This window comes from Abramis brama (genome assembly GCF_963993115.1).
Source record: "Abramis brama genome assembly, chromosome: 15".
Classification (NCBI taxonomy): domain Eukaryota; kingdom Metazoa; phylum Chordata; class Actinopteri; order Cypriniformes; family Leuciscidae; genus Abramis; species Abramis brama.
In genome coordinates, this window is record NC_139977.1 from 30295429 (window position 1) to 30367517 (window position 72089).

Consider the following 72089-nt stretch of genomic DNA (forward strand, 5'->3'; position numbering starts at 1 on the left):
TACGATTTCTGTATGTTCACTGCATTAAGTACAATACTTTCTGTGAATAATGGGATCATTTTCTGTCTTTTGCTTAGCCAAAGGTATCGTATTGCTTTAGAAGACTTGGAATATAGTGCAAAGTCGTACATCAACTACTTTTATAAATCTTGACAGCCACTGTTAATTTTCTATTTTTGTTCTATGTACATTCTGGGTGAGTCGGTGATCACAGATAATGTACAGTGCATGCTGTGTCTATGTAAGGATTAGTGGTGTACTCACTGTTGTCATCTATCTGTTCAGGGTTAGGCACTAACCGACAGTTATCTGGTCCAGGAGGCAGTGAGTCGGGAATACCGTCATTATCATCATCATCATCACATTCATCTCCAAGTCCGTCTTTATCCGTGTCTAATTGGGAGCTATTAATTACCAGCGGGCAGTTGTCCTTGCTATCTTGGTGACCATCACCATCACTGAAGATACAAAGAATGATAATTCATCATTTTGGTGTAACAATGAAGAAACTGAAATGCAAAGGAAACCATGTTGCGTCTCTGTTGCATGAATGATGGACTTTTTCATACCTATCTTGATTTGTGTCGCAAGAGTCTCCGACAAGATCATTGTCAACGTCAGACTGGGAAAAAGAGGATTGAATGTAAGTATTAATAAATAAATAAAAAAGAACAGAACAGTATATGAGGAATATTCTGCGAATAATGTACCTGATTTGGATTTGGGATTTCAGGACAGCTATCGCACGCATCTCCCACACCGTCCCCGTCACGATCCAGCTGATCACGATTTTTCACTCGCTGACAATTATCCAGGAAGTTTTTGATCCCTGATGATCAATAAAATCAGACACCACAAATGGGAATGACTCAGTACCAAAAAAACAAAAACCAGTCTTTTGTTGGAACCAAATCATCAAGACTTTTAGATGTACTTCACTGTGTGTGTATGTATATGGGTCTCTCTTACCATCTCCATCCATGTCGTCATCGCATGCATCTCCGAGGCCATCAGAATCGGTGTCTCTCTGGTCTGGGTTATCCACTCGGATACAGTTGTCACATGCGTCACCATGACTGTCCTTATCACTGTTCAGCTGATTTATATTTGGCTTCAACCAGCAGTTATCCTAAAATCCATACATATACACAGGAACAAAGTATACTTAATAACCAGAGATAGAAACGCTAGAGGTAAGAGAATTTTAAAGGAATAATTAGTGTGAGATTCTGCAATGCATTAACAACCACGGCATGAATGTGTGTGTGTGTATGTTTGTGTGTTTACCTGCTCATTCACTATTCCATCTCCATCTGCATCTGGGTCGCATGCATCGCCTTTCCCATCGCCATCTGCGTCCTCTTGTCCCGAGTTTGGAACGGTAACACAGTTATCCTGGTGTTGAGGACAAAATATGAATCATCTCTCCCAGAGACAGGCAAGTGATATCACCAGAGCCCTAAGCAAGTCAACATCGATTGCATTGTTGCCATAATTACCTTTCTACAGGTTGGGTCGCGGCAGCGCAGTTTCTCATCAGGGTACCCGTCGATGTCAGTGTCTTTACCACAGAGATAACCATTTCCAGCCCATCCAATGCCACACTATAGTAAACACACACACTCTTAGCTTTTACCCTTGAGCATAATGCATTTTTCATATGTGTGTTTCAAAGTACCTGGCATGTAATGGTGCCATCTCTCTCCTCTATGCACTGTGCATTAGGGTCGCACGGGTTCTGTAGGCGGTTTGCACAGCTTTTCTCTGGCTTGCAACCTCTGATCTGGTCACCTGTAAATCCGGTCTTACATCGGCCACAATGATATGATCCCTACACACAACACATTTTAAGGTGCTATTCTTTTGCTTTGCATGTCTTTGTGACATATGATGGCACTTTGCATCATAGAAATGCATTATGAACATGTCGGTTCTCACCACAGAGTTCACACAGATGGAGTTGGCGGTGCATCCTCCATTATCTGGTCCTTTACACTCATCGATATCATCACACACCTAAAGAAAATGTAGGAATTAGGAAATGCACACATACCCAATCACACACTAAACACACTTTTGCTTGTCACTCAGGCTGTGCATCAAAATATCAGTGGCAAATGGTCCTTTTTTTTTTTTAAATGTCTGAACTTATGCGTTACAACATATGACGTGCACACTGTGGCGCTGAGGGATTGCTTTATCTTTACACTTCATTTTATATAGACATTTAATGCATTAGGAAACATTGCATTGGCCCCAATACATCAGTGACATACCTGCTTGTGCGTTTGTGCATAGGTCACACCAACACCCTCCAATGGTTTGCCAGTGAATCCAAGAGGACATGCCTCACAGCGGAACCCTGGAGCCATGTTCACACACCTCACACCAGGGAAGCAGGGGTTGAATTGGCACTGCAAAAGACACAAAAATGCATGGCAATGTCATGCAATCAAACAAGATTAGTGCTTCGACATATGAGGCAGCTGCGCTTAGGGTGACCTGAGTTTGAATTCTGGCTCATGGTCCTTTCCCCTGAGGTGAAAAAGTCCATAAATGTAACTTTAAACAAAAGTCTTCATTTAAGTTTCATTAATGTTTTCCTTAGATTAAATAGACCATTTTTGCTGCACTTAAAGAAGTCTTAGACTCTCTTTAGACTTTAAAGAAAGTCTGAATCAATTATTTTTCTTACCTCACTGTGCCTGGACAGGTCAACTTAAACAACTATAAGGTGTAACTTAAAACTGAAAGTGAGTGGCCATGTATTCATTAATTTCTGTTTCAAACTTTTGAGTTCTGAAAGTTGCAGTATGCTTTTTAATACATCAAAAACTTTTTATTTCAGAAGATCAACATATAAATCCCACACTACTTGCATTGCTACGAAATTTTATTTATTTTGGTCAATCGACTTTCCTCAGGCTATTTTAGAAGATCACAAAAAATGTAATTTGTCATGAGATGACCCCTTAAATAAATAGGCATATACCTCGTCAACGTCGTCACAGCTGTAACCATCTCCAGTGTATCCATCAGGGCATGGACCGCACTCCACCCCTTCGTCTGTTTCTATGCACATATCATCACGGAAACACACTCCAGGAGTGCATTTTGATTTCACCACTTCCGTTCCACCAAGACCTAAAATTAATCAATAATATTTAGCATATGTGACCCTGGATCACAAAACCAGTCATAAGTCGCACAGGATATATTTGTTGCAATAGCCAACAATTCATTGTATGGGTCAAAATTATGGATTTTTCTTTTATGCCAAAAATCATTAGGATATTAAGTAAAGATCATGTTCCATGAAGATATTTTGTAAATTTCCTACTGTAAATATATAAAACATTTATTTTTGTGAGTGAATGCAGCACAATCTCAAACATAAATGGAGAACTTTAAAGGCGATTTTCTCAATTTTTGATTTTTTTTGCACCCTCAGATTCCAGATTTTCAAATAGTTGTATCTCGGACAAATATTGTCCTATCCTAACAAACCATACATCAATTGGAAGCTTATATATTAAACTTTCAGATAATGTATAAATCTAAATTTAAAGAAATTGACCCATAATGACTGGTTGGTTTTGTGGTCCAGGGTCACATATATGGTGTGGTTTGAAGCATTCAAATGCCTGTAACAGAACACTCCCATGATTGAAATATATATTGTTTGGGTCTCTTATCTGAATATCTGTACCAACAAACTCATGCATATCATGCTCGTGCTCAATGTAATGTCTTACCACAGGCCTGGCACTCAGAGATGGTGTTTCTGAGGAAAGATGTTTCCTTCACCTGTAAACATGCAAAATCTGGGTCATAAGTAAGGGATGGTGGAAATTAAGAACATTAAACAAAGGGGTACAAAAGGAAAAGAAAGGTTTTACCTGCTGAATGAGTACATCTTTCAGCTCATTAATGACCTTAGTGAGCTCCAGCATCTGATTCGTAAGCTGTTTCGTGTTAAGCCCTTTATAAACAACAAAAAAAACGCTTTTTAAATTTTAGCAGACATATATTTCACTCTATTTATTTATCTTATCTTTTGTAATCTATTCCGCAAAGGTGCATTTAGATTTATGCTGATTTTGTGTCTTGGATGGGAAAAGTTTGCTAATGCCATTGGAAAATGCTTTATTTGTAACAAACTTCTAGCCGTAGCAACCAACCAGAACCCCCTAGAAACTGTTTAGCAACACCCTGGCAACCACCAATAACACCCTAAAATTGTGGTGGCAGATTTTTGCACCACTCGTGTTTTCTTCAGAAATGTAAAAATCGAGTTGTTACCTAAAGTCTGTACGGAGTCGCTCTGATGAGTGTGGCAGTCCTGCAGCGATGCAACATTTTCCATTGAATCACCATATGCCAGTTTGAGCTCCTCCAACTGCTCCTGCCAATCAGATCAGAAGGAGCACAATGGGGAGTTTATGTTAGTGCATGTATCAAAACTCTTCAAATATATCTCAGCATGTGAGTGTGTAACTGTTTAATATGTTGCATACTTGTGCTTTCCCCTGCATAGTTTTTAACTCCACTCCTTGGTGATTGTTTAGGCCATTAAACACAGCTGGTAAATCTCTCAGCGTCTCCACCAGCCTGCAGTCCAGGTGCAGCTCCACCCCTGGCACCGGTAACGCCCCCTGGCCTTGCGGGAAGCCCCCTGGGTGGCCCACCTCCAGTCCCTTCAGATGGAAGAGCAGCCGATGCTTCTCGCCATCAGCCAGTTTCAGGTTGTTAAAGGTGACAGTACTCATCCTACCATCTCTACGCAGGTATCGTAAAGTAGCTGCAGAGAGAGAAAGTGTTTATCCATTTGCACATTTCTGTAATTTCTGCTTGTTTTAGAGCTTAAAACTACTACTTTTTTCAAGTTAAAGGCAGGGTAGGTGATTTGTTCCAGAAGCATCTTTTGTTATACTGGTTGAAAGTCTCTTCACATCCTGATAGCAATCACTAAGTTAAGTGGTATAAATGTATTTATATGTATATATATCGTCTGTAGGAGGCGTAGGACCATAAAATGTTCGATACGATGTCCTACATACCTGTCTACGCTCCCTGCTCGCACAGACATCACACGCCATCAGCGCGTTTCATGCTATACAGAGTTAGACAGACGTCAGTCACCGAGCAGCACAACCGAAACAGCAGACGCCTTTTACAGTTCCTCATTAACCAAAACAACGAGTGCATTCACACCATAACTGCTGTAATTTGGAAGAGGTGGAAAACTGTGACATTCATGACTCGAATTTATGCATTTTAATGGCAACACTAGCCGCGTTTCCATTACCCTTCAAATTGCGCAAATTGAAATTGCGAATTGAAAATACGCCCAATGGAAACATTTGTCGCAAAAAAGTTTTTACGCTCGCATGAGGTGGTTTTTCAGGCAATTCGAAAAAGAAATATTCCGCAAAACTGCAATGGAAACAGTTTTTGCGCATTTACAGGTCAGCTGATGTAGATGACGCGGTGTGTTTGGACAGAACACGAGATAGAGTTCTTTATTAAATTCATAAAAGACAGAAGAATTACAGGAATAATGGATTCTAAACCCTCAAATAAATGCCACAATCAAGACCTCGAAGCAGAAATGAGGGAGAAACACCCAGAAACAGCTCATATGTGCCGCTCTCAAGTATAATAAGGGTCGTTCCTTACCATTAATGCTTGGAAAACACACATACATCTCCTTCGATTAATAATAATGGCTATTGCAGTGGCTGGGATATAGTACATAAAGCTTTATTAATAAAGTTTTAGTCGCATAACATCGGTTAATGGAAACGCCGTCATTTCACAATAGTTTTTTGTCGACATTTAGAAAAAATTGCAAAAGTTTTGTGCAAATCTGTAATGGAAACATGCCTACTATCAACACCGAAATGAATCTGCAGCAGTCAGGTGGCACAGTTAGTGCTCTTTAAGTTGTTTTTTGTTCATTATTGTATTGTTATGAGCTTTGAGACATGAGGTAGTTTAACGCCGTCTCTCATGATGCTTTTGTTTGCTCCCCTCTTGTGTGTGTTTGTGGTTTTTTTGGAGGAGGTGTAGCTTTGGAAAGACGCTCTGGAGGGTAGGATCTTATGCTTTCAAAGCTAGCTTGCTATTGCTGGCCTCTCTGAAAATTACCTACTCTACCTTTAAAGTCAGTTGCAAATTTTCATAGTGAATGCAAATGAAGCCCACACAGATTTTTTTCCCCCTGAAATCATAAGCTTGAACAGGTATGGTACTGCCAAAGTTCACGTACCTTTGTTGAGTTTTCCGAGCACAGAGAACTCAAAGTACTTGCTGTTGTCTTGTGGATTGTACAGGCTGAATATGGTGTTTCCGGTTCTAGGCTGGAGACGAAACGTTGTGAGAATAAAGAGCTCTGTTACTCCCTGCTCCGCCAAACCTCCGTGCAGGAGATCCGGTAGACAGTCCGGTGACGTTAAGAGGTTATACACTGCGGGGAAAATGTTATTTAAATGTTATATAAGTGTTAATGAACACAAAGCTCACAAACATGTAATTGTTCCTCAGGCTAATGCATGCTGGGAGTGATGCCCAGGCCTTTTTAGGTTGATGTCATTTCTGTTAGACGGTAAATACTGTTGCTGTTTAGTTAGTCGGTTGCATGTTGCTAAATAAATGTTTAAGGATTTGTAGTTCTTTGAAGTTTGTAAATGGCAAGAATTAGTTGTTTTTTATACATAACACAACTCAGCTGTAACAAGTCTAATGGCATTTAAATGCATTCAAATGTTGAATGTTTTGGCATTGTGAATGGGAAAATGGTGTGTGTGTAAACGCTGAAACCCAGACCATATCTAACATGCTTGCTGAGTGACACAATTTGGTGAGAACCATTTGAAAAAGATAATTTCACTTGATAGAAATGTGTTTGGGTGGGTTCCAGAATAAGCAGAAAAGGCTTGAATTTCAGATTAAAATCTTGAGTTTATAAACAGAAAGTCCTGTAACTGAAGCAACTGGTCTTAGTTTGTATAATTGAGATTGACAGGGATCAAATTGGACCTTATCCATTGAAAATTTTCAGTGGAAAACTTCATGGAAACCAGGTGAACGAACAGCCGTTGTGGTGTCACTGCCGGATGTCAAATACAGATGTTGGTTGTTATGGCGATGGATACGTGCCATTGGTTAAACAGGCAAATGTAATGTTGTATGAAAAAATGTTAATGACTCAAGAATGACGTCTTTTCCAATGTTTTAACCGAAAAAGATTGTCTGACTCTCATTTTCATGCCTTAGCAATCATCACTAGTCATCAACTAAGTATATTCCCACAAAAACCAAGGCAACTGTTGTTTATCTTCACTTTCTTGTGAGGAATACATTTTCCTAATTTCAAAGAGCTGTTTGTTGCTCAAAAGCATCATTTCTGTTCATAAATGGTGTGCTGAAATATTTACATGCTGGCCGTGATTGTCAACATGTGTGATTTGGCTTTATGTATTATTTGTCATTTTAATGTTCAAACATTCTCCAAGTCATATGTCTTGATGTAAATATTACATTGACATTTAAAAGGGTAATGTTTATATCCTCGTTAGGTGGAAGTACTCAGTGTGTGTGTGTGTGTGTGTTTTCTTTAAGTATTATGTGTCCGCCTTTCAGATTCAATAAAATAATGCAATCTCATCCTTGCTGCAAAAGACATTATGACTTCTATAGCCCAGAATGAACTACCGTTCTCTTTCTCTTTTTTCTCTTTTCTCTCTCTCTCTCTCTCTCTCTCTCTCTCTCTCTCTCTCTCTCTCTCTCTCTCTCTCTCTCTCTCTCTCTCTCTTTCTCTCTCTCTCTCTCACACACACACACACACACACACACTTACTTAAACTCTCTCATACACAGGCAATGACCAAAAAACTAAATTGGAGCCTGATGCTTTGTGATAAACACATCCACATTGAAAGAGGATCAAAGTAAATAGAACAAAAAAATTACAAATGTGAGGAAAATGAAGAAACCAGCCTTTACGGAAGAAATCGGACCCTTTTAGAGTGAGATTTAAGGCTCAGCATGAAATTTTACAAAATAGTCAAAGAAAAAGAGCAAGAGTGTGAAAATAACTACAGAAAAAAGTTATTCTAAAAGAACTTAAATAGTCATATTATTAGTTTAATGCAGGCAACTTAACTAATGATGAATTAAAGAAACATTTGAACCTATTAAGGAAACTTTATGTGTACTCACCGGTTGATTCTGCGCTTGCTGAGCTGAGAGTCAACATCAGAGAAACAGCCGTGAGGAGATGAATTGTGCCGGCCATCCTTTACCACAACCTTCTGCCACCCCACAGAAGGAGTGTGTGTGAGAGAGAAGTCTTATGAGCTGATCGTTGAGTCCTTCGTGTATTTTGGCTACGAGTGTGTGTTTTATAGAGAAAGTCTGTGTGTGATTGAGTAGGACACAGGAGTGAGGGACAGAAGAAAAGAGCTAGGTCGGTCTGCATTCGGGTTTTAATGATGTGTGTGTGTGTGTTGAAACAGGCTGTCTATCAACTCACAGCAGCTGTGGTGGGCGGAGTCATGAGTCTAACAGACACCCCCATGCTGAGTGGGCGGAGCAACGAGTGGTGTCGTATAATTGGTGGGCCTGGCTCGCATCTGACGTCTTATTGGTACCTTTTATGAGGTTCCATTTGTTCCACATCCTTCTCTCCGTCCTCCTTTTCCCTCCGTCCGTTCTAACTTTCTCAGGTTTTCACATATTTTCCTGTCATTTTGACTGGCAGGTGCCGTAAAATACGTCTGCCGGGGTGGATCTCTGGGGAATTGTTTATAGATAACTGGATGGAGAGTTGCTAATGTTCCGTGAAAGTCTGATTCTTGCGCAATGGATTCTATAATAAAAAAATAAATAAAAAAGTCAGATAAATATGTGAAGCACATACACTGGTAACAGCCGTTTAATGATACGGGAGTAATGATCTCATCTCTCATCTCAATGGTAGTTTAATAACATTCACAGTAGCACTTTACAAAAGGCAAAGAAACATCTAAGACTGTGAGTTGTACATATGTTGTTGTTTGTATCCTTTATTAGGCATATACATCAAAATGGCCACATACACACTGCAGCTAAAGTGTGTATGAACTCCTAAAAAAAATACCTAACAACGCCCCAGCAACTACCTACCCAAAACTTCCCAGCAACCTCCCACAATGTTCCAGCAATCATCCACAACACACCAGCATCCACCTAGCAACCTCCCACAACACCCCGGCAACCACCTAGCAACCACTTAGCAATTACCCAAAACACCCCAGCAATGCCATAGAAACCAACCAAGCAACTACCCACACCAACAAACTTCCTAGCAACCTTCCACAGTGACTCAGCAATTATCCACAACACCTAGCAACACCCTAGCAACCACCCAAACCCCCGCCACCACCCAGCAAAGACCTAGCAACACCATAGAAACCACCGACAACATCCTAGCAGCATGGCTTTTTTTACAGGCAAGCACATTTTTAGTAGAAAATATTAAAAAAAGCTTGTTGAAGAAAAAAATGCTTCCTTCCCATATATGGATAGACAATGACGACAGAGAGAATAAATCTACATACTATCACTTGTCTCGTGGCGGAGCTCCATTACGTTACTCATGGCGGTCGGTATTATTAATGACAGACTTGTCTGATACTGATATAGCGCTCTCATGCTCATATTCATACCGCCGATTGGCCGATCACACTGACCACTGACCAATCACATAATGTTGTGGTGAGTGACATAATCCCACATCCTAATCAGAGGGGCGAACGCTGCCCTATGTGTGTGTGTGTGTGTGTTAGGAGCTGAAATTACAGTCTTTTGCCGAAGCTGCTCTGTCATTAAAGCTTTTTGAGGCATTATGGGTATGTTAAGACCCAGGTGGGCAAAGTTCTGGAATGTTCTGATTCAAACCGCCTTCCGTTGGCGTGTGTGTGTGTGTGTCACAACAGGATCTGGCCTTAAGTCTTTCTCTGAATGTCTGGTTATGTTGGATCCGTCAGTAGAGCAGCAGGAAACAGACAGACACACTTAGACTGTGTCCTTTTGTTCTCACTGTAGGTTGAGATGGCCTGACAGAGGCTGTTAGTTTGTGGTAAGACGACCCCGCTAATGATCTTACCATGTGTGTGAGCTCGAGGGTTCGGTTGCAAACGTATCCGCGTCCATGTTTGTGTAAGAATAGCCGCAATCATGTGTTTTCAAATCGAGAAATCTCTTTAAACAGACTGCTGACTCCTGACAGCGTTCGTACCTGAGCTAGACCTCTCACGCACAGGTCGTGTTCAGTGTGTTTATTGAGGCTGGTTATGCTCGTGCTTTTAACAACCTGTGTAACAGTGCTGTAGGAGCATGTAATTGTTCAGACGGGGTAAACTGAGGCGGGAAAATGTTCTCTTGAACTCCTCTCGGGAAGTATAATTTTCCCCTGACCTCCCCTCGGGGCAGCACAGTATTCTTCTGACGTCATTCGGGATGCTGGAATGTTCTCTTAACCTGCTGATAGATTTACTCTCAACATCTACAAGTTACAAACAGTGACTCTTGGCACTTTATATTCCGCTGAAAAAACATCTAAAACCGGCCTAAAGTGGTTTGCTGGTCTTATCTGGCCACCAAACCTTTTTACACAGGTCTAGTTTGATGGTGTTAAGAGGGGTTTTGGGTACTTGACCACTTGACCACTTGAGCAGGCCAGCTAAATACCAGCTTGGCCAGGATTGAAGACCAGTTAAACCAGTTAAGATCAGAAAACCAACTTGAACTGATTTAAAATGGCCTTTTTTTCAGTGGGATCTTTCAGGTCCAATAAAAGTTAAGCTCTATTGAAAGCAGATCTGAACTTGAAAAGAAGATATTATTATTAATTATGATAATTAGTGGTATAATAACTAATTATTAGTGTTAACATGAGACTAGAGCGATGAATTTGTTTAAATGATTTGTCAAGTTGCAGTGATTATTATGTTTCTAGCATGTTATATGTTTGGAAACAGATCTTTTAACCCTAATTGATTGTCATTTATTTCACAACTATGTAGGAAGACACATCATGGCCATATTCCATGATGACAATATCAATATTCATCAAGACTCAAATTGTGAAATTGCATACATTTTTTGGTCAAGATCTTGTATTGTCAATGCAAGAGTCCAGCACTCTGTAAAGTCTCCTCCAGCACATCCCAAACACTTTCAGTGAATTTAAGGTCTTTATATGGCCATGATGTGTCTTCCTACATGGTTGTTTAAGAAATGAAAAGCTACACACTCCATCAATTAGGGTTAGAAGAACTGTTGCCAAACACATAACATGCTAGAAACATCATAATCACTGCAATAATGATTCAATCATAGACTCCAAACAGTGTCCAAAATTCAAACAGTGACTTTTTTGGCTGGGCAGTGTATATACATACAAATAAAATAAATGTAATAAATAGTAATAAACTAATAACTAAAATAAAATAATTTCATCTCATCCATCAGTTTAAAATTCTGGAGGGCTTGAAATCAGAAAAAACAAACAAAAATTTGTTCATGCATTTATATTAGCTTTGTTCAAAAACATAAATAAAAGTTGTTAATGCAATTCCTGTGTGTGTATTTCTCTTTATGTAAACAGTTCTTCACATACTGTAAAATCACACGCATTACTGGATTATGCAAAATCACTGGGATTACCGACTTTACATGGTGATGACAAGAATATTGAAATATTTGATATGACTTGAACTTTGCATAAACCAAGATTAGTCTCATGTTCAAACATTTTGAATTACACCAAATAATTTGATAAATGAATTAAATAATTTAAATTTAATGTTTTAAACTTTTGACTGCATTTTCAAAACAACAAATTTGTCCCAGTGCAATTTTGTCTTGTCCCCAATAGACTTCCACTGCAAGTTCATTCCTGTAAATGTGTTTTTGATATTGCAAAAAACTGATGGATGAGTCGAATTTCTGTGCTGTGGTTCTCAACAGCACGCTAACTTTCTTTTGCCCGGGACATTTCTAGTACACAAGATTGTGACAGCAGAAAATGTACGATTTTTTTTTTTTAAATTAGCAATTTCCTAACCTCATAAATATTATTCTTGTCGTTTTCTCAGAAATGAGGGTGCGGGGTAAAAGTACAACAACAGGCTTTGATTATCAGCTTCTGTTGTGTGTTACGCCGGAGGCTGGATGTAATCGCGGCGCTGAGGATCAACAGGAAAGCGTGAGGCTTTAGAAGACAAGCAGTTCAAATTTGCGGTCACACACTACAAACCTCAAAGACACATCAGCCAAGATAGATGAGAGTGTGTGATGGATAGCATTCAGACGTGTGTGTTTGTCACTGCGTGTGTGTGTGTGTGGTGAGGTAGGTTGCACATGGAAGCTATTATTCAGGTACTTAGTCTCCTCGAGCACAAACACACACAGGGATAGTGTGCATGTGTTTGGGAAAAAATGCTTAGACAAAATCAGGGTGAGTTTAAAGCAAATGCAATGGTGTGCATTAATCATTTTGGCAAATAAATATTGATCAAAAGAAATGGAACTACTAAGGGCCGGGGTTCACGAAAACATTCGAAGTTCGGAAAACGTTCCTCAGTGCTTATTGAAAAAAGTTCTCAAATATTTGCTTAAGATGAAAAATTACAGGTTTTGTCTGTAACAATCTTACTCTAAAAAATAAAGGTTTCAAAATGGGGGGGGTTAGCAGTTTAAAAATAGCAGTTTTTACAAGAATTGTATTTGTCAGAATGTTTCGTGAATTTGACCCCATGACTTTTGAAATCTGGTTTTGCAGTTATCAAGTAAAAAAAATCTTTATCTCCATCAACAAGTTTCACCGCTGAAACCCCAAAAGCCTTGAACAGGTCTCACATCCTTTAACCCAAACACACTGACATTCATTCCACACTTAGTTCCAACTTAAATCCAAGCTAGTCCCACAGACGTCTGGATCGAGTGTTTGTAGCACTGGCATTGGGAGAGAAGACGTGTAACTCCCAAAGATATTTTCCCAGAATGTTAAAGGAAGTCAAAACACTAAACACGCAAAAACATCAGATGGGTATGTTTACCTGGAATGAACAAGTGGGGAAAAAATTCTGGAGTAGTACAAAGGTCCACTCTTATAAACATCAATATTAATATTGTGGATATATAAGCATGACTTCCTGTCAGATGGTGTCTGGGATCCAGGTGGATTTAGAGACGGTTAATCTTTGGAGACTGAATAGGTCACACAGTGCAGGTAAATCACTAGTTCAATCACTAAATGGAACTAGTCCCAAAACACTGACATCATCGGTGTAATGAGCTAATGGTCACATGATGTCCGCTAGAAGAAAATCATCCTTGTGTGTGTGTGTGTGTGTGTGTTTAGACAAAAAAACGCTTGACTGGATAATCTTGCTTTACCATGGAACGGAAATGACCTGATGTGTGTGTGTTTTGTATTTTATAGTGTATGTGTGTGTATAGTGGCACATAGATAATGGCTTTCACAGAAAGAGAAGCAAAAGCACAGGAAATTGAGCAGTTTTCCAGACGGTCGCTCCATTCTGACTGATTTCATCGTTCAAAGCTTTCATCTCGCCGATAAACAGCAATAGAACAAAATATATGGCCTCTTTAAAAACATCTCTTAGGTTCTCATGATCTTCTCTCTCTGGAGAGGACATTTAAAATAGCTTAACCTATTTTTAGATCCCAACACATTTAAAGGGCATTTCAAGGAATATTTTGCATACAGGTCAGAAAATTATTTACTCACCCTCATGTTGTTCAAAAAGCCGTTTGACTTTCTTCAGTGGAAGACAAAGGGAGATGTTTAGCAGAACGTTCATGCTTCTCTTTTACATTTAAGACTTAGACAATTAATGATGATGGTGTGCAGAGTGTCAAACGTTTCATCAAACTGATTAAAAATAAAACATGCACAGGAAATGATTTATAGACCTTATGTAGCTCCACCCCTTTTCAGCGCTGCGCTCGTTTCCGGTTTGTACTTCCACAGCATGAAGGTAAGATCTTACGGATTTATGGATGAACCGCTCGTTTTAAAATCTTCCCGGTCTACTGACATTTGTTATGACATCCGCTTCAAACATTACAATTCTCATGATAACTTTCATTAACTCTACAATAAGTAAATCCACTTCACCAGCTAATTACTCTTTGACCGCGATGCCATAGAAATACACAGAGCGACCGCAAAAACAGAAGTTAAAACACAAAATTCAAAAGATGGCTGCGCGCTTGTTTCTCTGGTGCATAAGGTCTATAAAAACAAATTAAAATGACAGCATGACTGATCAGAATTCCACGTCTGCTTCACTGTAAACCCTAATAACTTGGCAGAACTATAAAAAAAAATGAGGCAATCAGTTGCCCTTAAATTTTACAAGATTTAATTTAAGTCTTAGGTCTCCCCACAATGTGTCTATGAAGTTTCAGCTCAAAATACCCCACAGATAATTTATTTTGCCATGCCCAAAATGTCCCTTTTTAGCTTGAAGTAATAACACAATGTGTGTTTTTTTAAATGCAAATGAGCTGCTGCTTCCCGCACCCCTTTCCAGAAGAGGGCTGTGCCTTTACAGCTCTTGACCCGGATGCTCCGACAACGATAAAACAGGAGAAACCATATCAGTGTTGCCAGAATCGGGTTACTTTTACACTGTTGCCACGGGTAGTTTTATTAGCCCACAGGTTGAAGTGATTTTGAATAGCGATTGGACTGGTTTTGTTATGCAAACCTGGCAACCCTGAACAGTATGGAGCGGTTTCCACAGAACATGTTTTTGCGTTCCACTGCACTGCTTTTCCATTATTTTCTATGTAAACGTGCTAGACGGACCTTGCAAAACTGCAACATAACAGAAACCACATAAATCCTAACATAACAGAAGATTTACACATCTGGCTTTATATTAATCTTGTGCAAAAACACAAAATAACACTCCATTTCAACATGTATCCTGCTTATGCAGTCTGACGCAAAGCATGCTGGGAACTTGAGTGAAACAAACTCGATTAATTGTTCATTGATTAACAGTATGGTAAATTACAAAATTAAAGCTGTAGATGTGACTGTTTCTTAGACAGGAAGTTAAGAGGAAAAAAAAGAGTTAGATTACAGTAATAAGTCATTCGAGGCCACATGGTAAAGTAATTTTACAGTGGTAACACAAACTTTAATGTTTTACACCTTAAAATCACTGAAACCCATGCACAGCCTCGAGTGGCTTAGTGGTTTTCTAAAACATCGGCAACAGCAGTACAATAAAAGAGGCAAATGTTATAATAATAATAATAATCAAGAATTAATTCTGAATTCTTTTTCAGGCCATTTACAACGTCATGCATCAAAATGCAATTGATGTGTGGTTCTCTTATCCACGTACACTGATGTCTAGATTCTCAGACGTGAATTCACCGTTCAACCGCATTTCAAATGACGCATGCTAATACAGCAGACCTGGAGCATCCTGTCTGGTTTATAGACACACACACACACACACACACACACACACACACACACACACACACTCCAACATCAGACCTTCCGAGTCCTCGTGCCAAGAGTGTGTTTGTGATATTAAATAGTTCTACCATGGGACATAATAATACCAGAGTCTTTACACATGTGTAAATATAGCAGAGCGTTTTACACATGGGGGATCAGTAGACGTGTGTGTTTGTGATCGTAAACTCTTGTACAGTATCCCGCTGGTATAGAACATTTCCTGCGGCCCAATAAAGAGGCACAACTTTTTATAAATACACTCTTAAAAATAAAGGATCCAAAAGGGGGTTTTCACAGTGATGCCACAGAAGAACCAGGTTTGGCTCCCCAAAGTTCTTAAAATAACCTTTTTTCATTAGCGTGAAGAACATTTAAAAAAATCGAAAGAAACTTTTCCACTATAAAGAACCTTTGGTTCCGTGAATATTAAAGGTTATTCAAGGAACCATATGCCAATAAAGAACCTTTACTTTTTTTAAGTGTGTATATATACACATTTAAGAAGTAAAGGTTCTTTATTGGCACTCTTAAGAAAAATGGTTCTAAACTACCAGATTAGGAACCCCCTTTTTTGTGGCTAAATAGAACCCTTTTATAAAAGGGAACGTTCTATAATAGTGTTATTACAAACCTGTTTAATAATAGTTTGTTTTCATTAATATTATGGTTTTTACCTCTCTGTCTACTTGGTCTTATATTACATTGTTGCCTCTACTAGGAAAAAAAGACTTGATTAGTAGAAAACAATTAAATTTTACTTTAAAAATTATAGACATTTTAAGAAGGATATCAAGTACTTGTTGAGAGAATGTAATTGGATGGCTGAGCTCCCCAAAAAAAAAAAGAAATCAGTAATATAAAATTGGCGTGGAAAAAAACATAAAATTGGCGGAAATACACTCACCTAAAGGATTATTAAGAACACCTGTTCAATTTCTCATTAATGCAATTATCTAATCAACCAATCACATGGCAGTTGATTCAATGCATTTAGGGGTGTGGTCCTGGTCAAGACAATCTCCTGAACTCCAAACTGAATGTCAGAATGGGAAAGAAAGGTGATTTAAGCACAACACGCACAACCTTGAGGCGGATGGGCTACAACAGCAGAAGACCCCACCGGGTACCACTCATCTCCACTACAAATAGGAAAAAGAGGCTACAATTTGCACGAGCTCACCAAAATTGAACAGTTGAAGACTGGAAAAATGTTGCCTGGTCTGATGAGTCTCGATTTCTGTTGAGACATTCAGATGGTAGAGTCAGAATTTGGCGTAAACAGAATGAGAACATGGATCCATCATGCCTTGTTACCACTGTGCAGGCTGGTGGTGGTGGTGTAATGGTGTGGGGGATGTTTTCTTGGCACACTTTAGGCCCCTTAGTGCCAATTGGGCATCGTTTAAATGCCACGGCCTACCTGAGCATTGTTTCTGACCATGTCCATCCCTTTATGACCACCATGTACCCATCCTCTGATGGCTACTTCCAGCAGGATAATGCACCATGTCACAAAGCTCGAATCATTTCAAATTGGTTTCTTGAACATGACAATGAGTTCACTGTACTAAAATGGCCCCCACAGTCACCAGATCTCAACCCAATAGAGCATCTTTGGGATGTGGTGGAACGGGAGCTTCGTGCCCTGGTTGTGCATCCCACAAATCTCCATCAACTGCAAGATGCTATCCTATCAATATGGGCCAACATTTCTAAAGAATGCTTTCAGCACCTTGTTGAATCAATGCCACGTAGAATTAAGGCAGTTCTGAAGGCGAAAGGGGGTCAAACACAGTATTAGTATGGTGTTCCTAATAATCCTTTAGGTGAGTGTAGTTCTTTTAAATTGAAATTTATCATTTAAAAAAAAAACAGATAGTTCCGGTCCTTGATTCTGATTGGTTGAGCCACGTTCAAAGCCATTGTAAATTACTCTACATTGTAAACATATACACCTGTGACCTCATTACATTAGTATTACTACGCCACTGCAATAAATATAACATAAAATAAATATTTTTATGGACTAACCATTTTATAAAGTATAAGCCCAGTGAATCCGTGGTTTACACTGAATTTAGAACAGCTAGTGTTGTGACTTGAGGCATGACACAAAGCGTCTGAGCTTATTGCTTTACTAAACTCTAACACAAATAAATGTTTGCATAAAATGGTTCTTCAGGAAGATATGGTTCTAAACAGAACTGTTACTATGTGTAAAGAACCATCTTTTTTTAGAGTGTAGATAAATGCATGCACAGACACGCACTTGCCAAGATACAAGCTACGTGTTTGTTCTTCCAGACTTTGCAAAATGATTTTTAAGGCGGATTTGTGCTTTGATTTTGCTCATGTAAATAACTGGATCCAGCTGTTTGATTCTGATGAGAGATGTGAAGAGAACAATATAACGGTACTTAGTCAACAGATGCTCGAGGGGCTGTGTGTGTTTTCTGGGGTAGATTATGCAAACGGCTATATAGGACAACACTCAAATATGAGTTTACAGAGATGCTGTAGATGTGTATGCTCCTTAAAATAAAGGTTCTTTGATGGTTCTTCTGATTGGCTGTATAGGGTTATTGAGCTGCTTTGGAGATTATTGATACATATTGGTTTCTGGGCTCTTTAAATGTAACATTTCAGTAATTGTATTTGTATTTGATGAGAAAAAATGTAACCACCAGGAACTGAAATGCCCAAATAGCTTTTTTGGCAATTGGCAATGACATTGTCTAGTAGCATGTGGCCTAAGGATTGTGGATTAAGAAAAGTAAATTGGGTAAATTCAGATATCATGTTGACTTCAAACCGGTTCTTAACTGATTTTACATATGGCAAACCAAATTTACCATTATTTTTATATTTATTGAAATCAATTTTTTAATTTTGATTGAATGTCTCAGCCAATAAACCCCTGCAAAAAAAAAAAACACTTTTCCAAAGAACTTCCAAAAGGAGGTTTTCAGAGTGATGCCACAGAAGAACCTTTATTTTATATATATCTTAAAGGTAGGGTAGGCAATTTCAGAGCGTCTCCAAAGCCATGCCTCCTTCAAAACACATGAACACACACAGCAGAGTCAGCAATGCGTCACGAGACGACTCTCAAAGCACATATTACAAATAATAATGAACGTAAACAATTTACAGAGCTCTATAGTTGTACCACCTGACTGCTTCAGATTAATTTCGACGTTGATAATGTTGACATGGAAATGCATAAATCAGAGTCTGAGGACGTGAACAGCTCCTGGTATAACATCAAGGGTTGCCGTCTTGTAATTACGACATGGCGTGAACGCAACGTGAGCTCGTTGTTTTAGTTCAGGAGGATCTGTAAAAGGTGGCTGCTGTTTGTTTGTTATGGCAGTGTCTGAAATTGCATACTCTCGAGTAGATACTTATAGTAATTACTTCACAACCACAAAAAAAGTATGTTCTATAATGAGTGTGTGTAGTATGATTGTAATCTGGACGCACTACATTCACCATGCTCTCATTATCATGTGACCTTCCAGCTTCAGTTGCTGGCTTCACTGCCATTCATAAATCCTCTCCCGTGGCCTCATGGGATAGTAAAGTGACCATCGTATGCACACTTCAGAATCTCGCCAGAAGAAGTACGTCATCTGTGTATTCGGACACACTTCTTTTGTCACATACTGTTTTTCTCTTCCTATATAGTAGGGAAGTATGCGATTTCAGATGCAGCCTGTGGTTGTGTCCAAAGTCGTCGCTTATACCCTTAAATAGGACACAATTTGACGGAACAGCCATTTTTAGTGGTATCCGAAACCATAGTGGACGTTTGAGTGCACTCATTCAATCCCACAATGCACTGCAATAATGAGTGTACAACCGGTGTACGCTCAACAGCTAGAGAATACCCATAATGCATTGTGAGAGTCGCACATCGCATTAATTTGTACGTCTGACCAGAAGATGGCGCTCACATGTGAATCATCCATCCATAACATGCATTAGGTGTCGATAGGAAACGCCGGCGTGATTGACTGCCGCTCCTCTCACCGTTTTGTTTGGTTGGTTTATCCAAGTTATATTTTTTTCTGCGCCTTGGTGGTTGCGATGTGTTTGTGCCATTTTATATATTTTGGACTGCTGCTTTCACTTCTGTACTTCACCCGGAATAACCTGCGGTGTGCAATGGATTCAACTCTTACGACAGGCCTGTGTATGATGACTTAACAAATATGGCCCTAAGTTACACTGCACGCCAACTTCTGAATTTAAAATCTCATCCTCTCCTAATATTTTTGTCCCTACACGTCGATTTAAGTTTAACAATCTAGTTTACATTGGTGTTGGTCACAGTAATTTAATATGGGTTCCCCGTGTGGAGACTAAATCACTGTTGTCTCCACCGCAGAGCCTGGCTTATGCTGCATTATCAAATGTCCGTTCTGTGAATAACAAGGCACTGTTTTTATCGGATTTTATTTCAGAGAAAACTTGGATTTACCGTTTTTAACTGAATCATGGCGTAAAGAAAATGATGGACTCCTGTTTAACCAGATTACTCATGCTGGTTTTGGACTTTTAGATCTCCCGAGGTCTTCTGGCAGAGGCGGCGGCGGCATTATTGTGGTTTACAATCTGCAGTTCAATATGAGCGCTGTGTCTGTTCCTCAGTTTTCATCATTTGAACGCTTGGATTTGAGTATTTCTATTCCTACTTCTACAATCATTGCTACGGTCTACAAACCACCTAAGACTAAATCACATGCAGTTTTTATGTCAGAGTTTGCTGACTTTGTCAGTGTTGACCCTGAAGTTCCACAGAATTCTTATTGTCAGGGACTTCGACAATCATGTGGACCAAAGTGACGCTACGACGGCTAAGGATTTTTATCGCTACCTGAGTTTTAATTTCTCGCAAATGGTAACTGGCCTGACTCAATGCAAAGACCATACTCTGGATTACAAATGGCTCATTTGTATCGAAGTTATCATCTGTTGTCATTGGATTGTCTTTAATTTGGAACTATATCATTATTGTTTGCATTTTGGAAGTGGAAATGTATTGATCAGCCATTTTTATTCGAATTCTGTTGTTTCCACTTTAAGTGATCGGCACTTTACATCTTTGGAGGAGCAAGTCATGCTGCTAATCTAGACTCTTTTGCTTCTCTGAGGTCTCGTAAGGTTACCTTACTACAGGACTTCAGTGTTTTACAGCAAATGCACATTGCCATCACTAGTGTCCTGAAGCACAGTCTCCACCTGGTGGTAGACATGAAACACAAACACTAGTGAGAAGAGCTTTACTTGACTGTCTCTAGTGGCAGAATGTTTATAACTGGCCTAAAATGACATTGAACTGAAGTGACCTCGACAGCTCATACAACTAGAACCAGGTTTGAATACTAGGTTTACAGTTTTTTAAAAATAGTTTTGAAAATTGATTACCAACCATGTCAATTTTGCCAGGCAATGCTACCATCAGACAGAAGGGTCCACGTTTTCAGCTCCCAAGTAAATTCAGAGACATGGGTGACAAACATTGCTATTTGAGGGATTAAAGGAGTTGAATCCTCTCAACTTTACCTGAACAAGCAATGTGTCCTGCAGTCAGCAGGTGTGAAATCTCACATCACTCAAGTTATCATTTTACAATAAGGTCCCATTATTTAAGGTTAGTTAATGAACACCACATTCGAGCATTTAATCTCTTAACAGTAGTAAAATACAATTATACACATGTATACATATACAGGTCCATTAAATCATTTAACAAAACAACTTTTGATTTTAATAATGTATTTGTAAATGTTGAATTTAACAAATGCTTGTCTTTCATTGTTTGTTCATGTTAACAAGTGAACTAACTGAAGTTAATGTAAAATGAAACAGTGTTAAACTACCCTTTGTATTTATAAATGGTAAGGTTAACAAACCAAAAGAAAACTCTGCATAACAGTACAGTTAATAAATGCCATAATGTATGCATCTAAAATGCACTAGAACCACAGAATCATGAAAACTGATCATTTAAACAAAATCACACAAGCACACAAACAAAGATGGAGTTGGGAACACTTTATTCTCTGTTAGGAGACTTCTGTACATTGAGGATCAAGTGCCACTTGAATTTCTTTAGGGTTTGTATAAATTTAAGCAGGAGCACTATGCAAACATTGACAAAACATTAGCGATACAGGAAACAATCTACTCGAAGCTTGAGAGGAAGGTGAGCACGATCTGCTTGAGTTTTGTGTCAGTGGCCTCTGAGATTTTACCTTCAGTCCTAAAACACAAATATAAGAGTATAAGCACTTTATACTTTAAGCAAGTTACATTTATAGCTGTCATTTGGTTTTTAAAGTGATGTCTCAGGAACAAGGTGTTCCACTGACATTACAATGAATACTGAAGCGCTTATGAAACTTACCTGATGGCTGCAAGCATATCCTGGTGCTGGCTGATGATGTGTTGAAGGAAGGTTCTCTCAAATTTGGTGATCTTGCTAGGCTCCATTTTATCCAAGTATCCTCTCACACCAGCATAAATGACAGCCACCTGCTCCTCAATGGCCATTGGACCTTGAGACAAAACAGCATGGGGACATTACAAATAGATAGGGAGAACATGTCCTCCTATGCAGTAGGGGGCAGCAGTGTACTTACAGTACTGGCCCTGCTTGAGCAGCTCTGTGAGTCGCACGCCTCGGTTGAGCAGCTGCTGTGTGGTGGCATCCAGATCAGAACCGAACTGGGCGAAAGCAGCCACCTCACGGTACTGAGCCAACTCCAGCTTCATGGTACCAGCCACCTGGAGAACAAACAGCAGGTGTTTTAGAACCCTTTTTTTACACAGAAACTAGGGCAGCACAATATTGAAAAAAATGTAAGCAATATATGGTAATCTAGAAGAAATTAAATTATATTGCAGCCCAATATATCGTGCAGTCCTACTAGAAACAAGCTTACAAATATCCATTGGGAGCCAAACTAGGACAGAACAAACCTGCTTCATGGCCTTTGTCTGGGCAGCAGAGCCGACACGGGACACGGACAGACCCACGTTGATAGCGGGACGGATGCCCTTGTAGAACAACTCAGTCTCCAAGAAAATCTGCATGAAGAGATTGAGTAGATCAGCGTGTGCATCAAGCCATTAAGTGTGCAGGATCTGCTTGTGCAATGACTCACCTGTCCGTCGGTGATGGAGATGACATTGGTGGGAATGTAAGCGGACACGTCTCCGGCCTGGGTCTCGATAACGGGCAGGGCGGTGAGGGATCCACCACCGAAGTTGTCGTTCATCTTGGCCGCTCTCTCCAGCAGACGGGAGTGCAGGTAGAAGACGTCACCGGGGTAGGCCTCGCGACCGGGGGGACGGCGCAGCAGCAGGGACATCTGACGGTAGGCAACAGCCTGAAAGAGCAACAAAGCTCACATTTCCAGCATTCAGACTCAGATACACAAACTCCTGCAATACCATTAAACATACTGCATCATTTGAGATGCACATTTCTAGGACCTCAATTTAACAACTTTGTGTGCAACAGGACTGTTGTCCAATAGTTTACACTTTGCAAGTAAAAGGTCTTGGTTCGCATTCACCTGCCTTTTCTGTGAAATCTTTCCTGATTTTTATAAAGCAAACTAACTTATATTAGTAATATTTCAAAATGAACATTTACTGGACTGAAGAGACTTGATCAAAACAATGTTTTAGAAAAATGTAAATAGTACTTTTGAGGAACATCTAATTCATTGTTTTGCATTGCATAGCTTTTATCATAAAACAAACACTTAGATATCATCTTATGACATTATAGCAGATGTCACTAAATATCTTCCAATAATACCGTTCTAAGATCTTGATTTACTTTACTAGCTATCGGAAGATGGTAGATTGTCCATTTAAATAACAGCAACTGCACCAAATTGCAGGTTTTTGCTCAGTTTGGGCCTCTGAATGAGTGCGAGCTCCATATTCACTATATCATACATAAAAGCTTGATGTATATGATACTCAATCACATATGCAAACTTGTATGAAAGACTGCATCTCCATCTTTCTGGGTGCATCTTACAAAATAAGTCCTTAAAAGTTTGTCCTGAGAGATAATAATCTGTCTCCTGATAAATATATATTTAAAAAAAAGGGTAGACCAAAAGCATGTTAAAACATTTGCATTTCTTCGCCCTTCAATAAACGTCCATGGGTTACTCTAGCGTGACCTATACAACACCTTGCATGCACAACTTGGTCATGTCTGGGTTTAAAGGAGTAAACGTGTCCCAAGCCGTCACCTGTTTGGAGAGATCGTCATAGATGATCAGAGCGTGTTTGCCATTGTCTCGGAAGTACTCTCCCATGGAGCAGCCGGAGTAAGGAGCCAGGTACTGCAGGGGAGCGGCGTCAGACGCGGTGGCCGACACCACGATGGTGTATTTCATGGCATCAGTGTCTGTCAGCCTCTTCACCAGCTGGGCCACGGTGGATCTCTTCTGACCGATGGCCACGTAGATGCAGTACAGCTTCTTTTTCTCCTCAGTGCCTTCATTGAAGCGCTTCTGGTTGATGATGGTGTCGATGGCAATGGCGGTTTTGCTGGGGTAAACGAGTTTAAAAATGCATGATTTGAGCTAAAATGAAGCAAGTCCAAGCAAAAGTCCAATCTCCTGCACTTACCCAGTCTGTCTGTCACCAATGATCAGCTCTCTCTGGCCACGGCCAATGGGCACCAGACTGTCCACGGCTTTGATGCCGGTCTGCATGGGCTCCCTCACAGAGATGCGAGGGATGATGCCAGGGGCCTTCAGACCCACACGCCTACGCTCCTTAGAGCCCAAGGGACCCTTGGAGGAGAAACAAAAAGACAAATTGTTAAACTCTAAAGGAACAATTCCAACAACTGGCATCAATATTAAAGAAAGGATCTACAACTATGCAAGTAACCAATTGGTGGTCAGACCTTGCCATCAATGGGGTTTCCCAGAGCGTCCACAACGCGGCCGAGCAGCTCCACTCCGACAGGAACGTCCACGATAGCTCCTGTTCTCTTGACAACGTCACCCTCCTTGATGAGCTTGTCGTTACCGAAGACCACAACACCAACGTTATCAGGCTCCAAGTTCAGAGACATTCCCTAAGAGGAAAAGCGAAAGTGTCTTGATGTAAAAGCAGTTAACCAAGAACATTACAGAGACCGAATTACTAGTGATGCACCGAAATGAAAATTCTGGGCCGAAACCGAAACCGAAAAATTAGGATGAACTTGGCCGAAAACCGAAACGGAGGCCGAAAATGGCTTCTTTTAAAAACTTATATATATATTGCTTGAATTTAATGGATCTGAAATGAAAAATCACAATATAATAATCAAACTTTTATTAACAGTTACATAACAAAACATAAAATATTTTTAACAATAAATATAAATAATAATTATTCTTCAAGTTTTATGTTCCATCAAATAATATAGTTTTTTAAAAATTGTGCAAAAAAAATCCACAATTTTGGAGATTTTTGCAGAACAAATGTTACATATTGTAACTTTGGTGTCCTCTCGTATAGGGCTGTCATTTTTGTGGAAAAAAAAAATCCTGTTCGATTTTTGAGACATAGGCAAAGTGTTCATTGAATCGTTAGTAAATTGCCTATATTTGGCGTTGATCCGTTTTCAACAGCAAATATAGGCAAATCCACGGACAACTAAACAGGCATTAGGGCAAACGTAAAGAGGGCGCTTGAGACGCGCACAAGTCAGCAATGTGGACTGCCATAACATCAATGAAAAACATTACTGAAGGCTACATATTATGCACTATATTATGCAGAAATAGGCTGTGTGTGTGTGTCAGAACCTGCAGTTGCTGTGTGACGCGCGTTCGCTGCGAGCGTATAGTGATGAGCTGGACGCGCTCCGAGAGAAGGCCGTTAAAATCGATTCCCTATTTTCGTTTTCGAAACTTGTGTTGGTTGGTCCGATCGATTGTGCAATAAGTGACAGCCATTTGACATGCTTAATCTTTGATAGGCAGACGCGTGATAACAGCTCGACCGTGAGTGAAACCTAAGCGCTTGCGCACGGATGGGAGGGGTGGGTGACATTCATTTTCGGTTTACGTTTTCGGCTGTTTTTTTTATTTCGGCCCGAAACCGATAATGCCATTTCGGCCGAAAATTTTCGGCGACCGAAATTTCGGTGCACCCCTACGAATTACATAACTTAAATGTTAAAACCAAAACCCAGTTAATTTTGTAGTAAATTTAAGCATTTTGTTCAGTTAAAATAAAACAAATTTTACAAGTTAAATATTTAAGAATTGATTGTAAAATGTAGGGGGAGAAAGTAGGCACATCTATATTTGACTGCTATGCATATACACACACCAAAAAACATGCATCTCGAACTACAACAATGCACTCAAATAAGAGCTAATTTGTATGTACACTGCATTAAAGGGATAGTTCACCTAACTAGGGTTTTATTCACCCTCAAGTTGTTCCAAACATGTACTCATTTCTTTCTGCTGAACACCAAATATGATATTTTGAAGAATGGGTAATAAAAGAGTTTGACCCCACTGAAAAAAAAAAAAACTATGGAAGTCAAGGAGGACCATCAACAGTTTGGTTACCAAGATTCTTCAAAATATCTTGTTCAGCAGAAATAAATTCATACAGGTTTGGAACAACTTAAGTAAATTACCATTCACTTTTGGTTGAACTATCCCTTTAAGAATCTTGAAACATCTTGAAGCTCAGCCACGACCTCATGACCCCGGGCTCGCTCACTCACCTTCAGACCAGAGGAGAACTCCACCATCTCTTCAGCCTGCACGTTCCTCAGCCCGTACACACGAGCGATACCGTCACCGATGGACAGCACACGGCCAGTCTCCTGCAGATCCGCACTAGTGTCGGCTCCAAGAATCTTCTCCTCCAGAATGCTGGACACCTCCGCTGTGCCTGAATAACAATGCAGAGTGAATGAATGCAATAATACAAGAGCTTAATAAAACAACAAAAGCCACACCGAAATGTCCCAAGTACAACATGAAAAGAAACATTTAATACCTGTCTTCTGCAGCAATGGCCTGGCAGTGTGCAGGTTCTTTGCTCCGACACATGCAGCAGCAACATTCTTGGAAACCTGCAATATTGCAAATATATTGGTTATAATCCTATAATAGTGTTAGTAATAGACACCAGAATCCGAGCATGTTGCTTGCGAGCCCTTGACCTTCATGCGCCATCAACAACCACGCCATTGAACTTAAATCTATTAACAGTGTAATAGCAGAATAACTATAAATACTAATTAAAGTGTATAACTTTGAATCTGCAAACATTACGAATGCGTTCAGTGATCGTAATGCAGCGCAAAGCACTATGACATCATAAACGCAGGCTACGCCTAAATAAAAGGGTAAACGCAAGTGCAACAACAATGTTTATACATGGATGCACTAAACCATTAAGCACTAAAATACTCCAAATTCAGTCATATAGATAAAGCTACTGACAGCTGACCTGTCTCAAACCCAAGCAGCATTTCCTGACCTTCAATTGGGAATGTCATTCATTAATAACCTCGCAAAACATGCAAACGTAACCAAATTTAAGGTAAATATACGTTCAAAACACGCAGATTCAGTTCCCTAGAAGTACATTGCTGAAGTCAAAAACGCGAAACAAATAAAGCTTAATCAATCTTAGCATACGTAGGCCCTTCACACTGCAAGATGGCGACGCGCAGCCTCACGCCATTAACCAGCGCTGACATTCACCGGCTCGGCGCTGTTAAAACACCACAAAATGAGACTTACGAATCCGGCCCGTCTGGGCAAGGAGCGGGCCAGAGCCGCCGCAACGCGAACGGAGAGCATGGTTATTGATAGGTTGTTTCGCGTGAGCTCGAGTGTGTGTCCTCTTGCAGCGGCCGGCTGATGCGCGAGGAGCTGAGTGAAGGAAATGGAGGTCGCGAGCACAGCTCATATACGAAAGGTCAACAACAGACCCGGATGCAGTTCCTTGAAACGACCCGATAAATTTTTATTCATGTAGATTATAACATATAACGTCAAGGCTATGTCTATTAAACTGTGTTTGTGTTGATTATTTTAAAAAAAGTTTTTACAATTGTTTATTTAGTAGTCGATTTTATCCAAAGCGAAAGAGGAACAATAGCTCATGAACGATTTTTTTTCCCAAGTAAAAAAATCTGCCAAACATCTCTTCTTTTAGAAAGATATACTTCTAAATAGGCAAATTATGTAACTTATGTCTTTTAATTTAAAACTAGATAAGGAAAATTGCAGTAATATATATTTTTAATTCGTTGTATGAAAAGTTATTTCTATGCTGTAGATTTATCTGTATGTTTTGAGAAAACAAATGACATAATTATATTTACAAAATCACGCTGAAGTTATTTTTTAGGGATATGAAAATATAAACGTTTTGAACTTTCCAATACGATCTTCCCAATTGGGCAGTGCTGCAGCGTCCTAGAATCTCATTGGTCGGTTTTTCATCCGTGCAGCCAATGAGAAATGCGCATTGAGACCCCGGAACAAGAATAACAAATCCAGTGGCGGGAGCTTTACGTGTTGGGTTCGGAAGTTTGTAACTGAATCTGATTAGATGCGACACTAAATTAGTGAAAATATGTGCGAGAAAAGCAAAATCGTGAGTTAATGTCTTTGTAGAATTCACTAGAATGAGATACACTTAACTAATAAAATGCACATATTTAATTCGCTTTATCAAATGCGTAAATGTTCGCAGCAGTTCAGTTGTTCCTTGTAGTGTTGATCTGTACTGAATACACATACTAATCTTTTTATATTAGATGTGTTCACTATGGTTTTAATACATATGTGTTTGATATGGTACGTCTTATACTGCACGTCCTTGTGTGTGGTCGATAAAAACAAAACAACAAAAATGAAAACAAAAATTTTGGCAATGCAATATCATGGTATCCTTTTAAATACAATGTAAAAACCATGGTCAATTTATATAAAATCATTAAAATCATGGTGTTATTACCAAGCTATGGCAATTAATGTTGATTCTTGATTCTCAAAGCTTTTGCATGTACCATTTACATTTGCATATACCATGTAATTGCAGGTGTCCCAGTGGCTCAGGAAGGTGTTCGGACAGCAGCCGGTACCGGAGTTTGAGGTGAACACACGCACAGTGGAGATTCTGTATGAGTTGGCGGAGAGCAGTGAGATGAGATGCAGAGAGGTTGAGCTTCTCATCGAGGACCGCAAGCAGAAAACAGAAGAGTACTGCAGTGATGGTGAGAGGCTAGGATAGTCACTTTGGAGAACACAGCCTGCCAAGTGCATACATGTTCTGTAAATGTACATTTTAGTTTGTGGAATAAATTAATCATCATTTTGGAGACTTGTTTTCATGTTGAGCTGGGGCTGCTGGTCCATGACTTTCATTGTGGTCTATGGCAGGAGCCCATCTGCAGGAAGTGCTTCTCCAGGGAGTGGGACTTCAGTCTGGAGGACTTTCCAAACCCACAGTGGACCTGCTGTCAGTGCTGGAGGGCACCGCTGAAGTGCTTAAACTCAGAGACACGTCACTTGGAAGGTAAAAAAAACATGTTACGTCATAAATGCATCATATACATCTTTATACATAATTTAGACATGTTCCTGGGGTAGCATGCCTGGTGGTTACTATAAAAAACCTCAAACATAAACAACCAGAGAAAATCAATTGGTTGAAAATCATGTTGTCCAAGAACCTACCTGAACCTAATCTTAAAGTGCCCCTGTTATGCTTTTTCAAATATTACCTTTCATGCATTGTGTAATTAGCCTGGCTCCATCCTCCTACGTACTTCCGCTCAATTTTCATATTCCTTCAGTACTCGGTCTGGGTTTGCGGTATATTCGTCGGTTTTCTCCGGCCAAATTTTTACCGGTCCAATCAGCGAACAGAGGGAGTGGCTGAGAACGATGATGTTGATGTCGTGCGCTAGTTTGAGTTGTAGGGTTACGTCACGACCAAACGTTAGCGATTGGTTACGGCAGATCCAGAGTGGCTCTGGGCAGATCCAATAGTTTTAAACTTCAACAGAGTACCCGCCTTCGAGGAAGTTGACGCTTGTCAATGGAGAGTGGCCAGACTCTCTGTCCAAATGAAATGTACGAGAGTCTGGTAGGACCAGGCTATTGTGTAATATGGCTGTTTGTGAATGTAAAAGGCTTTTAGGTTTTAAACATCAAAGCGCACAACAAATCAAGTTATTGTCTCCTAAAAGAAAGAGTAGATTCTGAACTGCTGAAACGAGTCATCAGCAATTCAGTCTCACTTTCTGTTACATACCTACTTAAAAATGTAACAAATTTGCATAATGCCAGTCTATGGTCTTCATTGGCTGCCCGTGAACAACGTCTACTTTGACCCTCAAACACTGTAGTTGTAGCTGAGACTGGAAGAGTTGGTCTTGTGTTGTCTATGTAGAGAAGATGCTGTTTTCAGCGCTGTGAATCCACTTTGATGCACTTCTAAAGATGAGGACTCGTGCTGGAATTTATACGGAAAAACCAACACCATTGTTACTGTTCGTATCACTGTGTATCAAGCGCTGAGGAAGAGCCTGAGCTGAAATTCAGATGCGGTAATAGGCGTTTCGGTTCCGACACACACTTTAAGCGGTAGACCAATCACAACAGACTGGGCAGAGTAGACCAATCACAACAGACTGAGCCGTCTGACCAATCAGAGCAGAGTAGACCAATCACAACAGACTGGGCCGTCTGACCAATCACAACAGACTGAGCCGTCTGACCAATAAGAGTAGAGTAGACCAATCACAACAGACTGAGCAGAGTAGACCAATCACAACAGACTGGGCCGTCTGACCAATAAGAGTAGAGTAGACCAGTCACAACAGACTGGGCCGTCTGACCAATCAGAGCAGAGTAGACCAATCACAACAGACCAATACAAAATTGGGAACCTTTAAAATGACATAACAGAGGCACATTCACCTGAAATCTGATTGTTGCAAACTTGGCAAAATCATATTAAGCCACGTCCCTATGTGCATAATAACTTATAATTTAAACTATGTCTGTATTTTGTGGCTGATTTCACACTCTTGGGTCTCCAGCTACATGCCAGCAATCAATAAACTGACCAATGACGTGCTGGAGGCAGAGAAAACGGACCGGAAGTTGCAGCGGGAACTTTCCGCTGTTAGGAAGAAAATGATGGCCTCGGTTGTCATTCGGAAAAAACATCAAGAGTAAGAAAACACGAGAGATAATCAATGCATTTTACTTTGCTGTTCTTTGTTTGTTAATTGTGCAAAATTTGATTGATTTTGTTTGAAAGGGTTTTTTTTTATCTGTCATGATTTTTACTGCTACTGTATTCAGCCTTCCTAAGTCCTCTTACTGATCATAATAAGAACAACTGCACAAAAACAGGGACTTCTGATCTTTTAGATCGGACCCCCAAATATGATCATCCTCATGTGAGGAACCCCCATCCTAAAATTTAAGAGCCATCTGTCGTTTATAAAAGAAATTCTCTATTCTTTCCATGGACCCCCGTCACATGCAGCTGTAATTACTGTTGGAAACCCCTGATCTAAAACTGACGTCTGTGTGTAAAACTGTTTTTCAGTGATTTGATGAAGATCACACATGTACAGCAGGTGGAAGCAGCGACAGCGGAGGAGAGGCTTCTTAACATGGACTTCATGAAGAATAAATCCAGAGATCTCACTTGCAGGAATAAGATTGCACAGGTTTGTGTCACCTTTTTTATTTAAAACTGTATCCGGGCATCACTTTATACGGTTTTATGTCTGTCATGCAGCCTTATTCAGACAGAATCTGTGTGTTTGTGACAGGAAAAGCTGGACTCGCGGCAGATGGAAGATTCTTTTACCCATCAGGCCATCCTGCAGTTATCAGAGGTAAACTACAGATGACAGATCAACAAAGATGTTTTAGTAACATGTAATTCTAATGTGATGTGAATGCAGAATTAGTAAAAAAGCCCTTTTACAAAGTCTTGTTTTTGGGCTCTACTACAATTGGTTTTCATGCTTGAATGTTAAAAAAACAAAACATTATTTTTCACATATTTGATGTTGTTTCAGCTTCTCTCTTCCCAGTCTGTCAGTAACGCTCTGGGCTGTTTTCCCGTACAACGGCGTAACTCGCTGCTTAACCACCATAGTATAATGCATCCATGATGAAATCAACGATCTAGTCACGACTGTTTCCCGAAACCGTATTGTCGCAATTTTGTCGTTCAACCACGTTGGTTAATGATGTCACGCAGTGGGTGGAGTAACAACTTTTAATGAATCTGTTTGAGATCGAATTAATGCTAGATGTTTTGCTATAAATTACGGATATGCATGCCATCTGATGACTCAAAAAAGTTATTTTGCTTTATTTCCAGATTAAATCATAGGCTCGTTCTTGCATACTAGAGCTCGTACGCACATGTGAACGACACTTTAAAACAACACTTTAAATCTCTTGACAAACTAAAAGATGTAAATGAAACGTGTACGTATTCTAAATAAAAGATCCAGATTGTACTAAACATCAGGGCCCGTATTCATAAAGAATCTTAATGCAAAGAGTAGCTCCTAGTGACACAATTCTAAGAAAATTCTTAGAAATGTGGGCGTTTACTCTTAAAATTAAAGAAAAAATCCTAGTAAAGAAAAAAGTAATTCAGGAAGCATCTTAACCCTTAAAAGAGGTTTTAAGGTTAAAATTGTTAGGAGCACGGACGAGGACTTTTAAGAGGCTTAAGAGTTTGTTTAGCAGAGGAGAAAATGTCAGAAAGACGAAGAGGGAGAAGAAATGTGTTGCAGACAATGGATGACAGTGAGTTAATAAGAAGCTATAGATTAGATCGTGCAGGGATCATGTTTGAGACTGATCTTATTAGAGACACGCTAATATCTCCGACTGAAATGAAAGTAATCACTACATTACGATATTTGGCCACTGGGAAAATTCCATGTTTGATACATTAAAACCAACATTCAAACCACCACTTAAATAGACATGCCAGCAATCAGTGTAACTGGAAAGAGTGGAACAATTTTTATCATTCTAAGCAATCAAATACCTTATAGGAAATCAACAGCATGGTAAATAAAAAAAGGATTTATATACACATATATAATGTGTGTGTGTGTGTGTGTGAGAGAACGATCAAATAGGAAAAATTACGCATGTAAGTTCAAAGTGGAGGCTTAGAATAGACCCTATACTTAAAATCACTCTTTTTTTCCTTCTTGGTCAACCAACCAATCACAGTCGTCAAAAGATAGTGTCATACATAGCAACGGGGTCAATCCCGCCTCCTCACTAAGATAAAAGTTTTTGTCTTTTCCTTACTCAGAGTTGCTCTCAGATCGGTCCCGAATCGCTCTTAAGCTAAGACTCCTACATAAAAGTTTTTAAGCTAAATTAAGAGTTTTCTGAGAGGATTCTTAGATTCTTTATGAATACGGGCCCAGCTTGCTTATTTTGCTCAAGATAAGGATTTATTGAGTCCACATGTCCGCTTTTTCAGGCTCAAACAGCAACATTACACACTAAAGAACATGAACGTGTAAAAAAGCAGAATATGTCCTCTTTACATTTAATGAACTTCCACTGAAACAAAACTGCATCTTACAAGATGGTATAAAAGTTGTTTACTCTGATATTTTTTCTATACTTAGAAAATCGCTTCGCTGAAAGAAGAAACACTACCTTTGAAGAAGAAACTCGAGCCGTATAGTGATTTGAGCCCTGTAAGTATATTTATATCAAGATTTTCCTTGTTGAACATGGGAACCATCATGGCAGTGAGTTTTGCATGAACAAGCACCAAGTGGTTTTGTTGTTTAATGTGTGGGGTAGGTAATAAATATTATTTTTTTGTCATGCACGGTATATAGGACACATTTCAGTGAAGTAATCATGTCCACATCCATATAAATCATTTCTAATTATTTTAAAATTCTAATAATTTGATCCTTTATCCATTTTCTCGGTTTTCATTACTGTCGTACTTTTTTTCAGAGTCCAGCTCTTGCACGGGTGAAAATCGAGGAAGCTAAACGAGAGCTGGTAATTTTTAATTCACAATTTTATTTATTTATATTATATATATATATATATATATATATATATATATATATATATATATATATATATTGTAATATTGAAGTAATATTGTTACTTCAAGTAATAATGTTAAAATGAAGTAATATTGTGAAATTACAATATTGAATTATTACTATTTTAATATACTTTAGTATGTAATTTATTCCTGTGATCAAAGCTGTATTTTCAGCATCATTACTCCAGTTTTCAGTGTCACATGATCCTTCAGAGATCATTCTAATATGCTGATTTATTATCAGTGTTGGAAACAGTTTTGCTGCTTAATATTTGTTTTTATAACCTGTGATACTTTTTTTCTGGATTCTTTGATGAATAAAAAGTTAAAGAAAGAACAGCATTTATTTAAAATAAAAATCTTTTGTAACAATATACACTTCCGATCAAAAGTTTGGGGTCAGTCCATTTTTATTCTTTCTTTTTTTGAAAGAAATTAATGCTTTTATTCAGCAAGAATGTGTTAAATTGATAAAAAGTCATAGTAAATATTTACATTGTTAAAAAATATTTCTATTTTGAATAAATGCTGTTCTTTTTTACTTTTTATTCATCAATGAATCCTGAAAAAAAGTATTACAGGTTAAAAAATAATAATAATTAAGCAGCACAACTGTTTCTAACATTGATAAATCATCATATTAGAATGATATTGAGTTAGGATGCTGAAAATTCAGCTTTGATCAGTTTTGGCACCAGTAATAGTAATGTTTCCAAACTTTTGACCGTATAATTTATATATATATATATATATATATATATATATATATATATATATATATATATATAATTTATTTGTTAATTATTTTTTGGGGGGGAATGGTCATTTGAGTAACATTATTTTTATCCAAAGGCTGCCTTGGATGCCCAGCTGGAGCAGAAAGTGGACTTCATGAACACTTTATCTATAAAGCTATAAAGTATCTAATGAAACATTAAACGTGTTAATAAATGTAATAAATTTGACTTCCAACTTGTGGTATTTGTAATAAACGCAATTCCTCTCCGACTCTCATGGTGGTGCCGTCTGTTTTTCCCGCCGTCATCGCAGCGGAAATGACGCCTACACATTTGTTCCAGCGACGGCTAGTGGGGACATTTTAAATTAGCAAACTGTGCTAAAGCGGTCGGAAAGTCGAGAACACAGCAGTTATCCTATAAAATTTCAATTGACTCCGTATTTTCCCCATGAATATGGTAGTAGGAGCCTGAGATGTTACAGAGAACACACACATGAGGACAGATTTGAAGCAGGTAAGCCACTGTCGTCGGTTATTGCCGCGCGCTCATCTCTGCGCCCTTCCATTTTGAGCATGTACTGCAGTTCTGACCCAAACCTACCTAATTACTGCATGCTTTTATTCATGCATATATGCATGCCTGCTGTCTTCACTCAACGTGCAAATGTACCGATTAACGTGCAACTTCCAGACCGAATGTGTTGCAGCAGCAAGATGAGTGTTTGTGCTGCAGTGTCTCTAGCCTATATATTCATTTTCATGGGTTTTACTTCTTAGTTTTCTTTCTTTGATGATTCAAATGCGCTATTCCGTCCGTTAAATTCACAGCTGCATAAATATTTAAAAGAAGTATTCATATGGATTACTTGCAAATAAACCCTTGTAACTCTATGGGCTGTTACATGCGTCATTGCGTGCATGCAGTGCGATAGGATCAGAGCGCGCGCGATATTCGTACATGATGAATTGATGTCTGTCTGATGGAGCGCGTGAACCGTGTTGCGCGCGCGGTTCGTGTTTCGAACTACTAGTAATGTTATGGAAACTCATAAAAGATTACCATGGTAACCACACAGCGTTCGCCAAAACACCGCATCTGTTGCTGCTGTGATTCCTGTCGTAATAAATCTGGGATCTCCATCAAACGTTGTAAGAAACGTTATTTTAATTTCTCCTTTTGATAATTGACATTGCGATCTAATAGCATTTTGTTACGGTTTTTGTTGTAATTCACGTCCAATACAGAAATACGACCTGTGGCAGTCGGTGCATGTAAAACACCTGCTTGGAATAACATCATGCTTGGTTGCCAATAGTAAGAAAATGTCCAACCTTTGTATATGCTATTACACATATACATATATATAATGTTAAATTGCAATATTTGGTTGTGCCATAAAAAAAACACAATATCTCTGTAGGTAACATTATTGATATATATATATATATATATATATATATATATATATATATATATATATATATATAATGTTACCTACAGAAATATTGTGGGGGGGGTTTATGGCACAACCAAATATTGCAATTTAACACCTGCATAAATTATTATTAGGCAAGTAAAACATGAATAATTAAAAAAAAAAATAATAGGGAAGGGGGATTTCAAGTTACACATTTTCACAAGTTTCTTATTTGTTTCTTTGTTTTATTTTGCTGCTTATTTTTTTCCCGCTTCATTATATCATATTATCCCCGCCTCCACTCACTCACACCAGCTCAGAGATCCACTCGTTGAGGATCACACGTTGACCTGATTGGTTACAAAGTAGTTTGTGACGTCAGAAACGCCAGCGATTTCAAACCGCGTTTTTGAGACTGTCTTTGGTTCACTGCAGTTTTAAGGAGAAAATACTCTGCAATAGTTTTGACTTATGAATTTGCACATGGTTTGTCTTAAAGCATATTAAAACACCACATAGATAGAGATATAAACAACATTAAAAGCTTGATTTTCACCACGGAGGACTTTAAATTCTGCCATCCACAGCTGTAATTTTTACTCTAAATGAAAAAAAAAAACAGTATATAAATGCAATGTATAATCACTGCAATTTTTAATATTTTGTTTAAAAACTCTATAGAATATGTGATGTGTGTGTAAATATTTATGAATCTCTATGTATTTTACAAGTATTTCTTCTGAAGGGGGTGTTTTGGTTGAAAGTGTAACAGTAACTTGAGGTAAAGTTTTGCATGTCTGGAGGGGGTGCATTTAAATTAGGTCTGCAGTGTTTTGTTGCACAGGTCACGGAAAACCTGTGAGAGAATCATAAAATGGTATTTTTCTGACCTGAAAACGTCCTGGAATTAATAACACAAAATCTTAAAAGTCATGAATACTCACAGCAAGAAAATGTCTAGTTTTGGATCGATCTGAAAAATGTATTGCAAGTGAGTGCTCTTTGTGAGGTCCGTCCCCAAAAATTATTTTTAAAATGACAAACCCTGTGTGCAAGTCTTCATACAGTCTGACAGGCCTCTCTAAACACTTGATCGCAGCAAAAAATGTCCTTATGGACATTAAGTTTTGAAACCGTTTTAAAGCTGCGCTGTTGTGAAATGCAGCATTGTGCATTGGAGTCGGATGACGTGTAGAAAGGCTGATAAGAGCTCCACTGGTGCGTGATAGTTCAGGGTTCTGCCTGGTTAAACACCTGTACCTCAGTGGTGCTTAAATAGTCGAGTCACGTTTATTTAGGAAAATGAGTGTCAATGTTGGTGCATAATACATCAATTTTGAAAGAAATTAAATTTCAGCTATAAGCAGCACTTCAGAAGACAATAGAGCCATTATTCAGCTCAAGTCGGTTCAGTGTTGATTGTGAGAAACTAAATAACCGTGTAATCAGATATTTGTCAGGGGTTTTTTTTTCTTTGTTTTTCTTATGAACAAAGTTACCAGCATTAGCACTGACCAATTTTCACTGAATTAATTCAGTGTGGAGGACATAACTGATAACAAATATAAAATGGATATACACAAGAGAAACAGATACACATACATAAAGAATAATAAATATATATATATATAGTCCCATTTGCCTTGATCTACATCTTGGTATACTCTCCTATCCTATACCTTTAGATCACTCAAGTTTTAAGAATAGAAATCAAGCTGTCATGAGTTCGGTTCCACTGCATTAGAGTTTTAATCTTTGCTCTATTAAATAAGGCAGTGGATCGCTACAAACGAACATTATCTGTAAAATAGGACAACCATTGCTGTTTTGACAAATTAGGAGGAAGTTGGCTGTTATTTTGACATAGTTGGTGTTTTCCAGGTCAGCCGCCCCTGTTTATCGACCAGCAACTGCCACTTCAGAGACTCCGCCCCTGGCCCCGCCCTCCAGAGATGACTGATGCCCAGAAGGCCAACGAGCTCCCTCAATGCCCCTCAGAGGGCGGGGCCACAGAGGAGCAGGACATGCCCCTGAGACCAGAGACCACGCCCACCAGCTCTCCAGCTTGTGAAGAGCCAATCAGCTCGCAGAGTCCTGACAAACAGCCAACCCCTGGCCTGCTCTCCATGCCCTGCTTATTAAAGGAGCTTCATAGAGACTCCGCCCCCGGGCAGCCGCAGGAAACGGATCCGCCCCCGACCGCGGCCCAGTCCTGCCCGCGGGAAGACAGCGATTCCTCCGTCTGCCTGCGGTCGCCCTCCTCTTCCGGGCACCTCGGAGACTCCGACACGCTTTCGTCGGCGGAGGAAAAGGCCACGCCCGCCCAGACGGCCGGAAGAAAGTCACGGCGCTCGCATTCTGAGAGCGACACGTCCACCATCGCAATGGCGGCTAAGAAGAACCGTTGCCAGGAGAAGCAGGCGAACGGACGTGTGCGCGTCAGAGGCCCGCGGAGCCAGCGGCAGAAGCTACGCATGCGGCAGCTCCGGCAGAAGCGGGAGGCGGCGGCGAGACGCAAACCCGACGTGCTCCAGGACAGCAGCACCAGCGACAGCGACATCACAGCCCACTCTTCATCATCCTCGCCACTAACGGCCTCGTCCGACAACGAGGGAGAGACAATCAACTCTCACGCACCAGGTAACTGCACAAACACGCACAGCATTTTGTGTAGAAGATCAGAGCAGACTGGCTGTTGTGTGCTACGCGGTAACTGCCTGTCCTGAACAAATCGATTCACTGATGCATCACGATTCATTAATCCACAAATATTTAATATATTTATCTATTATTCAACAACCAATACGATTTATGATTAAGTGTTTGACAACCAGTGAAACAATTTAATAAAATTTTCACAATTTGATACAATATAATTAAATAATCTTTAATTTACAGAAATAGATTTATTGATTTATTAATAATAATTAGAGATGCACCGATACTAAATTTCTCCACTGATACGATAGCTGATTATTCAGTATGATGTCTACCGATAGTTTTATTTTCTTAAAGTCCCCCTGTAGTCAATAATTGTATCCCTTAAAACTAATGTTTTATCACCCAAATGACATATTTAAATGTTTTATCCTACTACACCCTTGCCTCATTTAGTATACGCGGTTCTATGAATATGCAAATTAGCCCCGCCTCCACTCACTCACAGCAGCTCAGAGATCCACTCGTTGACGATCACACGTTGACCTGATTGGTTTCTTGTGACGTCAGAAACACCAGCGATTTCAAAGCGTGTTTTTGAGACTGTCTTTGGTTCACTGCAGTTTTAAGGAGAAAATACTCAGCAATGGTGTCGACTTGTGAATTTGCACATGGTTTGTCTTAAAGCATATTGAAAACACCACATAGACATATAAACAACATTAAAAACTTGATTTTCACCACAGGGGGGCTTTAAAATATCATGAAACCCCTGTTTTATCACTGGTCGTTCACACCTCAGCTTTGAAAAAGACTTAAACATGGGCGTGTAAAGCTGTGGGAAAATGGGAGTGTAGAGGGTGGGAAGAGGGGAGACAACCAATAAAACAGACCTGCAACACACTCATTATTCAGACAAATGAATATTAAAATATGAGCGGAGAACAACAAACACACACAACAGAGTTGGGGGAATAAAGAATAAAGGCATCGCTAATTTTGTGCCCATTCTTCTTGAAATGTTTCGTCGCAGCGTTCCACACAGAAACTGCTTAAATATTGTTACTCAAATTTTCGTGTGTTTGTAGTCAAACTCCAGTTCGGACATCATCGCAGAGATAATGCAAACGACACTTTTGAGCTACTAGATACACTTATGACACGAAAGCTGAGCAAGCAGAGGTGAAGGACAGCGCTGAACCGGTCTTGTCACATTTGAGTCCTCCACTGTAAAGAGATCTCATGCGTAATACAGTGATTGGATTACATTTTTCTCATGAATAATATGGAGAAACTGATGTTGTAAAAGCATACTCTCCAGCCATGGCAGCCAATCACCACTCCATATTAACACACATACCTTACTTTTCGTGACATTAGTTCAACTTTGCTTTAAACCGGAAGAAGGAAATAGCTCAGAAATACAAAAAAATTACCAGCTTTTCCTTAATAATAAACATAATCAAAAATGTCCCAATGTACTAATGCTGTATATACACAGGGAACCCTCTCATAAGGTAAATTACTATTAGAGGTTGAATTAATTAAATTTAATAATTAGAGGTTTTTCAGATTACTCAATTAATTAATTAATTCTTCATGACACATTTATTCAAGCAAACACATATAATTAACAGTAAATAAGCTCATTTCTAGTGTTTTTTTATAGCTAACTAACGACCTTGTGAACACTAGATAACTTTCTTGAGGTAAATGCAACATTAAGTTGACACTGTTTCACAAGCTGTTTTATTGACTTGTTTCCACGGTTGAAACGCTGATTAAAGTGTACATGATACATGCATTTAATCGGCCCTAATCATCGGCTGTTTTAAAACAATCTGCCTTTTTATTATTTAAAAAATACAGATTTTTGTCCGATACATCGGTGCATCCCTAATAATTCATAATAAATGTAACAATAAAACATTACTTGTCTGGCCAGCTCACTTAATCATATATATAAACACACACTGTGGATGAGAGCTTATTTATTAATTTATTGTTAGTAAATATCATATTATTATTAATAACTACAAAACCACTTGACCTAATGGCTAAGTATTTATTTGTATTATTTAAAAAAAAATATCATTGTGTATTATTTATTATTATTATTATTATTATTATTAATGATGATAAAAAAATAAATCATTACTTATCTGATCATTTCATTTAAAGTAAAACAAAACGGAAAAAAACCCGATGTGGTGCTAGATATCGATAGACCTCATTTTAACTGATTACTTAATTTTAACTTATAACTTATTTTTACTTCTGTTTGTGGAGAGCATATGTATTATAGTATGGTTTTATGCAAAATCTTTACACATAATTTTGCAGCGAGTTCTGTAAACTCATTAAAGATTTGCGGCTGTGCTGAAAATTGAGATGCATCGAGAATCAGATTGGTTTTGGATTCAGATTGTGACTTTGAATGGAAAGTGAATCGTGAGATGCCTGAAGATTCCCAGCTCTAGTCTTGAAACGAACACCTGCAGTGAAGCCATTTTGACATTTCATTTCTTTCATGCATTGTTTGGTGCATGTTGACTGAATGACAGAATGGTTAAAAATGACCACACACACACTGCGAAAAACTCAATCACACACACATGAAGGATCGTCTGCACCGGTCAGGGTGTGTTTTCTGTGCATGCATGTTGAATGACCTCATATGCAAAGCGCCAGGTGAGGAACATTTTTCCAGTATCAGAATTCAACAGCGTTCTGACCTTACTCTGACCACTGTCATTAGTGACCAACCAGAATGACCCACTATGTCTGGCTACTAGTCTTGAAAATCCAAGGTGAATACACAGCAGTTAATTTGTCACTTTTTTTTTTGTTAGTTTGATAGTCTGATGCTCCTGTCTACCATTGCTGTGGACAAATGTTCAAGCACTAAATAGCAATTATGTTCAATGTCATGTTTGCAATGAGATTATAATTCAAGCATATTTATGATCAACAGTGCTGATGCATGACATTCCACCATTTGAACAAATGCAGATTAATTGGAGGGAAATTATACCAGGTATTGGATGAAAGTTTGCATTTTAGAATATCTTAAGATTTTCTTTGTCTTTTGTCTTTCCATCGTCTCAATATCTGTTGTTTTTGTGTCCTACATCTGACTCATGTGTGAAATGTCTGCAGTTTTTTCTTTTTTCCTTTCATTAACCCTTAGTTTTCTGCACAGTATTTAATTAGGATATGCATTTTGTCCAAAGCACTACAGGCAGGAGCAGTTGCTCATGGGGCCACCAGGGGGCGTCTGCCTTTCTTTCTTGGGGCCACATTGTTGGCAAGGCAGGAGTTTAAACTCTAACTTTGATTATATTATATTATTACCATAGGTCTCTGATTTTATTAGTACAGTTTTTATGCAGTTTGAAGGCCTGTTTGTTAGCTTCCAGTGTTGAGTTTCTTTTTCTATTTTAGCAAAAAAAAAAAAAAAGCAGGTGCATTTGCAGCAGTTTTAGTATTACTTATACTCTAATATATTATTTATTAATATTTTGAATTAGCACTTATTTTTATATTTTCAGCTTTCATTATAATTTGTTTTAATTTTGCTATGTGTTTTTGTCATTCTATATATCTTTAATTTGCTTTTATTTCAATTTGATTTAGTTTTTTTATTACTTAAATTTACTTAGCTTCAATTAGTTGCCAAAGGCAACATGTAATTTAAGTATGATATATTTATATACAATATTTTATTTCAGCTTTATTTCAATTGGCAAACACAATTTTTTAAAGTTTTAGTTAAAAACAACAATGGTTTGGAAATGCAATGTTTCAAAGCACCCCATAATGGTGCAGAGCAGCACTGTTTTGTTGTTGTGTTGTTTTTCATTAAGAATAATAATAAATGCGTGTTTAATAGTGTCTGTTCTCCAACTGAACTAAATGATATGTAAAAAAAAAACATATCAACAAATCTATTCGACGGTGGGGAGTGGTGCCCGCGGTGGGCAAGTGATGTAACCGGTGTTGCTTCTGAGCACCGTCAACACCGACTATCGTAACAAGCCTACTCTACACCCTTACCTCATTTAGTATACGCGGTTCTATGAATGTGCAAATGAGCCCCGCCTCCACTCACTCACAGCAGCTCAGAGATCCACTCGTTGACGATCACACGTTGACCTGATTGGTTACAATGTAGTTTGTGACGTCAGAAACACCAGCGATTTCAAACTGTGTTTTTGAGACTGTCTTTGGTTCACTGCAGTTTTAAGAAGAAAATACTCAGCAATGGTGTTGACTTGTCTAAAAGCATATTAAAAACACCACAAAGACATATAAGCAACATTAAAAGCCTGATTTTCACCACAAGGGGACTTTAAGAAATTAACTATCGCACATCACTTTGAGCAACATTCCTGTAAAGCGCTTTATCAGAATCAGAAAGAGTGTGTTTGCGTATACAACGAATTTTTCTTGGTACTGAAGCTTCCAGTGTACACGTACAAATACAACAAGAAACATAGAAATAAAATTTACACAGTTAGGTTTAGTCATAATAAACCTATTTATTTAGAAACGTATTATGATATAACCTGTGAGGTCTATGATAAATTTGTGTAATATAATGTTATTTATCCTATTCATACGAATATTAAATATCTCTCAGGACAGCATTTAACATCTATATATCGTTAAACTCATTTACTCTGTGATATATGACTCAAAACCAGCATAATGACACAGCAGAAGTTAATTTTGTACGTCCCTAGTGGTTACACTTGTTACACATATCAATTCCTGAGGGTGGGTTAAAATGCTGGTTTCTATCTCACTGTGTGCTCTTTAAGCCGTCTTTAGTCATGTGACCATTGGTGAACTGTACTCAGAATGTGAGAGCTGCATGTCTTATTCCCAGCATGCTCGCCGGTGTGCACGCAATAACGCCGCCACTTTCTGCATTCCTGTGTGTCTGACGTCTCTCTCTCGGCACTGCCATCTGTCTTTAAGCTGGCCATCGCCGAGCCGACGCTTCTGGAGCATCAGCGCGTGGGCGGGGCCAACTTGGCATGGGCATGGCCAGTGGAAGCCTGGGCGGAGTCTTGGAGGAAGCTCTTACGCGATTCGCCGCGATGCAGAGACAGACCGAGGAGCGCTTTCGCGTGTGGATGGACAGACTGACCCGCATGCACTCGGACGATGACCTTTCATCTAGCGAAAATCCGGAAGGGCGGAGCCACGTTAGCTCGTTCCTGCCGTCATCGGAGTCGCAGGAAACGCTGGCGGCCTATCAAATGGCCCGACTCAGCGCCATCACGGTTCCTCCTCCTTCTCAGACTGCCGGTCTCAATGGAAACGTGGAGCCATCTGAACCTAATGTCTAAAGACGCAAAACAACTGTGCCGACTCTATTTGACCGCTGAAGTGGAGGCTTGGGACAATGCACAAACTTTCTCTTCATCTCTCATTAGCCCTCTACTAATTTTTCTTCATCTTCATTCTGCCTTCTACATCTCTCTTTCTCTATTAAAGCATCAGTTCACCAAAAAATTCAACATTTACTAATTCTCATGTTATTCCAAACCTATTTGGCTTTCTTGCATGGAACACAAAATGTGAATTTGAGGAATATCATGATTCTTTTCCATTTAATGAAGGTGAACAGTGTTTTTGTCCTTCTTGGAGGTTGACATGCTTTAGTCTGCATTGACTTTTGTCAATGTAATAAAGTTTCCACTTTTGTGTTCAATGGAAGTAATAGTCTTATGGGTTTGGAACTACAAGAGGGTAAGTAAATAATGACAGAATTTTCTTTCTTTTTTTTGGTAAACTGTTTCTTTATCTTCACCTGACCTTCTGCTATTAACATTTTCTGTTTTATATTCGCATCTCAGGGCCGCCCTCCACAGTCAGTGCCTTTGCGATCTCATGTCTTTGGGAGAGCCAGATTCTCCCATTCACCTGGAGATTAATCATTTTAAAGAATAATTTTTTTCTTGCCCATAGTGTGACCGACAGACGTTTTGTTCCCATAGAGACTTCTAAAGTTTTGCCTCGACTGCCATGTGTCTCTTTGTCTTCATCTGAAACACCTGGGCTGGCATGTCTACCAAAGAACTGTTGTTTGCATTGTGGATTGTTTTAAGTTCTTATTTAATTGCTTCTTCCAAAGCGGAATATGCATGACACAAGCTGACAACGGAGAGCTGTAATGTAATGACAGCCTATACCTTGGTTTTTGTGCTGAATACTGACCTAGGACAAACACTAATGGAGAAAGTCACATGCAATAAACGGGGGTGATTCTACTACTCGACACTGTCTAAAGCAAGAGATATTGATCACTTATGTGTATCTATTTAAGGGTGATTTTAAGGGTGTCAGAGTCCTATTTTACCCCCAAATTTGCATAAAACAATGTAGCCTATATATGAAGCATTAAGATTAGATGCATTTTGAAATTATTTTCATGACAATTATGCACATTTCCTCTGATTCTCATTACTGAAAGTAGAACAACCAGATGCATTAGTTTCATTGTTGCTTCTCGTTATATTTTCATTACTGTAATATCCTATAATGCAATAATTTTTGTTTGCATCACAACAAATACTGATATATAAATACTTAACTTAAAAAAAAGTAGTAATATTAACTATTTTATGTTACACTGACTGATTTTCTTTCATCAAAATGTACTTAATTGTCATTAAAATAATGTTACAATGCCAGAATTCTTAATATGCATATAAATAGGTTTAATTTTACTGAAGTACTGTTTTTTGTGTTGAAATATGAGCTGCAGATATTCTTGACTTCTCTTTTTTTTGTGATTCGCCCATCATGTGCTTCCTACACACTAATACAAACACACATAGTCAATGTTTACTGTAGTTACTGACTCACAGGAGGACTTGAAAGCTGTTTGCTGTACCGCTTTACTGTATAGAGTATCTGAAGGAGATTGTTTACGTTTTTATGTCTTTATGGGTAATAACCAGCTGCCTAAGTTTAGTGTCATAATGTTTTAGATGGAGGACAGAATTTCCTCCACATAATTGCTAGAAACTAAGAAATTAGTAACCAGAGATAGATGTCTTTATTTGTTACAAATATTTTTTTCTTTATCATTGCATTATTAATAATGTCATACTACTGCCTCACCCAACGTAAAAGTGTGCCAGGCGACGTTCAATTTGTGTTTTCATGTCTATGTAACACATTGACGTGTAATATCTGCTCTGTCAATAGCTGGGAAATAAATATACAAGTATTTTACCAGCATTCAATCTGTTTTACCTGACATTTATTATCCAGTTAGTTTAGAATTAAAGGCCATGTACTGCCTTTGGGGCGTGCTATCAATTATCGCTGAATATTATTTTATAAAAAAGTGTTTTTTTTTCGACTAAAGAATTTATGTAAAGGCCCGTTCACACCAAAAACGATAACTATATCGGCGTCCACACCAGCAGACGGCTTCGTTCTGTTTATTCGAAGCACGCGCTGCACTTTTGTCGTCTGTCACTTTAAATGCTCAAGCTCTTTAAAGCAGGGTGGATTCTGATTGGCTGTCATTGTTTGTATCGTTCATTAGCTGGAGAAAAATTGCTCTGAAATTTATTCAAACGATATCGTTCATCTGTGCCGTTATAGTTGTGTGTGAACTGCTATTCTTTTATATTCAGAACTATATACTTATCATTGTAGTTATTGTCCTTTGTGTGAATGGGCCTTTAGTCTTTTAAAAATGAAAAAAAGATATAAAATCATATACATTAAATACAGCCCAACAAATACTTTAAATATAAATACTTTAAACAACACAGTCTTTTTAAAACAGAAAAATTACCCTATTTACTTGAATAAAAAATGTATCTTTGTAATCTTCAAGTCCATTTTATTGCCATATATTTACTTTCTCTCTGAAAATATGTTGCATTACGGAATAAAAAGCATTGTGAGCAGTTTTATGTTTACTTTAAAAAGTGAGATTCTGCTTTTTACGCCTGTTTGTTCACTAAAATTCTACCGAGGAAATCAAATTATCTGTGAGTTTAAACCTAAAGCCAAACACATTTTGCAAAACATTCAGTGTTTCACTCATTTATTATGACCAGTGTTTGGAAGGAGATTTTCAACAGGAACTATTTAGACCAATAAACTTCAAAGCTGAATGATGGACATGCAGATATAGCGGTGAATCTTCTGAACAGTGTGTGTGATTGTGTTGCAGTGGGTCCTGCAGTGGTTGGCCACTATGATATTTCAGACACTCACTCCGAGCAGGAACAACAGTCGCAATCGCTCTCAGGTTCGTTTCCACCGCTACTCGGCAGTCTGACTGTACGCTCGTACACATTGGCTGCGTCTCAATTCGCATGCCAATATTAGATTCATAGTAATTTTTTTAAGTATTTTAGTGTTCATCGATACGGTTTTTAGACTTAACTCACGATGCATTGTATTACATAAATGGGAATTAACAGTAGTTACTGTAGTTACAGTAGTACAGTAGTTTTGTTTTTAGGAATGTGATTTTTTTTTTTTTCGTGACTTGTAAGTACTCAGACAAATAATTAAAATAAAATTAACAAAATAACTTATTACGCTACCCTTCAAAAGTCTCTTCTGCTCACAGAGGCTGCAGTTATTTGATCATAAATACAGTAAAAACAGTAATATAAATATTGTTTACAAATGTAACCATTAAAATAATTTTCTTTTTGAATATACTCTAAAATATAATTTATTTCAGAATAAATTAAGCTGAAAAATATTAAGCGGCACAACTGTTTCTAACATTGATAATTACTGAGTGTCAAATCATATTAGAATGATTTCTGAAGGATCATGTGACACTGAAGACTGGAGTAATGATGCTGAAAATTCAGCTTTGAATAAATCATATTTTAAAGTATATTAAAATTTAAAACCATTATTTTAAATTGTAATATTTCACAATATTACTTTTTTTTCTGTATTTATCAATAGACTTCTTTCAAAAACATTAAAAATAGTAATGTTTTCAAACTTTTGACCAGTACTGTATACATTTCAAAAGCATGTGAAATCAGCGGAATTTTCAGTGTCACATGATCCTTCAGAAATCATTCTAATATGTTGATTTGCTGCTCAAGAAACATTTATCATCAATATTGAAAACAGTTTTGGTGCTTCGTATTTTTATTGAAACATTTATTTGAAACAGAACCTTTTGAAACATTTTAAATGTCTGTACTCTCACCTTTGATCCATTTAAAGCATTCTTGCTAAATAAAAGTATTAATATCTTCTTTTTTTTTTTAAATCACACCCAAACTTTTGAACGGTATTGGAAGTTCCCAGTCAGGCTTTATAACCAATCATGTTTTGTATTTTAAAAGTTGCCTTTAAGTACTTTTAGTATGAGAATTGTGATGCAGCCATTTCCTCGTTGACTTGCCTCACTTTTTTGTGAGATGAATAAGTGTTGGCCTCAACTATGGGATATTTTGTGTTAGATTATCAAATGAAATGTATCCCTTTGAAATCTAGATAGTCTGTCAGGCGTCTGATTTCTGTTGAAGGGCGTATTTGTGTTGCATCAGTTTCACTCATATTTAATTTTAAGGATGGCAGTGAATGTTGAAACAAAAGGTTTTTTTGGTAGCATTTGCTGAATGTAGTCTGTTGTGTTTCTAGGTGCCGTAGAAGCCCAGCCATCTCAGGTGAGTCTGGCGTCCACAGACAGTGAAGTGGAGATCGTTGGAGTTCAAGAGAATGCCAAGTGAGTCGATCCTCGTCCAATTCATTCACTAGTCATATATAATAGTAATGATCTTATGCTAACTGGGTAGGCAAGATTATGTTTATCATATTTTAACCCTAAATAAAAATTTGCAGTATTGTAAATTGTTTGTTTAAAGATACATTATGTAACTTTTTTATTATTTATTTGTTTTTGTTTTCAAAATTCAAAAGAATCAATACATCGTCAATCCTTCTTTCAAAACGTGTTTTTGTCTTACCCTGATTCACTATGGTAAGCCTATTATAAGTGTTTATATTTTAGACCTGTCGAGATGGTTTTCGTGGGAAATTGCGTACATGCGTCTCTCGTAAATAGAAAGAAGTTGCTCCGGCTACTTCACGTGTGTCTGGTGTGGGAGTTAGCTGTAATTAGTAAATGTTTAAGAGGAGGTTAGTTGTCACAACGAGGGTAAAAGTTTGACATGAAGCCGCTAAATCTCCAACCTATGGGGAATCGCCTGTTTAAAATAAAAAAAAGACGAACTGAGGGATTTGAGATTGTGAAAGAGATGGCGTTTTATCACTCAACAGGTCAGTAAGGTATTTTATTGAGCTGATAAATTGCCACATGTAGCTCTCTAATAGATTTCATTGCAAAGCATCATCTATTGTGAAGGGTCATATTCATCCGCAGTCACACAGAGCCGAAGCACAACCAAAAACAATGCTCTTCTGCAAAATCCATGCAGTTTTTTTTAAACACTAGAGGGCCAAAAGTTACATGGTGTACCTTTAACTAACAGTTCTTTTAAACAACAGTTCTTGTAGGATTGTCACTTGTCAAAAAGTTTGAGGTTTCTTGGTTTTGACATCAGGTGATTCCCCAGATGTCAACAATTGCCATTTAGACCTTTCTATATTAAAAGCAGCAATCTAGATGACAAGTTTAAATTCTAAGCAACTGCATCCTCAGCATACACCATACAGTTTAGCACCCGGGTCTTCTTTCTGTTTACGGACATGACGTAACCACATAAAGATTAATAACCTCAAACTGACATTTCCTGCAAAATCAGCAGCTCAAATTATAAATCATTTTTATAAGCTTACTATTGTGAATTGGGGTTTTGATTTTATTTTATTTGACAAAAAATAGGGAAATACATTGTTTCCACTTGTTTCCATTGTGGTCCTTGATGTAAAGCACAAACTGTATAGTATAGCATTATAAATACAAAATTACAATAAATGTCCACATTTACCAAATGTACAATCACAATTAAACACACACATAAACTAATACGAATTCTTCACTGAAACAACCAATCTAAGAAAAAACTTTTAACTTTAATACTAAATCTAAGGTAGGGAGGGAGACCGTTTTGAACACTGATTATTTACTTTCTCAGTAACTTAATAAACTAGATTCATGTTAATTTCTTCATATAAAATACAATACAGAATTCTTTTAACATTTCAAGTTGTATAAATTTGCAGTGTATTTGTAACGAACGTAACTTAAAAATGATCAATAGTTTTATAAATTAACATTAACCCAGTTTAATAAATGCCGCAAAAAATTGATGGTTAGTTCATGATACCTAATACATTAATGTTTACAAATTAAGCCTCATTGTAAAGTGTAACTGGATCATTTTGGATTAGGACCAGGGCTTGACATCAACTTTTCTGCTCACCAGCCACTGTGGCTAGTGGTTTCCCAAAGCATTTTCACTGGCCACAATTTTGACATTGTTACCATAGGGGAAAACTGCCATATAGTATATCATCTCATAATTTGGCAGCAGTAATATACTTGCTGTCACTTTAAGACCTGACGCATGAATCCATTGTACTGTTACACATGCTTTTTCTATCTCAACTGTTTATGTTTACTTAAAACATAACTGACTGTGTTTACGTGAATACTTGCCAAGAACGGCATTTTGACATTATTTTGTGTTTATTTGACTGTTTAAGTGCAATAAGCAGCAAAACAAAAATAGCTTTAATTCTGCGTTCACACCGAATGCGAATTCGTGCATTCACGCATTTGAAGCGAATTCGCGTCTGACGCCCGAGTTGAAAAATCTGAACTTTGGCGTCTGTTCGCGCCGCGTTAACCAATCAGGAGCCTGCTTGCTGCTGTCACGTGGTGAAGTGACGTGATAAACGGGGGCAGGCTCACCCGGAGTCACTCATTCAACATGGAGGAACGACTGATATTGGCAGTGAGCAGTTATACGGAGCTATATGACACAAGTTCATATTTCTACAGAGACAGGAATAAAAAGGACCTCGCTTGGAAGAGTGTCAATGAGGAGATTGGGCAACCTGGTAAGTTGTAAATACACATTTGAGTCACGTTATCGACCCTGCTAACCAGCTAGCAAGCTGCCTTGCTGCTGTTTTACACCTATTTTACAACTCCTGTCTCCCCAGTCCCTGGTCCCTCACCACCTGCCGCTGAACCCACAGGTGTGTGAAGGCAATAGTACAAACAATATTTGAACATGTTACGTGCACAAAACATTAGTACAGTATCCACTCATAGCTTTAACATTCACATAAAGTCACAAAGTTTGTGAATTAGTCCCCTTACTAATAATCATTGTATTTGTAAATGCAGACACATTTACATTTCCATTGCAGTGTATGCCACCAATCATCTGCATATACATACTTTTTAGCTACTGTTCAGTTGCATGTTTATATATGTATATGTCTGAAGTATAACTTTAATTACTTAATATATGTTAAAGCAAGTTCAAAACAATTTCACACTTGCATTTACACACTGTCAATTCAGTTTTTAAACCTTCACTGTGAACATGAAAATCAGGAATCATCTTTCTGCCTTCTCATTGCACTGTGTGTGGTATTTTTTATTTCACAGGCCAACAGAGGAGGAGAGCCCCCCGGCGGTCCCAGGATGGTCTGTCGGAGGTGGAGCAGGCGATGATGGACCTCCGGCGCGACCTCCAGCCCCACCACCAAAGCCGCCTCATACCAAAGAAATCATAACATTTCAAGTGTACAAATTGGCTATGGAAAACAGCACCATTGTGCTAAATTTGGAGCAATTGGACCCCCCCCCACACACACAGTAGGCTTTATAAAAAAAAAAAAAAAAAAAAAAAAGAGGCAGCAGGCTCTGCAGGAAACGCAGATTGCCCTCCTTCCTCTTCTCCGACATGTTGTTCCCTGCGGCTCTTCCACCTTCCAAGCGAGGTCCTTTTTATTCCTGTCTCTGTATGTAAATAGTTTGTAAACAGTTTGTACATATTGTAAATTTTTCAGTTTATAATGTTATTTTATATGTTTGGCCTCAATAAATTATTTTGTAATTTGACTAAATGCCTGGTGTGGTTCTAATGCACAACAAAGCAAATCTTTCATCACGTAAAAACTTGATTTCAATATATGAGACACATTCATTTTCTGTTTTTAGATAGTCATGCTCTTTATAGGTTTGTGGGTGGCTCTTAAAAGAGCGGTTGTGGGGAAGTCGTGAGGAGGACTTCAAACGCTACTGTCGGCTGCCATGGTACTCCCTCCGCCGAGAAGTGTGCCATGAAGACATCCCTCACCCGGAGTGCTTCTCTGGAGGAGTTATTGGCCGCAACCCGACCCAGACCTGGCAGTGGCTCCTCTCCAGCATGTCCCGCACCCCTCACAGCAGGTGCGTCTCTCCCCTCCGAACACCTCATAAAGTTGTGGAGAACACACGTCGCCTTCACACACTTCTGCGCAACTTCAGGGTGGACCTCGATGAGTTGGCGGTACATCCTCCACTGTGAGGAGAGGATGCCAAAGGCGTTCTCCACCACCAGCCAGGCTCTGGAGAGATGGTAATTGAAGACATGCCTCTCTGGAGGAAGGGTGCGTCCACGGATGAGGTTCCTCTGCAGCGGGAATGCCTCATCAGCCACGAAGACATGGGGCTGGGGTCCTCTTTCTTCAGCACCGGGTAGAGGCTGGTCAGGAGGCACATGAAGTATGCCAGCCCGGAGAGCCTGTCCAAAGGCGGAGTTCGCCAGAATCCCACCGTCACTGGTCCTGCCGTACCCCCCAACATGGATCACCCGGAAGCGATACTTCGCATCCACAACTGCAAGGGGAACGATGGAGAAGGTTCCCTTGTAATTGTGGAACTGGGATCCTGAGTTGGGGGGGGGTGCCTTGATCACCACGTGCTTCCCATCCACCGCTCCTGGAATCCCTCTGCGATGGACCTCCAGTCATCGGTGGTGGGCACAGGCATGTAGTCCTCCACAAGGCAGTCCCAGATGGCAGTCACTACCTGGGGGACGATCTGGCACACCGTGGAGACACCAACCCTGCAGCTGGACGCTATGGTCCTGAATGAGTTCCCAGTGGCAAGAAACCTAGAAAACATTGTTATAAATATTATTATAAGTACACTTGTAGTTACATATTCAACTATATACAATAACCAGTCTGTTTTACTTAAGTGTACCATATTTGTTTGTTTGCTAGTAATTTTACAAAGTTTTGAATCTCCAAAACAAAAGGTTATATGGTGTATTAAAAAATCAAGCAATACATATTGCTTACAGATAGAGACGTGACAGTGTCACGTTTGCCAAGAGAATATTATAATTTTTAGGTTATAGCAGTTAATTGCAATAGTACCACTTTATTGAATTTAAAGAAGCCTAAATCAAAACTTAACAAGGATTAAACTGACTGAACAGGGTCTAAACCAGGACTAAAGTGGGTCTGAACCAGGTCTAAACCAGGACTAAAGTAGGACTCAACCAGGACTAAATTAGGACAACACAGGGTCTAAACCAGGACTAAAATGGGTCTGAACCAGGACTAAATTAGGACAACACAGGGTCTAAACCAGGACTAAAATGGGTCTGAACCAGGACTAAATTAGGACAACACAGGGTCTAAACCAGGACTAAAGTGGGTCTGAACCAGGTCTAAACCAGGACTAAAGTAGGACTCAACCAGGACTAAATTAGGACAACACAGGGTCTAAACCAGGACTAAAGTGGGTCTGAACCAGGACTAAATTAGCACAACACAGGGTCTAAACCAGGACTAAAGTGGGTCTGAACCAGGACTAAATTAGCACAACACAGGGTCTAAACCAGGACTAAAGTGGGTCTGAACCAGGACTAAATTAGCACAACACAGGGTCTAAACCAGGACTAAAATGGGTCTGAACCAGGACTAAATTAGGACAACACAGGGTCTAAACCAGGACTAAAGTGGGTCTGAACCAGGTCTAAACCAGGACTAAAATGGGTCTGAACCAGGACTAAATTAGGACAATACAGGGTCTAAACCAGGACTAAAATGGGTCTGAACCAGGACTAAATTAGGACAACACAGGGTCTAAACCAGGACTAAAGTGGGTCTGAACCAGGTCTAAACCAGGACTAAAGTAGGACTCAACCAGGACTAAATAAGGACAACACAGGGTCTAAACCAGGACTAAAGTGGGTCTGAACCAGGACTAAATTAGCACAACACAGGGTCTAAACCAGGACTAAAGTGGGTCTGAACCAGGTCTAAACCAGGACTAAATTAGGACAACACAGGGTCTAAACCAGGACTAAAGTGGGTCTAAACCAGGACAAAAGTAGGACTAAACCAGGACTCAGGGTGAAACTAAATCAAGACTTAAAATACAAAGACCTACTGAGTATCACTAGAAAGAGCACCAACAGTGGTATCCGTACCATAGTTTGAGAAACATTGATAGCATAGTGTATATTAGCATATATTTAATATACTGTATTTAAAATTTCATATACATTTACTAACCGAAGATCCTCGCTCCGATGCGGGACAGCGGGTCATCAAATTGGGCGTGGGACAGGCGGAAGTACTGCTGAAAGTGGCCGTCATCCAGGTGCAGCTCCTGGAGCAAGTGGTGAAACTCGCCAGACTGGGTACGCCTCTGGTGGACCCAAGTACGGCGACGATGACCCTTACGCCGCTGTTCTGCTCTCCAGAGCAAATACAGAGCGGTGACTCTCAATGAATGCTTGATCAACATCAGCCATCTTGCAAACAGACAACTGCCTAGCGCTTGCCCCTCCCACAAGAAGCGGATTTCGCCTCAGACGCGCATCTATTTCGCTTCAAACGCTTGCTTTCGACGCGTGAGTAGATTCAAAATGTTCAAGCGCCCAACTAAACGCGATGGAAGCGAATTTGACGCTCAATTCGCGTTCGGTGTGAACGCAGCATAAGACCTGACGCACGGATCCATTTTACTGTTACACGTGCTTTTTCTTTCTCAACTGTTTATGTTCACTTAAAACATAACGTGTTTACTTGAATACTTGCCAAGAACGGCATTTTGACATTATTTTGTGTTTATTTGACTGTTTAAGTGCAATAAGCAGCAAAACAAAACAAAAACGAAATTTAGTACTGATGCAGCTTTAAGTGTCGCACTTTGGGTGTGCACAAATTATGCACAAAATATGCAGAAACTAGTAAAATTATGCGCAAAAAGCACAATCCCACTCTGAAATTCAAGCCCTGTAACATCAGCAATATTCATCCGGAGCAAATGAGTGAGTAAAGGGACGGTTTGTGTGTAACTCGCTGTTGGAGAGATGAGAGACCGTGAAAGCGCAGCTGGTATCATGCATCTTTTCTGCAGAAAATGAGTATTGGGAGCGTTTCAGATATTTCTGTATCCATATGTATTGAAAAATCAATATTTGACACTTTATTATTTCAGATGCCTTTAGCCACCAAAGTGGCTAGTATTAGTGACTGCGTTACACGCCACTGCTGAAATCCACCCGCATTTGGAGGGTTGGCGGGTGTTCATGTCAAGCCCTGATTAGGATATTTTATTTCAACATATTTCTAAATGGATAAATAGTCATTTAATCTTTGTTACTTTGAAATATGATGTTTTTGTGACTGTTTTAATGTTTTTGTAATGTTATTTCAGCGTTGTCTCAAGGTTTCCTCGCGGTGGAGTGATCCAGTCGCTTTCTTCCTGGAAGCAAAGAGCTCCGCCGGCGTGGACGTCAGTCTCTGCGCAGTCAGGCTGGGTTCCTCCTCCTGAGGTGGTGGACCTCACGCTGGACGAAGACCGGCACAGATACCTGCTGTGATCACACACACACACACGCTTAGATACACACACTCATATACATGTGACTGGTGGGCTGAGTGACTCAAACCAAAATGAACTTTGACTGTTGAATCTAACAACACAGAATAATGTTTTCATTAAATGAAAAACTCTTCAATCTTACTGTTCAATGCTTTCTTCTGATACACTTTGATATGCCTGATTAATTATTTGATACTGGGATTGTAATGTCAGTAAATGACACTGGGCTGGTAATGGTTAGCGAGCGCATACTGTACCAAGGTCTCCCCTCGGTAGAGTCGGGTATCAAAGCTACTGGCCTGAAATACTTACTACAATCTTAAAAATAACATGGGGCTTCCTTAAATAAATTAATATACTGAATGTAAAAGGGTGAATCTCACAAAAACTGGTCGTATTTCACTTCAAAATCAAGAATATAAGAATTCTTTGTTATTAGATTATTAAGCTTAGAACAGACTATTTTTTAGAAGTATTAAGATTTTTGAATTGTGCTATTTATTAATGTAATTTTGAAGAAATACTGTACTTTAAACAAATATTTGAATTGTTGTACTGCCTTTGTTGATTTGTTTAATTAACAAAGCTCTCAATTACGTTTACTGTAATACAAGAATCATTATTGAAAATACTGGGAGTTACAATAAACTCAAAAGTAAAACATATGGATGTTATGGTAATTTTGAGGTAAAAGTGTTTGAAAATTATGAAAAATAGAAAGTGGTCTAAAAATAGGCTTCTTTTTCTTTAGGCAAAATATAATTTCTTGTTTTGTTTTTCTTCTTTAGATTTTGAGGTGAAATAACACCTGAATGTGTTTCTGTGGGATTCAGCCAACAAATTGAATTCCTCATCAAACCTCAGTCATTTCATCATGGCAAATCAGGGATGCCTTGCTTTCTCAGATCCTCAGATTTCAACGTCGTCTTTTGAGTCACTTTGCCCCACTGAAAAAAAAACACCTACACTAACATGATCCTGCTGTTGGCCTCAGGAGTCGCTTGCTTGAACCACCCCAGCCACTGTTATTGTGATGTAACTTCCTGTTAGCTGCTGAAGAGCTGTTAGTCGAGATATAACCACAAACCTGCTGGTCTTACTCTCACCGGAGCAAATGCCCCACTGCTCTGCGTGCGCGAGATTGTGTGTGTTCACTGTCAAACATTTGATGCTGCTGTGTGGGGAGAAGCCTTGGAGTGTGTGTTCCTCACCCGATACTGCTTTCACAATACGTTTGCGTGCGTGCGTGCGAGTGTGTGTGTGTGTGTGTATCCTGAGCATTACAGTTTTTCAGAGCATGTTTGTTACGTACATCTCGCATTGTCATAGAAACGGGCCCTTGCTTTTATTATGCCAATGGAACTTATTCAAACACTCTATTGGTCAAAAGTTTGGAATCATTACAATTTTTTTATATAGTCTCTTCTGCTCACCAAGGCTGAAGTTATTTGATCAAAAATATAGTATACAGTAATATTGTGAAGTATTACAATTTAAAACAACTGTTTTCTGTGTCATTATATAGTATAATGTAACTTATTCCTGTGATCAAAGCTGTATTTTCAGCATCATTACTGATTTCAGTGTCACATGATCCTTCAGAAATCACTATAATATGATGATTTGTTGCAAGAAACATTTTGCATTATCAGTGTTGAAAACAGTTTTTGCTATGTAATATTTTGGTGGAAATACTCTACCAAATTAGCATATCTGAATGATTATAATGATGCTGAAAATTCAGCTTTGATCACAGATATAAATTAAATTTAAATATAAAACAGTTGTTTTAAATTGTAATAATATTTCACAATATTACAGTTTTCACTGTATTTTTGATCAAATAAACGCATAAGAGCAGAAGAAACCTTTTAAAAGCATAAAAAAATCTGTAATGATTCCAAACTTTTGTCTGGTAGTGTTTACACTTGTGAATACAATCAGTGTGTGATGAGAAAAAAAATACTAGGTTTTGTTTTCTAAATGGGGTCTAATTTGCATATAGACTTTTTAAGCAATTTAACCACAACTTAGTTTTATATACATGTTTCTATGGTTGCATCACGATATCCCTGACACCACTGAAACTATTTATTGATATTTGCTGTGTTTTACTTGATGTTACATATATGAGTCATTTGTTCGAAGAGCAATATGAATATGCATCTCCAAAACTGCATATTAAAGGGATGTTTCGCTCTATAAATGAAAACAGTCGTGTATCCACCCTCATGTCTTTTTTGAAACCATGACTTGTAACACAAAAGGTGATTTGAAGAATATTTATGCTGATCGTTTCCATAAAATGAAGCAAATCTGACAACAGAGCTGCTTTAAAAGTGGTCCATATGCAGCACACAAGTCAAATGGACCACTTTTTTGGTGCTTTATTGGAGAATGAAAGTCACTTTATGCTTTGTAAAACAGAGCAGTGTGAACATCCTTCAAAACATCTCCTTTTGTGTTCCTCAGAAGAAAGTTATGTAGGTTTAGAATAACATTAGGGTGAGTTAATGACGACAAACATACATTTATGGGTGCGCTGTTGATTTAAGTTTGAGTCTTGGCAATATATTCAGTCTGTATAACATCAAATGTTTCCTTTTGTTTCTCTTCCTCACGATTGTTACTTGTCAGACCACTGTGTGTGAGGAGCACTCACTACCTGAATGTGAATTATTCTGCTTCTTTCAGCTTGTGTATGGACATTTCAGAGGCAGGTTTTGAAGCCATGCTGGTGGCCATTTTGGCTCTCTTAGCCCCGCCTTAAACTGTGACCCGCCCCTCTAAGAGTTTGATTGGACCTTTACCTCTGTCAATCACGTGAGGTGAATGACTGCTTCTCGAGAAAGGGAAAATGTAGTTCCAGAGCAGGAAAACAGATAGTAGCAGAGGAATTTAAAAAGGATAGTTCGCCTAAAAATGATCATCGTTGACTTGCTCTCATGTCGTTTAAAATGAGTTTTGTTCCGTAAAAACACGTGGAAAAGATGCATGTTACAATGTTTACGCAGCTCTTTTTTCATACAGTGGAAGTGAATGGAGATGGACGCTGTCGAAAACCAACATAAACGTAGTTTTCTGAAGCATATGATCATTTTGTGAGAAAATTCCCATAAAGCACTATTAAAATATATGCATATGACTTGTGCACTACACTGTGAAAAATACATTTTCAAAGGTGTAAATAAAACGTAAGCAATTGGAGTACGTTTTACAAGAAAATATGGTTACATTTTATTTGGTAACACTATTTTACACACGTTACATGTAGTTACTATAGTAATAACAGTAAATTATGCATAATTACTAGTAACTAAACCAAACCCTAACTGTAACTATTTACAGTACATGTAGTTAATGATTATTACTCAGTACTTAAATGTATAATTACACCGTAACACAGACACCTTAAATTAGTGTAACCCTTTATTTTAAGGTGGCGTAGTTATATTTTACTCACTCAACTAAGTACTGAGTAATATTAATAAACTACATGTACTTTCTATAGTTACAGTTAGGGTTTGGTTTAGGGTTAGTTACTTGTAATTATGCATAATTTACTGTTATTACTATAGTAAGCACATGTAGTAACGTGTAACTACGTCACCTTGAATAAAGTGTTACCAAAAATACTGTAATACTAAAAAAATTCACATTTGTTTTCAATTCAATGTTGAAATTTACAAGCAAATTCTGAGTGAAAATTCTACACCTTTTTTTTTTTTTATGTATTGATTTGTCGCATTTACTTTGTTTGGAAGAGCTGCGTGAACATTCTGCAAATGACATATTTAATTTTTGATTGAACTGTTCCTTTAAGATGCATCCCTCCAAGCAAAATCCATTCCAAACTCTGACTTTGTTTTCTCTGGCTTCAAAAGTGAAGGCCGTTGCTGGATCCCAGCTGTTGCCTCATGTTCAGCCTGCTTTTGTGAAGGAGAGGAAGCCCTTTCAGAGTTAAAAGTGGGCACATCTGTCACCAGTGATACCCAGATTGTGTGATATCTTCTCTTCCTGTGATAGCAAAGAGCACAGAGTTGTTTCTACACCCTCCAGGGTGAAAGAGATGCATGTGGAGAGCTGATGCTTTAAAGGGATAGTTTACTCTGAAAGTTACTAACTCTCATGGCGTTCCACACCCGTTTGACTGACTTCTCTGGGACACAAAATATGATTAGTTGAATGTTCTTCTGCTCTTTACCAAGTCATTGGGGACGGATGCTGTCCATGTCCAAAAGTGACCAAAAAAAGCACCATTAAACTAGTTAAACAAATCTTCTGATGACATACAATAGCTTTATATGAAGAACAGGCCTAGATACGAGACCATTCGAAAGTTTGGGGTCAGTACGACTTTTTTCTCAGCAAGGACATGTTAAATTGATAAGAACGGGCATTTATATGTTATTTATAAAATATGAAGCTGTTCTCAAAATTGATAATAATCAGAAATGTTTCTTGATCAGCAAATCATCATATTAGAATGATTTCTGAAGGATCATGTGACTCTGAAGACTGGAGTAATGATGCTGAAAATTCAGCTTTAATCACAAGAATAAATTACATTTTAACAATATTCAAATAGGAAACAGTTATTTTAAATTGTAATAATATTAGTTTGATTGTATTTTTAATCAAACAAATGCAGGCTCAGCCTTATTGAGCAGAAGAGACTTCTTTCAAAAACATTCCAACTCTGAAATTTTGAACAGTAGTTTATTTCGTTACGTTTCAGTCATGAGACGACGAACTAATGGAGCTGAACAGCATCTGTCCCTCAATAACTTTCACTGTAAGGAAAACAACTCCGTGATTCTGCAAAAATCTCTCCTTTTGTGTTCCATGGATGAATCATACGGGTCTGGAACCACATGTAGATGAGTAAAATATGACATTTGGCATATTCCTTTGCCATTGTGAAATGTTCTCTCCCACTCACACACACACACTCACACTCACACACACAACACCAGCACATCCGGCTCTTGAGTTAAGCACTTTTAAATGTTACGTTTCAGATTTCAGTTCTAAAGGAGTTCTAAAGCTTCCATTATGACGTCGTCATCATCGTTCTCTCCTGCGTTTTGTCTCGTGATCATTTGTCTTGTGTTTCCTGCCGGAATGTTTTGTAGTTTAACACAGATTTAAGCGTCCTAAAACAGCAATAATCCTGAGAACAGAGGGACGGCCCGATGTGGCTGAACTCGATGTAAGCCCACGTTATGGGTCGTTCAGTAGATATCCACTGCGTTTGAAAAACACTTTCCCTTTATTTAATTGTGCTACTCTGTTTTGGTTCATTTCATTTCGACAGTATTTTAAATGAATAGCAAAAGAGTGTTAATATTTTTTTGCTTCCGCAAGTCTTTCTTCCTTTAAACATTTATGTAGAATATAAAATGAAACTATTTTAAGATAAATAAATAGAGATATTTAAAGAGTAACATTTGTGCGTGCGTGTTTTCATTTATTAAAATGAGTTAACAAAGTTGTGAATGTATCAGAGCAACAGCTCGCAACCCTTGTATAAAACAGACTCCAGTGTGGGAAAGCAGCCTGTGACCTCTGACCTCTGGGGGTCACAGCTAGGCAGCTGCCACAAGAGGGTCTGTTCATCCCTAATGACAAAGAAATAGGGGTTCCTCTCACACACACACACACACACACGCCCGCAGCTGTATGCTAATGTCAGCTCAGTCTGCTGGCTTTACATCAGAACAAGTTTTGTGCTGTGAATCAGTTCTGCTATTTATGGCCAAGACATTAGAAGAGACAATCCTGTCAATATAACTGTTTTAGGCCAAAAACCTTTAAATGTAGACATCGGTAAGATATTTTCAATGTTTATGCTCACCAAGGCTGCATTTATTTGATCAAAAATGCAGTAATATTGTGATGATATTACAATTTAAAATAACTTTTCTACTGTAATATATTTTAAATTGTAATTTATTCCTGTGATCAAAGCTGAATGTTCAGCATCATTACTCCAGTCTTCAGCGTCACATGATCCTTCAGAAATCATTCTAATATGATGATTTGCTGCTCAAGAAACATTTCTGATTATTATCAATGTTGAAAACAGTTATGCTGCTTCATATTTTTGTTGAAAAAACAGCAAAAAGGACAGCGGTGAGGATATGTTTGCACATCTCTGTCATCATGTCAACAGGTGAGCTCATTAAAATTACACAGTTATGAGAGTTTGAATAAAAAATATGTTTGAAACTACAGATTATATAGGTCTGGCTATGTGAGACTAGTTTGAATTAATCCCTATTCTTTGCATGACGCACTGACATTACAGTACAGAATGGCATAAATCTTATATAATAAATATTGTATAAAAGAGGATCTCGGGATTTTGGTTGTGTAAACAAAACAAAAAATCAGGTCTACTCTACAGGCTTTCATAGACAGCCGAGGAAGATCTCGTTTTTTTTTTAAGTTTTGTTACATGCTGTTCACACATTGGCAATACAAAAAGTGATTAATACATAAATTCTTACATTTAGCCTCTTGTAGTGTATTAGGTCAAGTAAGGTAAGTCAAGTAAAATATGAGTACAGTGACCGTATGAGATCCTTTATAACAAGCAGTGTAATTGATGTTGAATAAGATGTGTTACTTTATAATTGGAGGAGCAGAGAGAGGGTGGGGGTCTTTACAGGGGTTGTGGCGAGGAGTATGAACAGAAGGAGCAGAGATAATCACAGCTCAGACCCCTGTGTGTGTGTGTTTGGGGGAAGGGGTTCAGGACGGGTAAGGACTGACATATGGAGTGTATAGTCTTTCAAAGCAACCAAACCCGTTTCTGGCCAACAGGCCCACTCTGTCTGTGATTCTCTTGCGCTCTTTCAAATTAGATTTGTAAAAAAAACTTTAAAAAAACAGGTTGATCATGTTTGTGTTGGTATATATGTGCTACAAACCTCAAATCTGAAAGTGTAACAAAAGCTTTACAACAGTTGCCCAACAGACCATTCAGAATACCCAAATGTCTTTGTGTTTATTACCTGATAGTTAAAACAACACACATATATATCTAAAACCTAGATGCAATTAATCACGATTTATTTATTAGTTTTTCTCTAAACTTTTCTTCTTAACCCCTGTCACTCCCTTGAGTTTTTCAACCGTTTTATTGTATGCCAGATAACAATCATGTCCATTCTGTATAGTAACCCTGTTATTTAGTTTGACCAAATCCCTAGTTAAGCCCAGTGTTTGTTTGTTTGTTTGCTTAATGTTAATGACCAGCATGCCATAGGTAGGCTACTTATATTTAAAGGAATAGTTCACTTCAATAGTAAATTTGTGTCATCATTTAGGCTACTCACCCTCAAGTTGTTTCAAACCTGTATGAGTTTCTTTATCCTGTTGAACACAAAAGAAGATATTTTGAAGAATGTCGGTAACTAGACAGTTTACCTATTTTTTTTTCACCCCCTATGGAAGTCAATGGAGTTCATCAACTGTCTGGTTACCGACATTCTTCAAAATATCTTCTTTTGTGTTCAACAGGATAAAGAAACTCATACAGGTTTGAAACAACTTGAGGGTGAGTAAATGATGACAGAATTTTAACTATTCCTTTAACCTGGATTAATGGTCTGATTACATAACCGTGACTATCTTTAAAAAGCACTTTTTAATAAATGTTATATATATATCCCAACATCCCAGTATAATATTTACACGCTGACGTCATAGTTTACAAATCTTGACGCGTTTTAGTAGCTGAGCGTTTCCGCCGCGTCCACTCTGATGATGTCAAAACCCCCTACAGCTAATTCACAAAAGACTCGCCGCCGTGCCGAGCGCTCTGATTGGACGAGCCGGAGCCACAGGAAGCACCGCCGTGCTCGCTGATTGGCCGCCGTTCTCTTTGTGTGCGGGCAGCTGGCGTCTGGACTGCATTTTGAATGGTCTCGTATTGGAAGGCGAAGGTGTCCATGGGCAGCACAGCAACAAAGGAGCCAGGATGGTGTTAGTGCACGTCGGATATCTGGTTCTTCCCGTCTTCGGTTCCGTCAGAAGTAGAGGTAATTGCGTCTTATTTGCTGTCGCACGCGCCCTCGTCTGTTTTTAATGAGCGCGCGAGGGTCGCGCGGACGTGATCAAAGGCTGCTGGCCTGCCGGAGCGTCGCGTATTTTGCAACACAAATACGGAGCGATTTGCTCAGTGGGGGTAACATTAAAGAAAATACACTATATTTATAATCTAGATATTCACTGTGTTCTGATTTGCTGGATAAATATGTATCAGGTCACAATTTGGACAACGCGTACAACCTTCCTAAGCGTCATCCTTTGTGTCAGGAACCATATGCGTTTAATATAGGAATAAACTATATGCGTATTCGTGCGTTTGTTTTGCGTATAGCACCCTATTGGGGCGCGTCAAACGCTTGATACAAACAACGAAGCTGATTCAACGAACCTACATGTTATAATCAACAAAGTAGCGCGTTTGTAGCGTCGACAGCGTTTTAGTTCGTTGCAGTGCACATAACGCGTTGCGTTGCGTTAAATTCCCTCACATCCGTTCCGCCGTGTGCGGTTTTGTTTATGAATAATTAAACATGGCTTCAGCAGTCAGAGTACTGATGGGCAGCTGCAGTAGCACAAAATACCCTCAGCTGAACCTGCTCCTAATTTAAGCTTTTACAGGATGAATGCATGACAAAATTGGCTTCGGATCGTTTTAATATCTAATCATCATTTGCAGCTTGCATTGCGTGTTTAATTCTGCTCTAATGGAGAGAAGAAGAAAGAAAAAAAAACCCGTCTGAATCTTAAATCCCACCTTAGCCAGCCATGTCTGGACTGGAAAAAAAGGTGCATCATATACAGTATCTGTGCACTTAAATGATAAAAAATAGTAGAAAAACACAATTTTTAGCCATATTTTGGCAGCTTTGGAATTCCATAATGCTGCACCAACCGAAGATGCATTTATATTTAACATGCAAATACTAGCCTACCATGTTATGCATTTTAAACCTTAATGCACCAGCAGAAAAAAAGATGCATTCGTACATAATGTGAAATTAAATATAGTAGTATATGCATTTTGTTGTGCAATTGTAAAACATGAGGTGCATCAGATCTGTGTATAAAATGTGTGTAATTAACTAATACAGTAGTGTATGCATTTTACACCAGCAGAAAAACAAATGCATCAATGTCTGTGTGCAATAATAATAATAATAAGGTGCATTTTGTAGCCGTGCCCTAGCACCGATGGTTTCATTGATTGTGCTTGTATTTGTTTCTATTTTTTTCCTTGTTCCATAGTCTGGGGGCTGATTCTACATACCGCATTTTTTCAGAGCTCTGTTCCCTTCCATTGTGTATCTAACGATCACCCGCCGCTGCTGTGCTATAGCCTCTGCCTGCCCTGCATCTAGCTGTGTTGTGACTCCCTCTTCTCATTCCCTCTCTTTCCATCTGAAGACGACATTACAAACAAACTCTCACTCATCCAGTTTATATCCTCCTGTGTAACCGACTGCAGAATAACACTCTCTCTTCTCTAGAAGAATCCTCTTGTCTTCTTATTTTTAAATGGTCATTGTTGCTTTGACGAAAATAACAACTCATTGTAGCATTTAGCTTTTTTACGACTGTCATTGTGATTTGTCCCATTCTCAGTGTGGATAGACCAACATTTTTGCTGTAAATTTCTGTCAAGTGGATGCATTGGCCTCTCACTCGATCATAGCCGGGCTTGATCGACCCCTAAACACTTGTCTCTGTCTCGTCTTTTCGGGAGGGTGTGCTGTGCCGGTGGGATTTGCCCGAGATTTGGACTTACTAGAGAAGCTCGACGTGTTTATTTTCTAATTATTCAAGTACGGTTCGGGTCGATAACGTCGCACTCGGTGACCCTTTGCCCTCCTGGGGTGAACAATTAATTATTTAATCAAAATAAATCCATACCATCTTCCTTGAAGGAATAGCTTCTGTCGTTATTTACCCTCGTGTCGTTCCAAACCCCTGTGCTGTTATTTGTTTAGTGCAAAACAAAAGGAGATGTTTAAGGATCTTTACGGGTTTCCAGAAAGGACCAAAAACACCATAATGGTATTTTAGCATTATTCATATTCAAGTAACGAAATTACTAAAAATTAAACAAGCTGAAATATTTTATTTAGGTTTTTATTTCTAGTTGGCTATTTTAGTGCTTTAACTTATTTTTCATCTAATATTTATTGTTTACACTTTATTTTAAGGTGGCGTAGTCACTTTGTACTTAAGTACTGAGTGATATTAATGGATATATTAATAAATACTGTTATTACTATAGTAAGTACATGTAGTGACATAAAATAAAGTGTTACTCTGATATTTTATTGCAGCTTTTGCAAATAACAAAAATGTTTTTAATAGTTTTAGTTCATAACAAACTTGATTTAAATGACTTGTGCACTATATTTCAAGTCTTCTGACGTCTTATGAGTAAAATGTAAGAAATCTCATGAAATAGCGTGTGCGTTTAATGGCCAAAAACGCCACTGGTTCTCGTATGGAGCCGAATCTGTATGTTCCTCGCACAAAACTATCATATGACTTCAGGGTTATGGAACGACATGAGTGAGTGACATCCGCTTCAAACATTACAATGCTCGTGATAACTTTTGTTAACTCGATAATAAATAAACCAAGTTCACCAGCTAATTACTCTTTGCCAGCAATGCCATAGAAATATACAGAGCTGCCACAAAACCGGAAGTTCAAACTAATTATTTTAATGATGGCTTGTTTCTCTGGCGCATAAGGTCTATATGTTGCAGTATTATTTTCAAAGGAATTAGATACTTGAGCTTTATTGATCTCTAAAGAGTAACTTGGGGAAACGGAAATGCCGCATAATGTCCCTTTTTAAAAAGAGATCATTGTGCAGAATTCATATAATGTTAAAGACAAACTAAATGGCATATTTTGTTAAAGAAAAAAGCCGTCTTCCGTTTGGAAGTAGAGCTGCACGATATTAAAGAAAAATGCGATAACTCATTAAATAATGTGATACGATAATGCTTAAAGTGTGTAAAATTAACTTAAATTATCTTTAAAATTATATTATGTGTTTCACATTATTTTTGTGATAAGAAAACATCCCTACAACTTCTGAAAGTGAACATCAGTGTTTTACTTTTTTTTAGCGTAAGAAGTGTTATTTTAACATCAGTGTAAACCACGGGGTTTAGGGGTTCAGGTTATCCTACATTAGGGTTATTTAACAACAGAAACTGAATAATCAAATGTAAAAATAAAACACTGTATGAATTAAATATATCCTGATTCTTATTAAAGCTACAAAAGTTATTCAGCCAAGAGCAGCGAGTGATTTTCCTCTTTGTCTTTTGTTCATGACCCCAGTTATTGCAGGCCGTTGCGATATTTCGATAATTTCGATATATTGTGCAGCCCTATTTGGAAGTAATAAAATTAGTACTCGGAAGGAACAAGAAGTAGCTAAGTGGTATTTTTCGGCGCTCGACTGGCACATGACACCCGACCAGCACTCAAACCGCCCCTCATTCATTTGATTTACCCATGCTGCAACGCCAGCATTAGCCTAGCGCTACCGAGCGGCGCTCCTAGCGCTGTGCGAGCGCCAATGTCATCCGCTTTACAGGGATCACTAGAACTGCACTGTAGAAGTCCTCCTAGTATCGAAATGTCTCTATTTCTTTGGTTGTGGTTCTCTGCCTTCTGTTCCTGTACTAGGCTGTAATGCATGACCATGTTTATTATTTTCCTCTTGATTTTGATTGTTTCTTTGTTTTGGAACATTGAACAGCAAACTCCAATGTATCTTTGTGTAGACATGTCCTGCTGTACTGACGTGTTGTAGCATACACATCTACCCATTGGATGCTGCTTCTGTTATGTTAACTTTATGGAGCATGGTTGGGCCTTGCCTTCGCTCTTTATTTGCATGGAATTATTATTATTATTACTATTATTATTATTATTATTATGATCACACAATTCCACTCATACTAATAATTTCCAATAAAGACTGTAGATTTTCCCCTAACCCTCAGTGTGCTCTCTGCTGATTTCCATGTGTCGTACCCTCAAACCCCTCCCACTCCACTCTGCGGCCTCTTTGGCCCCTCCCTCGAGTCATCTCTCAGCTCCTCCCACTTGCCAGAGTGAATCATGGGAATGTGCACTCACAAATACGGAGGCAAAATAGTCACTTCAAGTCACACACATCCCATCTGCATTTCACTATCTGACCTCCTGCGTTAGTGTATCTCCTCGTTCTCATTTTGTCTTCCGCAGAAACGGGTTTTTGAGTGAAAATCAATACAATATACATGAACTCCAATCAATTCCTGATGGATAAAAAACAAATCCTGAGGACTTATTTTTCTTCTTTGCATTGATTTTCTAGTTTCATTTGGAAATACTCTACCGTTCAAAGGTTTGGGGATAGTAAGATTGTTTTTTTGTTTTGTTTTTATAAATTAATACTTTTATTCAGCAAGGATGCATTAAATTGATCGGAAGTGACAGTAAAGACATTTATAATGTCACAAAAGATTTCTATTTTAAATGCTGCTCTTTTAAACTTTCTATTCAAAGAACCCTGGAATATTAGACTGATTTCTGAAGGATCATGTGACACTGAAGACTGGAGTAACGATGCTGAAAATTCAGCTTTGATCACAGGAATACATTACATTTTATTATTACAAATAGTAATAATATTTCGCAATATTCCTGTTTTTACTGTATTTTTGATCAAACAGGGCTTAAATGCAGCCTTGGTGAGCAGAAAAGACCTTTTAACATTTAAATAATCTAGCGGACCCCAAACCTTTGAACAGTAGTGTACATCTGATTATTAAAATAAAATGTTTCGAAACTTAGTGATAGATACAAGATAAAGCGATTGATTCTTGCATTCCTGATGCCCATTGTCATTTACGAATCACCACGACGCACCCTACATCAAACGGATCGTGCCGAAACCGGATTAGTAATAGTCTGAACCCGGCATTATATAGAGTCCCACAGATAGAATCAATCCATATTACAGAACCTGCAGAGAAAACTCGACATGCTGAAACAGAGGTCTGAATAAAGGTAGATTAGCAATTAGTTAAAAGGATCCTCAGATAAAAAGTGTTAGAGGTGAAGAGTCAGGCCATAAGGGAAGGATAAAATACATCTGAATGAGGTTTAATCTTAACAAAACTCATTCATTGAGTTCTGCTACCTGACCTTCAGGATGTGACCTTTGTTTCTAACGGTGGATTTTTCACTCAATAAACATCAGAATCTCAGATGGAAGAGAGGTTCGCGGTTTATTAGGGACTCGCAATGTACAATATCCTGGACGGCGAGTACATCGCACAATTATTCACTGATCAATATTTTTGCCTGGGTTTCTGAGGGAAGCAGAGGGAAAAGATCATTAGAATTCAGAGCGCGTGAACTGCACACTCCATACGTTTCTGCTGATCTAAGAGTTTTGCTTGAATCTCTGGAGCCCTGGGGAATATTTCCCGCTGAGAAAATCACTGGTTTCTCCTCTGTTCTGTTCTCCAAAGGCGGCGTGAAATGAGACAATAACAATTCTATATCAATAGTCTCTGCACTTTTGCTCTCGGAAAATTCCATCTCCTCCTCCAAGTGCAACGGTGTTTCTGTTTCCCCGGGGCCACAGACTTTTGAGCTTTTAAAAATCTTTCCTGTGACCTTTTACAACACAATTTTTGTCCTTGTATTCTCCTCGGGGAAAAAGAAACGAGTGATTTAGGATGTTGTTCACCCAAAAATGTACACCCCCTCTTTTTCCTCCAAATAATGTTGTTTGTGCTTCAATGTTCTTCAAAATTTCTCAAGTAAGTTTTACAGGTTTGGAACAGCGTGAGTGAGAATAAATGGCTGTGTTTCCATCCACCTATTTTTATGTGCATTTTGGTGCATCACATTAAAGCTACACTGTGTAATTTAAGTTGATTCTTAGCAAAAAACACTTTGTTCTTTCAAAATGATATGTGCTCATTAATGTGTAATTACTTCTACCAACTAATCAAGTATTCTCATAAGCGTAGAATCTGCCATTTAGAATACACACGAGCGAGTCGCTCGAATGGCGGCAGCCATGTTGCGCCTCCATCTTGAAAATACATTAGCCAAAGAGGGACATACCTGGAAATTCAAGCGTCGCCCTTTGCGTTTTTACACTCAGTGGCACCGTGACGAATGCGAGGGGGGGGATTACTCGCGACTCATACGGCCACCGTAGGAGTTAAAACGCCCTTGGAATGGGAGGGGCTAGAAAGTAATATTCAGTTAGTCATAAACAATTTCACCGCTAGATGGGAGAAAATCCTACACAGTGTAGCTTTAAAAAAACTCTGGATGGAAACTCCAAAATGCGCATAAATTCTAAACAGGTGCATAACTTTATGTGCTCATTTTTTATCCGATAAGAAGACGTGTGCATAAACTGCGATGGAAACACATTTACCGAATAAATCCCTCACTGCGCTACAAAAACACACACGTGACTTTGCCTCAACAGGAGCTGTAATTGGATAACTGGATTAACCAGTGGACCAATTGCATCGCACAACATCTCAAATGTTGGTTTAGTTATTCTGAAATGCCTGAACCAAAGTCTGTCGTCAGAATGATTTGGTTTAATTCCCTCCCAGAAGTCTCACATGATTGTGTTTTCAAACACTATAGGCATCTGAACGCAAGATAACATGGCGTTTATTGTGTTTCGTCTGAGACACGAGTCATTTATGATGATGTAGGAAAAAAGAGCCATAGTTTCTTCCCCGATTGCAGCAACTTCCATTTTTTTATTACAGATATTTTTGTGCCAATTTCACAGAAAAAGATGATTTTGTTCTTTTGAACACATGGGATGGAAACACTGCTTTATTCGCAAATTATTTATGTGATATTCCAATTTTGCACACAAGTTAAATTGACAACTTTCAATGGAAACATATAGCTATTGATGACATATTGTTCATTTTTGGGTGAACTGTCCCTTTAAGGCAGAGGTCAGATTTGTTCTTTTCTTGCAATGACATCTTGGGAATCTTTAACAATAGTGTTGGGACCGTTCACACAGAATGCCTTTTTCCATTCCACTTCGCTACTTTTCCATTGTTGTTCAATGTCGGACGTCAAGCTGTGTTCGAAATCGCACCCTATATCCTCGTTCACTATTCCCTACATTACTCCAGTAATATAGCTCACTTGAAGAAGTGAATGAAAACAAGTGATTTCGGACACAGTGCGCCGGAAGGGCTGCTGCTTTTGTATAGTTTGTGCTTGCTGTTTAATAATCATTTGAAACTGGCAGCTCCAGTAGTAATGAAAAGATTTATTTTGAATAACTAGCATGCATAAACCTTAAAGGGGTGGTTGATTATGATTTCACTTTTCTAACTTTAGTTAGTGTGTAATGTTGCTGTTTGAGCATAAACAACATCTGCAAAGTTACACCGCTCAAAGTTTAAAGCAAAGTAAGATATTTGCTTTTAAAGAAATCGCTTTTTAAGGACTACAACAAACGGCTGGTAAAGACTACACGACATTCCTCCCGGGTTAGTGACATCACCAACACTAAAATTTACATAAACCCCGCCCCCTGAACACGATTTATAAATTATCAAGACAGAATATGCTAATCAATGACTAGAAGATAACAACACATCAGCTACATAAATTCATAAACTAACCATTCAGAAACGTCCTGTTGCTTCTACATGTTGCCACCTCTTGAGTCTCTCCATCATTGTCTGACTCCGGTTTGAACATAAAGGCTAAAAGTTTTTGACATTTTCAGTGTGTGTCTGTGTGAGGTAAAAGGACAGGAGCTCTTGAAGCTCCGCCCCCTGTGCCGGGAGCAGTAGCTCATTTGCATTTAAAGGGACAGACACAAAACAGTGCGTTTTTGCTCGCCCTCAAAAAGTGACAATTTTAACATGCTATATAAAATATCTGTGGGGTATTTTGAGCTAAAACTTCACACACACTCTGGGGACATCAGAGACTTATTTTACATCTTGTGAAAAGGGCATTATACCACCCCATTAATTAAACATTTTAATCAATTAAAAATGAATTATTACCTGTATGATAGCCACATTGGACCAGCGGTTTGGAAAATAGATGGATAGATTATTTCACATGTGGGTGCTATCTTCTGATCAGAAGCAGGAATCATTCGGCGCAACAATCACAGTGCATTATGGGTATTCTCTAGCAGTTAAGTGTACATCAGCTGTACACTCGTTACTGCAGTGCATTGTGGGATTGAATGAGTGCACTCAATTACGTCAACTATGGTTTTAGACACCACTACAAATGGCTGTTTCATCAAATAATGTCCTATTCAAGGGTATACGGGGCGATTTCAGACACAGCCATGGCTTTCTAACAACGCGAGACGTGAGCGCAAAGGTTAAAGACGTCCATCTAGCGTGTTTACATTGAAAAACAATGGCAAAGTAGCACAGTGGAATGGAAAAAAACGCATTCTGTGTGAACCGGCCCTTACTCTGTTGATTCTTCAGTATGCAAACGCAGATCTGAATACCCGACCAACACATGCTGTCCTGTTGTACATACTTCACATGCATTACTGTGACTAACAAACTTCAGTACTCAAAGGAGGGGTGATCGAGTTACAGTCATCTTCTGCATATTGAGATGGGATATGGGGAATTATTTGAACAT

At 38.6% G+C, this 72089-nt stretch overlaps 5 protein-coding genes and 1 long non-coding RNA gene across 17 annotated transcripts in view; 4 read left to right on the forward strand and 2 right to left on the reverse strand.

Annotated features, from left to right (window-relative positions):
• Positions 1–8507, reverse strand: part of thbs4b (thrombospondin 4b) — a 12414-nt gene extending 3907 nt beyond the window's left edge. Inside the window, exons 1-16 of the mRNA XM_084136334.1 lie at positions 8224–8507; positions 6272–6469; positions 4518–4801; positions 4303–4405; positions 3900–3982; positions 3756–3807; positions 2993–3144; positions 2277–2414; positions 1939–2016; positions 1679–1831; positions 1500–1604; positions 1288–1395; positions 970–1129; positions 711–829; positions 570–622; positions 265–458 (exon numbers count right to left, since the gene is read on the reverse strand). Coding sequence (XP_083992460.1) covers positions 265–458; positions 570–622; positions 711–829; positions 970–1129; positions 1288–1395; positions 1500–1604; positions 1679–1831; positions 1939–2016; positions 2277–2414; positions 2993–3144; positions 3756–3807; positions 3900–3982; positions 4303–4405; positions 4518–4801; positions 6272–6469; positions 8224–8299 — 2056 coding nt within the window. The 5' untranslated portion in view covers positions 8300–8507. The remainder of the gene's footprint in view (positions 1–264; positions 459–569; positions 623–710; positions 830–969; positions 1130–1287; positions 1396–1499; positions 1605–1678; positions 1832–1938; positions 2017–2276; positions 2415–2992; positions 3145–3755; positions 3808–3899; positions 3983–4302; positions 4406–4517; positions 4802–6271; positions 6470–8223) is intronic.
• LOC311096912 lies at positions 1300–2880 on the forward strand. 2 transcript variants are annotated; one of them, XR_014609162.1, is made up of 5 exons: positions 1300–1438; positions 1510–1609; positions 1726–1852; positions 1944–2027; positions 2299–2880. It is a non-coding gene; the product is annotated as an uncharacterized lncRNA (long non-coding RNA). The 2 variants fall into 2 exon arrangements; XR_014609163.1 differs by lacking the exon at positions 1944–2027.
• A 13094-nt stretch (positions 8508–21601) lies between the features above and the next one.
• Positions 21602–27547, reverse strand: atp5fa1 (ATP synthase F1 subunit alpha). Its single transcript, XM_084136335.1, has 11 exons — positions 27364–27547; positions 26612–26687; positions 26334–26503; positions 24504–24677; positions 24221–24387; positions 23839–24139; positions 22729–22953; positions 22544–22651; positions 22204–22348; positions 21969–22119; positions 21602–21824 (listed from the first exon to the last, which is right to left on the reverse strand). Exons 1-11 carry the CDS (start codon positions 27421–27423, stop codon positions 21746–21748), a joined length of 1656 nt encoding a protein of 551 aa, XP_083992461.1. The 5' UTR covers positions 27424–27547; the 3' UTR covers positions 21602–21745.
• Positions 27548–28104: 557 nt separating this feature from the next.
• On the forward strand, positions 28105–34723 carry haus1 (HAUS augmin-like complex, subunit 1). Its single transcript, XM_084136336.1, has 9 exons — positions 28105–28225; positions 28673–28847; positions 29014–29149; positions 30681–30815; positions 31199–31322; positions 31428–31493; positions 33273–33344; positions 33616–33663; positions 34568–34723. Exons 1-9 carry the CDS (start codon positions 28205–28207, stop codon positions 34631–34633), a joined length of 843 nt encoding a protein of 280 aa, XP_083992462.1. The 5' UTR covers positions 28105–28204; the 3' UTR covers positions 34634–34723.
• A 56-nt stretch (positions 34724–34779) lies between these two features.
• On the forward strand, positions 34780–57563 carry ark2n (arkadia (rnf111) N-terminal like PKA signaling regulator 2n). 11 transcript variants are annotated; one of them, XM_084136426.1, is made up of 8 exons: positions 34803–34968; positions 37754–38512; positions 41505–41567; positions 46740–46817; positions 48188–48272; positions 50514–50572; positions 50678–50713; positions 51132–51398. In XM_084136426.1, the coding sequence occupies exons 2-8, from the start codon at positions 37825–37827 to the stop codon at positions 51257–51259; spliced, it is 1137 nt and encodes a 378-aa protein (XP_083992552.1). In that variant the 5' UTR covers positions 34803–34968; positions 37754–37824; the 3' UTR covers positions 51260–51398. The 11 variants fall into 11 exon arrangements, with proteins under 11 accessions (XP_083992557.1, XP_083992561.1, XP_083992554.1 ...); XM_084136430.1 differs by lacking the exon at positions 50678–50713; XM_084136434.1 differs by lacking the exon at positions 46740–46817.
• Positions 57564–63200: 5637 nt separating this feature from the next.
• The window catches only part of ark2ca (arkadia (RNF111) C-terminal like ring finger ubiquitin ligase 2Ca), a 20454-nt gene continuing 11565 nt past the window's right edge, over positions 63201–72089 (forward strand). The window contains exon 1 of the mRNA XM_084137202.1: positions 63201–63403. Within this exon, the coding sequence (XP_083993328.1) occupies positions 63343–63403 (61 nt within the window). The 5' untranslated portion in view covers positions 63201–63342. The remainder of the gene's footprint in view (positions 63404–72089) is intronic.

Bases quoted from the DNA above. Each gene is read 5' to 3' on its own strand.
- atp5fa1 (XM_084136335.1), bottom strand. From the start codon at position 27,423: ATGCTCTCCGTTCGCGTTGCGGCGGCTCTGGCCCGCTCCTTGCCCAGA. The intron at 26,504-26,611 runs GTATTAAATGTT...ATTGTTATTCAG, and splicing joins GCCATTGCTGCAGAAGACAG to GCACAGCGGAGGTGTCCAGC. The intron at 21,825-21,968 runs GTAAGTTTCATA...TTTGTGTTTTAG, and splicing joins GATATGCTTGCAGCCATCAG to GACTGAAGGTAAAATCTCAG.
- haus1 (XM_084136336.1), top strand. From the start codon at position 28,205: ATGTGCGAGAAAAGCAAAATC. The intron at 31,323-31,427 runs GTTTGTGTCACC...TGTTTGTGACAG, and splicing joins GCAGGAATAAGATTGCACAG to GAAAAGCTGGACTCGCGGCA. The intron at 31,494-33,272 runs GTAAACTACAGA...TTCTATACTTAG, and splicing joins CCATCCTGCAGTTATCAGAG to AAAATCGCTTCGCTGAAAGA.
- ark2n (XM_084136426.1), top strand. From the start codon at position 37,825: ATGACTGATGCCCAGAAGGCCAACGAGCTCCCTCAATGCCCCTCAGAG. The intron at 38,513-41,504 runs GTAACTGCACAA...TATGATCAACAG, and splicing joins AATCAACTCTCACGCACCAG to TGCTGATGCATGACATTCCA. The intron at 50,573-50,677 runs GTAAGTTGTAAA...CTGTCTCCCCAG, and splicing joins TGAGGAGATTGGGCAACCTG to TCCCTGGTCCCTCACCACCT.